The sequence below is a fragment of the Ochotona princeps genome, chromosome 3 (assembly GCF_030435755.1).
Source record: "Ochotona princeps isolate mOchPri1 chromosome 3, mOchPri1.hap1, whole genome shotgun sequence".
NCBI lineage: Eukaryota > Metazoa > Chordata > Mammalia > Lagomorpha > Ochotonidae > Ochotona > Ochotona princeps.
Genome location: NC_080834.1, coordinates 91,954,945 through 92,025,622, shown reverse-complemented (window position 1 = coordinate 92,025,622; position 70,678 = coordinate 91,954,945). Strand labels below are relative to the sequence as shown.

General features: G+C 51.7%; 1 protein-coding gene across 1 annotated transcript; it reads left to right on the top strand.

Moving 5' to 3' along the window:
- The first annotated feature begins 17,743 nt into the window (after positions 1-17,743).
- BDH1 (3-hydroxybutyrate dehydrogenase 1) lies at positions 17,744-48,595 on the top strand. The gene is made up of 7 exons (XM_004577807.3): positions 17,744-17,961; positions 25,913-26,041; positions 32,757-32,829; positions 33,295-33,405; positions 43,741-43,882; positions 47,135-47,287; positions 48,087-48,595. The coding sequence occupies exons 2-7, from the start codon at positions 25,959-25,961 to the stop codon at positions 48,554-48,556; spliced, it is 1,032 nt and encodes a 343-aa protein (XP_004577864.2). The 5' UTR covers positions 17,744-17,961; positions 25,913-25,958; the 3' UTR covers positions 48,557-48,595.
- The last annotated feature ends 22,083 nt before the right edge of the window (positions 48,596-70,678 follow it).

Genomic DNA, 70,678 nt, shown 5'->3' with positions numbered 1-70,678 from the left:
TTCCAGGGTCCACAATGCTGAGCATGCTCTGAGGGTCCTGCTCAAGTGTTTTTTTTTAAATGTTTATTTATTTTTATTGGAAAGGCAGATATACAGAGAGGAGGAGAGACAGAGAGGAAGATCTTCTGTCCGATGATTCACTCCCCAAGCGGCCACAATAGCTGGAGCTGAGCCAATGTGAAGAGAGCCTCTTCCAGGTCTTCCACACGGGTGCAGGGTCCCTAAGCTTTAGGCCATCCTCAATTGCTTTCCCAGGCCACAAGCAGGGAGCTGGATGGGAAGCAGGGCTGCTGGGATTAGAACCATGGTCCATATGGGATCCTGGCTTGTGCAAGCTCAGCTACTGTGCCAGGCCCCAAGTGGTTTTAATAGTTCAACATTTCTGAATTGCTGCCAATCTCACAACTTCAAGCGTGACAAAATCTCTCCAGAATCCACTGGCTGACATATTCCACGTTAGAGTCTCTATTTACCCAGTTATTCACTAACAAAACTTGGCTGTGGTAGTTGTTCAGTTTATTCTGTCCTCCGTCCTCTGTTATGGTACCAGGTGTCCTCTGCAGCCCCGAGTGTACTGCCATATCCTCCATATGCAACTGGATATGCTGACCATTGCTCCATCTAAGCCACTGAGGAGGCCCAGCTCTGACACATGCACTCCACAATCAGACCATGGAACCTGAAATTCTTTCCATGGCTGGAGTTCTGAGTCCAGTGGTTCAGTTGGGGGAATCCCAAAAGAAACATCATCTGAGGGGATCTCAGACCTGATTCTTGTGTGTGCCTGCCAATTCAGGGTCAAGCACAGTCCATCGCCCAACTCAGCTATGCACATGCTGGTGGTTGCAATTGCTGGGTCAGTTCTGGCTCCAGTCCTATCTTCTACACAAACCAATGGGTGTTGGAGCCCAGCCCAAACCTGCCCACCACACAACTGGCCTTAACATAAACCAGTAGGAACTTCAGTCTAGTCAGAGTGGCCCCAAATAACCCTACCAGGCCCATCCCCTAAGCTGGTTCCTGTGCTTGCCAGTATGTACAGCAGACTGATCCAGTCTGTCCCACATCCCATTCAGCTCTCATACATGTCAATAGGCATTGAAACCTAGTCCAACCCAACCAGCCTCCCTATCCAGCCCACACACCTGCCAGTGGGTGCCACTCTCTGTCTAGCCATGCGTGCCCCTAATTCTGATTCTCATGTTCACCAGTCAGAGTGGTAATCCAAGAGAGAGTTACCCAGTTTCCCTAATGGGCCCACTCCCACTCCTGGATCTTGCATTCCCCAGGTGGTTGTGTAGTTTAGCCTGACAAAATTTGCCCCCCTGTGCCAGCATCTGCCAGCAAAGCCCAACCAACCCTCACCCACTCTGGCTTATGCATGTACAGTAGGTACAGTAGGTATAGTCAACCCAGCCTGGCTTTCCCCTGATCCAGCTCACATGCAGACCAGCAGGTGTTGTAGCCCTCCCTAGCCTAATCTGCCCAAATCCCAGTTCTCATGCTCACCAGTGGGAGTAGTGGTCCAGCAGGGGAGTCCCCCAAACCCACCTACCAGGTTCACCCCCTCCCTCCCCAGGTCGCATGTGTGCTGGTTGAACGCTGCAGCCCAGTCTGGCATGGCCCTTCTGACCTCGACATTTGCCAGTGGGTGCTGTAGCCTGGCCCAGCACCGCCTCTAATTCCAGCTCATGCTGGTGGAGGCTACAGCCTAGTCCAGTCCTGCCAACACCCAGTCTCAGCCCTAATGTGAACTGGCTGGCATTGCAGCCTGACCCAGCACCCGCACACCTTTCTGGTGCTCAGATTTGCTAGTGGGTGAAATGGACTGGCCCAGCCTGGCTTACCTCCAACGTGAGCCAAATATATGCCAGTGGGTACTGTTACCTGGCCTGGTCTGGGCTGCTCCTTGTCTTGGTTCTTGTGCTCACCTGCAGGGACTGTGTTCCCAACTGGGGAGTTCCCCAAGCTCCTCCATCAGAACCTCTCCCAATGCCAGAGTTTGTGCACACCAGTAAGTCCATGACCCACCTCTACTTAGTCTACTTTCTGTCCTAACAGATGCAATGGCCATTCCTGACTGGTCTTCACCCAATCAAGCTCTTACTGTCGGGTGTTATAGCCAAACAAGCCTGGTCCACATCCAGACACAGCTCATGCATGGCTCAGCAAGGACAAAGACCTAGCCCAGCCCATCCTACACCCATCCTGGTTCTCACAAGCCCCAGTGGGTGCTGAAGTCTAGCCTAGTCTGGTACACCCCAGAACCAGTCCACACCTGTGTGAGGGACACTACAGCCATGTCCAGACCAGATAACAGCTCCCATTCTGTCCCTTGCACTCACTATTGGGAACCACAACTCAACTTTAACATCTCATTAACTCCCCAGTCAGGCCTGTTGCCAGCCACAGATCTCACGCATGCCAGTGATTGCTCTCACCCAGCTTGGCATAGCCCCTCCCCTATCTTGGTCTTTGCCATCAGATGCTGTAGCCTGGCCTGACCCAGCCAGCCCCCAGTCCCAACTCTCACTTGCGGGTGCTGCAACCTGGCCCTGTTCAGTCTGCTCCATCCCTTGCTCATGCAAACTGGTAGGTGTGTTACCTACCCTGGAATGACCTGTGCTCCAACCGTTCATGTGTCTACCGTGACCCAAGATGGCGCCAGCTGCATTGAAGCAGCTGGTGCAGTGGAATTTCTGGGTTGGGAGACTAGGCTACACTCTCTACCACCCGTCTCTGGATCCTTCAGGAACGGCACAGCTTCCAAGTTACAGCTCCTTGTTTCCCAGTTCTGAGGGTAACAGCCTCTCATCTCTATTCAGTTCCTCAAGGAATGTTGTAGTTTCTCTCCTCTGCCAGGTTCTTTGTCTCAGAATGAGGCACATGGAAAAGGGGGAATGAGCAAAGCAAAGTTTATTGAAAGAAGAAATCTCCCAGCTGCTGGCAGGTGTTTTCCCAAAAGGGTTGCCAGCTAAAACTGCCTGGCTTGGGATTTTTATGTGTTTTTATAACAGGAAGTTAGCCTGATTGATCAAGGTGTACGTTAATAAGGTACTCTATGTGACCCAATCAGGGAGTCAGCCATAACCTGCATGTGATTAACTCGACCTGGAACCAGTCAGTAGTGGCCTACATGGAGCTCTGTTACATAGGGAAGTTAGGAGTGTACTGGAAGAGGTCCATGGTGGGCAGGACATTCAGCAGATGCAGCCATAGCTGAAGATTAACTTGTATGTGTTTCTCCTCCAGTCTCCCAGGGTTCCATGTAAGTTTCTACCTTTACATTTCAAGGATCCTTGGAGTCTCTAGAACTAGTTCCTTTAAAAGGGAAATATATACATACAGAGAGAATCTTCTATCTGCTGGTTTACTCCCCAAATAGTTACAATAGCTACAGCTGGACCAGTCCAAAGCCAGGAGCCACAAATTCCATCTGAGTGTCTTACATGGGTACCAGGGGCTCAAACACTTGGGCCATCCTCTGCTGTTTTCCCAGGTGCATTAGCAAAATTGAAAGTGGAAGATTCAAGATTGAAAGTGGAAAATTCCCATCCCATAGGATGCTGGCGGCACAGATGAAGGCTTAACTTGCTGCGCCACAGTGCCAGCTCCTCTCTTACTGTTCCTTAAAGAGTATCTCAAAGTTGTAAAAACATTTTAACTAGGATTGTAGGATTCAGACAAAAAGCAGAGTAGTGGGACATTGGCAAAAAAAAAAAAAAAAAAAAAATGAGGATTCTGTTGAGTCTATCTTTCAGAGAATATTCCAGGAGAGTTAATCTTCCAAACTTGAACTCAGAGGGGACTCCACTACCATAAACAAGTAACAATCAAAGCTGCAAGAAACCAGTGAGTCAGACCTCCATGGTCTAAACTGAAGTGTTCTCATTTAACTAAACTCTCCGTCTAAGCGAGGAGATTGCCACCATTTTCTGAACACACAATGTATGAAGAGCATGAGTGCATCTACTCTCCTCTTTGCTAATCCTGAACATTTCTCCTGCCCGAGCTATAAAAGCACTGGCAGGGGCTGGCACTGTGGCATATCAGGTTAAGTCTCCATCTGCAAACACTGACTTCCCATATGTACACTGGTTCATGTCCTGGCTGCTTCACTTCCAATCCAGCTCCCTGCTAATGGTTTAGGAAAGCAACAAAGGATGGCTCAAGTCCTCAGGCCTGCACCCACTTGTGGGAGACCTGGCAGAAACTCCTGGCTCCTGGATTTGGACCAGCTCATCTCTGGCCATAGCAGCCATTTGGGGAGTGAACCAGCAAATGGAAGACACCCCACTCCCTTCCCCCCAACCTGCCCAACTACCTTTCAAACAAATAAAATGCATCTTTGCAGGGAAAAAAAGCACTGGTAAACTCCTTGGAGAGGTAGTTTCTTCAGGAGACGATACGTCACATTGTCTCCTTTCCTTGTTACAGGTAAAGAGTTTAATTTGCTTAAGGCAGATTATGTAGTGACACTCCAAGCAGACAGAACACTGTGTCTGCTAACAAAATTGCTGACCCAAATAGAATTGGGAATCCCAGAGCAGGCTAAGTGGCAGCCATAGCTCCTCCCTGGGGAATGGTCATCCTGGGCTGTCGGCACTGGAGGTTTTGCTTTGTGTCTGGGAGTCCAGTTCATGACCTTGAGATCCAAGATTGCAGGGGCCACCTGGGCTCCTTTCTGCTGAACCATTCCCAGAATGGAGGAGGAAGCATTGTGATTTTGCTGCACTAGATCAGTCCTTTACACAGTGCCTTACCGGAGAAAGGCCAGTTTGGAGCCATCATGTCGTCCCCTTCCCAGTGGCATAGCCAGCATTCTCCAGCACAGACTGGTGACAAGCCTGGGGGAGGCATGCCCCCTCCATCCATCAGGCTCAGAGGAGGGGAGAGAGCAGGGTTGATCAGTCAGCACCTCTGACTTGTGTAACTGCCAGGCACACTTCAAGTCTGAGCGCCAATCCTGATAAGAGGTAACTTACAACTGGTAATTCCACCCAGACAGAGATTCAGACATTCCTGATAGTGGAGAAGAAAGTTAGCTGTGCAAGTAAAGCCAGGCAGGAAGCCAACAGGCAGAGGGGGCCAGGCTGATAACCAATGTAAGACTGGCTACGACAGTCTCAGTAATGGCCCCACAGTGGGATCCCAGTATGTCAAAGAGCCAAGGAGATCAGAGCATTATAAACATATGCAGCTGGGGGCTGGTGCTGTGGTGCAGCAAGTCAAGCCTGGGGACTTAACAGGTGTCATGTGGGCACCGATTCAGGTCCAGACTGCTTTGCTTCTGGTCCAGCTCCCTGCTGATGCACCTAGGAAAGCAGCAGAGCACGGCCCAGATGTTTGGGCCCCTGCAGACACACAGGAAACCTAAAGGAAGCTCCTGGCTCCTGGCTTCAATCTGACCCAGACCTGACTGTTGCGGCCATTTGAGGGATTGAATCACCAGATGGAAAACCTCTCTCTGTCTCTGCTTCTCTCTGTCTGTCTGTCTGTCTCTCTCTATGGGGTGCTGCCTTTCAAATGAAGAAATAAACCTTAGAGCAAGAGTATGTTGTGGAAAGGCTTGCAAGAAGTGAACAGGTCTCCATCAGATGGAGTAAGCTAAGATTGCTACAACATGAACCAGAAGAAAGTGCCTCAGCTTGGGCTCGGCGGTGTGGCCTGGTGGCTAAGGTCCTCGCCTTGATCCCATGTGGCCGCTGGTTCTAATCCCGGCAGCTCCACTTCCTCTCTATCTTCCCTCCTCTCAGTATATCTGACTTTGTAATAAAAATAAAATAAACCTTTAAAAAAAAAAAAAAAAAGAAAGTGCCTCTGCTTTCCTGGAGAGGCAAAGCGAGTCTCTGACAGCAAACTTCTAGGACCCTGAAGCCCGGCGAAATCGCACAGCCCTGAACACCTATTCACAGTTCAGAGTACTTCAGACATCCAGAGAAAGCTTCAGAGATGAGTTCTCAGTCTGTAGAGGTCGCCTGCAGAGCTCTGCACAACCACAGAGCTGCGGAAGATGAGCAGGGAGACACTGAGACACAAGGGCAGGCGGCTTCACCAGCTGTTGCTATCCAGCCGGTCTTGGGGATTATCCAGGAAAATGAGTCAAGTCTTCATGGGTGAATAACTCTGGTCCCAACATGGAGAGCTGACCACAGGCTGCCAGATATGATGGGGTTGAAGCGGTGAGCCCCTGTAAGTAGGAGAGGCAGAGAGAGGGGGTGGACTTGGGGTAGACTTCTTCCTCTCAGCAGAAGCCAGGGTGTTCCCTGGTTGGATAAACCCAAATCTTCTCCAGGGAGCCCCTAAGCAGCTCCCACTTCTGCAGAAGTGTCCCAGGGCACTTGCAAATGCCAAGGGTGCCTGAAAGTAGTATGGTAGTCTGGAAGGAAGAAGTTAAGACAGGATCTGGGACAGTCAGAACAAGTCAGATTGGACTTGGAGATGGGTCAGGCTGTGTGGCGCTGGACAGATACCATGAACACTGTGTGAGTCAGTTGGTTAGGGCAGGAGACACACTATGCGGATGCAGCTGTCGGGGATGGACGCTGCTGCATCTGGCCCTGCCACCAAATACCCAGTTATCCAACCCACATCTTTGAGAACAATTGCTGCCTGTCCAGGACAAGCTTTCGGTCTGGGGTCCACATGTCTTTCTTTACAGCTTAGCTGGGGGTCTCCAAGAACTGCAGGGGAAGAGCAACAGTCAAGAAAACAAGGTTCTGAGGCTGGTGCCTTGGTGTAGCTGGTAAAGCAGCTATCTGCAGTGCTGGCATACTGTATGGACACTGGCTCAAGATCTAGCTACTCGACTTCTGATCCAGTTCCCTGCTGATGCACCTGGGAAAGCAGTGGAGGCTGCCTCAAGTGCTCGGCTCCTGCACCCATGTGGGAGATCTAGACAAAGTTCCAGGCTGCTAGCTTTAAACCGGCCGCCAGCTCTTCCTAAAGATTTATTTGAAAGGCAGAATTACAGAGAGAGCGAAAGATAGAGATCTTCCATTCACAGGTTTAGTCCCCAAATGGTTGTGCCAAATGGTGCTGAACAAAGCTGAAGCCAGGAGCCTGGAACTTCTTCTGGGTCTCTGACATGAGTGCAGGAGCCCAAGCAATTGGGCCACCCTCCACTGCTTTCCCAAGTGCATTAGCAGAGAGTTGGGTGGGAAGTGGTGCAGCTGGGACTCGAACTAGTGTCCTTATGGGATGCCGGCACTGCAGTCAAAACTTTGACCCCTCAGAGAACTCTAAGAACAATAAAGACCACAACAGCAAGAGTGGGCTCCACTCTTTTTCAGGGGCCCCTTGGGCAGTCTTCCCTCAGGATCCAGAGGATATGGTAAATTCCTGTTTTTTACCCAATCAAATCATTGGTAACAGAACAGCTGGAACTGTCTCACAGGACCTAGGAGAGGAAGACACGCAGGTGTCTGGCTGGCCCCAACTGCTCCACATGAGGCTGTCACCATGGTGTCCCTTGGAGACTCTTTGGCTGTCATCCCAGGAAACAGAGGCGACCTCTTGCTTCATGCATGAACTTCAGTCCAGTTGGCACTGAGCACCCCCCCCGCCACCCTTTCCACGGCTGGGCAAACATTTCAGCCTGGTTTCAGGGCAGTTGCCATTCTGGCCCCACGCAAATGAGGGGCAAAGTCTGTACCCAGATCCAGGGAAAGATCACCTGTGATGTATTCAGTGTTGGGATACTGTGTAAGTGCCCAGAAGGCCAGAAATTTGCCATATCTCCAGTGTCTACATCAGTAGCTGAAATTCCTCATGGTTTTGTAGAATGAATTAATACATGGATATTGGAGCTGAAAAATTATGTATGATAGTACCCTGCCTTCAAAAGTCTCTACATTTATTTTTAATTAACAAGAAGGGGGAGGGCCCGGCACAGTGGCCTAGCAACTAAAGTCCTCACCTTGAACATGCTGAGATCCCATATGGGCGCCAGTTCTAATCCCAGCAGCTCCACTTCCCATCCAGCTCCCTGCTTGTAGGCTGGGAAAGCACTTGAGGACGACCCAAGCCTTGGGACCCTGCACCCACATGGGAACCTGGAGGAGGTTCCTGGCTCCTGGTTTTGGATCGGCACAGCATCGGCCATTGCAGTCACTTGGGGAGTGAGTCATTGGATGGAAGATCTTCCTCTCTGTCTCTCCTCCTTTCTGTACATCTGACTTTGTAATAAAAATAAATAAACCTTTAAAAAAAAAAGAAGGGGAGCCATCTGATTAAAGCTCCCTGGTTAAGATACTGATTGAGATGCCCACATCTTGTGTAAGAGTTTGTAGGTCCTGGCCTGGCTCCTGATTCCACATCTTGCTGCTGTTGTGCAGCCCAAGAAGCAACAGGTAACAGCTCATTCTCTTAGGTCACTACCTCCCAAATGGGAGGCCTAGATGGTATTTCTGGTTCCTGGCTCCAGCCTGGCCCAGCCCCAGGTGTTATGGACTTTTGGGAAATGAACCAGCAGGTGGAAGACTGCTCTCTGTCCCGTCTTTCCAATAAACATAATATTATTTTTAAAAAATTCATTTGAAAGGCAGTTACAGAGATAGGGGGAGAGAGAGAGAAAGAGAGAGAGAGAGAGAGAGAGAGAGAGAGAGAGAGAGAGAGAGATCCTTCATCTATTGGCCTACTCCCAAATGACTATAACAGCCAGAGCTCAGCCAATTCAAAGCTATGAGCTTCTTCTGGGTCTGCCACGTGGGGCTCAAGGACTTTACCTGCTTCCCCAGGCCATTAGCAGGGAGCTGGATTGGAAGTGTTAACAGCTGGGATATGAACCCGAGGCCATCTGGAATGCTGGTGTTCCAAGCAGAGATTTAGCTTACCACATACTACAATACTGCCCACTTCTAGCATTCTTCTAGTTTTAGTTTTCATAATTAAATTCTTATTTCATGCATGATTTATCTTTGCATGTGGTAATATTTAATCTACAATCAACTATATATGGAATTTTTATTGATCATGGTTCTGTTTCTGAACTGCCTATTTGTTCCATCAAATTGCTTTTTCCACCCAAGTATCAGTGCCATATTTAAAAATTTTTAAACCTGTTATTTAAAAAATGCCTTCACATACTATTCTAACTACCTTAGCTTTGTAGTGTACTTTGCTCTTACAACACATCAAAACATTTTTCTGTGAGTCATTTTGCATATTTGCTCCTTTCAGATCAGTTGATCAAGTTTTCTTCCTCTAACCACCACCCTCAAAATACACTGAATTCTAGATTAACATGAAAGGGGGAAAAAAACCCTCTTTTATAATGTTGCCTTCTTATCTGGAACCATGCAATCCAACTTTCATGTTTTTCATTAAGGCTTGTATTATAAGGGTTTTATGTATTCCTGTCATTGCCAGGTGCTTTACCATGTTTGTTGCTATTGTGATTACAATGAGTTTTTACCATCATATTTCCTAAACAGGAAAACTTTTCATTTCCTTCCCTATATTTGCTTCATTTTTAACCACCTTCCTAAGTGTCTCTATTATTCCAATAGTTATGTTCTTTATACTTAGTAGTCCAGGTTAGTCTCTGGTACCTGCTTTAATGTTTGACTCCTTTCATTTAGATTTCATTTCTGTTTCTTGTCTCCTGCCCTTGCTCTTTGGAAGAGCATGTGGAAGTCTTTCTCAGGCACCCTAGGGGCATGACTGTGGACCCTGCATTCCAACTGTGTGGGGGACAGGGGAATGCTTTTTGTGAGCCCTCCTCTGCCTGTCACCCTTCTCTCTTCTGTGGCCACCATCCGAGCAGAAATCCTGACAATGATTGGTTTGCCCTGAACTGTAGCACCCTGTTGTAGCTCACTTCCCACCCAGCCTGTCCCACCTCTTCCTTCTAGTGCTGTCACCCTGGCAAGCCTGGACTGGACAATCTGGTGGTCTTTTGTGTCCAGGCCCCCTCATCCTTTCTTCCCTCATGCCTTCTGCTGTCTCAGGCTCTTCTGTAACTCATCCAGGCCAAAGCCAGGTGCCAGGAATTTCTTGCAGGTCTCCCACATGGGTGGGAGGACCTCAAGAATTTGAGTCATCCTCTGATGCTGTCCCAGGCACATTAGCAGGGAACTGGATGAGAAGCAGAGCAGCCATCTAAACAAGAGCCCTCATGGGATGCCAGTGTTGCAGATGGTGGCTGCCACAATGCCAACCATGATGATAAATGTTCCAAATATTGTTACTGGTGAGGAACCTTTGTGAATTCTTTCCTTAGGCTAGTATACAAATAAAAAGCCAAAACACAGTTGCTATCAAAGGCGAAGCTTTATTAGCAAAGTAGAAGAAAAAGTACTTCTCAACAAATGGTGAGGTGGAGTATCCCAAGCAAGACATTGATTTTTAGAGTGTCCCTTGTGTTTAAGAATTCCCAAGATGTCTACTGGCTTGCCCAACTGGGCAGGGATCCCTCTATTGAATGCTTACTTAGGTACTTCTTTCATTGGGAGTTTTTGGATAAAGAATTAAACAATTCCTGTGTTGACTGTTAGAGAAACATGTTGCTGACCATCTGGTGAGGAACCAAGAGTGGCTGCCTTCTCACTGGACAGCCTAGGCTTCCCCAGGTAAGCAGTGCACCCTATTTCTCACAGTCTTGTACAGTGAGCATGCTCAGTACATGCCAAAGTGAACTAGTAGCACAGAGGCCCAGAGAACTATAATGGCCTTATACAGGCTTACCCCAGAGCCTGATATGGAGTTCCAGCAGAACCCAGATGATCCCAAACATGAGGATAGCCTCATTCATTCATAGTTCTATAGCAGAACTGTCTGACCTTTTGATATCAACGCTAAACTCTTTGGAAGCAATGGGTCTGCACATCTGCAATTACTTTCAATTGAGTCAGCACCATGCGTGTACATGTACAGGGAGGAAGATCAAGCAAGTGTGGCAAACCACACAACCAGTGAATATTGATGATGAGTGTTTGGGTGCTCACGACATTTGCATCTTTTCTGTTGAGTTTAAACTGTGTCAAGATGAAAAACTGAAGGAAAAAGACACCACCTACCTTGGAATCCTTGATTCAAGGCCATCACCTTCTCTATAAAACCCTTTCCTTGGCCTCACCCTGAAGAACAGGCCTCTCTCCCACCCTCCCAGGCCCCATCGTTATGCTTAAGCTGCCTGACCAGACTATGTGGCCTGGGGATACAGGTGGCTGCAGGAGTGGCCTCCTTGGGCTGTCAGCACCTTGATGGAAGGGGGCAGTGACCAAGAGGCTTCAGGACATAGATAGTGACAAGCAAGGGTTGGGACCAGAACTTCTACTTCTGACTAGACAAGCCCTAGACAGAGGGGAACCAATTCCACAAGAGAGGAATCTGTTTCATCTACTTCCACGTTGCATCAGATCCAGTCAGGGACTCTGGCCATTGGTGTGGACGTGGGTTCAACAAGTTTATGGAATGTGTGTGTGTGTGTGTGTGTGTGTGTGTGTGTGTATTGAGGGGTGGCAGTAAGGAGAGACTGTTTTTGCACAATTGGTTCCCAACAGGCTGGGGACCAGGGAAGAGTTGCAGTTTGCAGCCAGAGGCAATCTGCTGGGAGTCCTCTCTCAGGGGTGGTCTGTCTTCAACCTGAAGCCCCTTCCTGCACTAGGTACACAGAATGCAACCTGTTCTATTTGAGCTCCATCCACTTACATGATAATCCCTTCCAAAAAGCACCATCACAGAAATATCTAGAACATTTGAGCAGATATCCCAGCACTGTGGTGCAGCCCAGCTGACACACTAACCATCACAAGTCCACTCCTTGTCAACTTGGCACCTGTCTCCTTATCTCACATTTAACCTCCAGGTAGTCCTGCTTCTGCCACAGAGGGTGCCAAGTCCTGAGGTGGATGTTTAAATTTTTGTTATCATGTATTCTAAATATCAGGATAGAAAGTTCACACTATTTAAATACTCTGGAATAAAAATACGTCTCATCAAGTGATAAGAGGATAATGAAAGGAAAAAAATCAAAGCAATTAGCTACACACACACACACACACAATTGCAAAATCTGGCAGAAAGACTTGTGACAATTACACTTTTGTTTCCGTAATTGGCCATAGCTGTTATTTATTTGTAGTCACCTTCTTCCACACACTATTCCTTCTTGCCTTTGCTCTCAACAATCACTTCAGCTGGTTCTGATCCTTTGCCAGCACAGTCTGAGCGGCGGTCCTGCCTGCATCAGGCTGTTGTGACTTTTCATTGTCTTTATCTGTAAGACACAGAGCATGTCCCCTCTTTAGCTCAGCTCTGCTTTTCCTTGCCTCCTTCACACCATGGTTATGGGTTTGGCTTATCTTGCAGGCCTCACTGAGCCCTCCGGCAGTCCCTCTCTGTGCCAGTTCTGGGCTATGCTCTGGCATTCTCTGGATCCTTCCTGTTGTGGTGAGATCCACTCCTATGCGGATTTTTGCCCACACACACCTGATGGGAAGGGCTGATGATGGAGTCAACTGGGGCTGCCCTTTGGTACCATGTGTTAAAAATTTCTTTCAACACTTGCATCTGCCCTAGACCCTCCACTTGTCAAAGGGTCAAACTCCCAGACATTTTAAGCTTAAAACAAACAGTTACACAGCTGGACTTTGCCTATTCCATGCCAGACACAGAACCAGCCAGAACCCCTGGTCCTGTCTGTCCTTTTATCATTCATGACTTTACTTGCATAAAGTAGAGGAACTTCCCTCCTATTTCAGGGAAAAGCAAGCCTGGAGGAGGTCTCCAGGGGTTCTTTGGCCTCCTAACTGAGATGTGAGAGGATTCCAGGGCAGCTGGCTGCCCACTAGCCTGGAGATAGCTGGGCTCTGAACATTGAGGGTGCCGAGTGAGTCCAGCTGCACCTGCCTGCCAAGGTGAGAGGGGCTGAATGTGACAGCCCCAGAGAAAGTGCTTCAAGCCTTGGGGAGGGCCCAGGTGTGAGTGGGGCAGGTGGGCAGGCAGGAGCCAACCGGCTTGTGCAAAGAGGTGCTGGCGACCACAGGCAGACAGCAGCTCTGCAATTTGATTCTCTTTTCAAAATAGCATGCTCTGTCCCTGGCAGTAGTCACAGAAATGAAAATAATACAAAGAAAAACGTATCCATGGGAGGAAAGACTGGGAAAAACTGAACAAAAATAGTATATACAATTTTATCTTTTTTTTTTAAAGAAACAGCTTGTAATATATTAAATACTCTTTGGAAGATAGCATTTGGAACTCAGAAAATTGGAGAATACTTAGAAGTTAAGAATCTTGTCTAATATTTTGGTCACTTGAAGTTGACATGCTCAATTAGGACCTAAGATCACTTCTTTCAGTTGAGGGCATCTGAAATGTACTCCTTGGGAAAAATTTCTATGTAACAAAGCAGTTTTCATGGGGTTAACTACAGAAACAGTGTCCATCTGGTTATGCACTGAAATGTATATGCATATGTGTATGTATATGTGGGGCTTATCAAATCCCAAGAGGCTTGTCTCTTCCCCTGTGTGTGAGACTGACCCTCCCTTCCCAGGTAAAGCAGAACTTTCCTTCTCAAAGAAAGACCGTAGGACATGTGGTGTGCTTCGAGCCAAGTTGTTGGAGAAGGACAGGCTGGGTCAGGCTTGGTCTCTTGTCACTTTTTACTTGTACTGCTGTGGGAAAACTGTCCAACCTCTCTCAGCTGCAAAATGGGCATAATGTTAGGTTGCTTTTAGGACCACTGCAAGAGTAAGGGAAAAATGACACAGAGGGCACTTGGCACAGAGCAGGTACGCTTGCCACCAGCTAAGCTGTATTAATCATGCTATGTTGTGTTATTGAAAACGGGGAACCGTCCCTGGAAGATCATTGACCAAAAGCACAGCAAAAGCTTGGGGTGTGATTGGGGCTCAATCACTGTCAACTGAGGGAATAAGGAAAGGTCGGTGATGGTTTCTTGTTTCTTGTAACTCAAAGATACTGAGGTTGAGGCTGTGGGACTTGGTTGTTATTTTTCACATTCTTTCCTTTTCAAATATCCAGTTACCTCAGAAGCACTTGGCTGTCCAGACTGCCCACTTCCATGCTCTCAACATTGCAGCTTACACAGTTGTCTTAAAGAAATCCATCAGAGTCACCAGACAGAAAGGAATGTGTGTGTGTGGTGTGTATGTGGTATGTGTGGTGTGTGTATGTGATGGGTGGTATGTGTGTGTATGTGGTGTGTGTCTATGTGTGTGCCTGGTCTCTCCCTCCTTCTACCCTTGTTTTCCTTGCTCACTCATGCAGAGAAAGCGGCCCCTCTGATTCTCACTCGTTGGCGGAATGCAGCCTTGTGGTCATGGTACGATTGACTGTCACATGCTCTTCCAACATGCCAGGTTCTGGGCAATAGCTGCATTTGAGAAGCAGTTCAGAATATACCTGCACTAGCAGTTACAGAAAATGTTGCTTGATGCTTTTCCAGTTAACCAGATGAAAGGGTTAGCTTCCAGAAATCACAAAACAAAAAAAGAAAAAACCTTAATTGCACCAAAACAAACAGAAAACTTGTGGGGCTAAGGGTGGTGACAGTATCCTGGCTGTGCCCCAGCAGCAGAGAGACACACAGCTTAGGCTTGATGGAGGTGGCTGCCTTTAACCTGCACAGTTGGGCACTGGGCACTCAACCATGAGAACAGAGGAGCCCAAGGGCATTCAGAGGTGGGTTGGGGCCTGGACTAGTAGGGGTGAGGCTAAGGCCTTAGAAGGTGAGGGTGTGAGCAGGGAGGTAATTAGGTGCTGGTCTAAGGAGAAGGACAAATACCTGTGGCCTCTCTGGACAGGGGGACATGTAGGATACTTCAATGTTCCCGAGGGTCCTTCTGGGTATTCTCTTTCCCTCAAAACCTACCATGAACTCCCACTAGCACCCACCACTTGCACAGCATCCAGGATGATTCTCATAGCTTTTGCACCGGTCTCTCTTACCTCCTTGAAGGCAGGGATAGGAGCTGCTTTATACCCAAACCTCGCTTGGCAATTTGCACTAGAACACTCTTGAGACTGAGATGAAATGTGCAAGGCTATGAGACCCTGGCCATGGGCCTTGGCTCTGGGCAGAGGAGTGGCTTTTTCAGAGGACAGCAGGGGAGGAGATTGTATCTTGGCACACACTGTGTTGGAAGTGACCTTGTATGTTCAGCCTCTCCAGTTCCAATGGTAGTAGCCAGAACCTCAAAGGGAGAGGACAGAGCTGAGGTACAACTGGGAATGGCTTTGTCTGTCTGTCACCATGTCCCAGCCCTTCAGCTGGCCCTGACTCCCGGGAGCCTCAATATTTTCTGCCTGTCTCTGAGAGCTTGTTAACGATGCCCTAGAGGACAGGGCAGTTGGGAAATAAGAGAGCAAAAGCTCAACCCAAACAAACAAACGACTGCTAGCAGGGTTTGGAAGGCCAGTGAGAAGAAAACTGAAGGGTAAGGTTGAGATACATCTTCCGGGTTTACCAACTGGCTTAACCTGCTATCCCTGGCCCCGCCCCCTCCCCAAAAGCTGCCCCCCCAGCAAGGTAGTTCATTCTGCAAACAGATCTATTTTGTGCAATTAAAATAAGGAGAGGATCAAAGTATGAATCACACTGTTTGACATATAGAAAGGTTCTTCCACTCTTTTTCACAAAGATTAAAAGTAGGGGAGAATAATTAAGAACAAACCTCACAGGGAATATATTTATAGACAAGGCATGTTAGCCACAAAGTGAGTTCCAGTTTCATTTAGAGTCAATTATTGAAGTCCAGTTGCTCAGTTAGGACACAATCTGGCCTCTCTGGACACAAAGCCTGGACAGAAGTTGGGGTGCCTCCCTTTTATAAATATATACTTTACTTATTTTTAAAAAGATTCATTAATTTTTATTAGAAAGGCAGATCAGATTTTAAAAATTTTATTTTTTTTAATTGGAAAAACAGATTTACTGAAAGACAAAGATCTGTCTGCTGAGTCACCCTCCAAGTAGCCAGAGTTGAGCCCATCCAAAGCCAGGAGCCAGGAGCTTCTTCCTGGTCTCCCACACAGGTGCAGGGTCCCAAAGCTTTGGGCTGGCCTTGACTGCTTTCCCAGGCCACAAGCAGGGAGCTGGATGGGAAGCGGAGCAGCTGAGACAAGAACTGGCACCCACATGGGATCCTGGGGCTTGTAAGGTGAGGATTTAATCATTGAGCCGTCTTGCTGGCTCCCAATTTTACTGATTTGAAATGTAAAGTTACACGGAGGGAGGGAGGGAAAGAGAAAAAAAGAGAGAGAGAGAGAAAGCTTCCTGCTAATGTGCCTGGGAAAGGAGCTGATCACAGTTCAAGTATTTTGGCACCTGTATTCATGTGAGAGACCAGGAAGAAGCCCCTAGATCCTGGCTTTGGCTTGGCCCAGCCCCCACTTTGCAGTCATTTGGGGGAATGAAACAGCAGATGGAAGATCTCTCCTGCCTCTCCCTCTCTCTGTAACAGTCTTTCAAATAAAGCTTTAGAAAATATTTTTTTAAAAAAAGAAAAGAGAGAATTGATCACCAGAAGGAAGCGAGGGGAAGCATTCTTCCATGGGCTCCTGTACGGTGCAGGTGAAAGGTGGGGACACCAAGATGTTGGCTCCTCTGTACTTGTAGGCTTAGCCATGTGCTAGAATGGACAGGGGGCTCTTGCAGGGGTCCCACGTTGCAGCCACAGAGAGGCCCTGAGGCAAGGAGATACCCACATAGCTGAGGCAAGGTGCGCTCAAGTTACTCCTGCACATAGACAAGCTGGGTGGAGAACTAAACGGTGGTCATTGGAGGTGTCTGATGGAACCAAGGACCATCAAATGTCCTCTATTCTCCATAAACAAAACAGTATTTCCACTTACTGCTCAAAGTCGGGGTCTACTCGTGATTTTCCTAGCATCTTTCAGCTGCTTCTCCAGCCATGGACAACCTGCAAGGTGACTTTCCTGGTTGTAGCACAACGTAAGCAAAGACCCCCATCCTGGAAGCAAGGACTCTGCCTTCCGTCTGTGAAAGGGCTATAAGGAGTACAGAGAACCAGGTGCACCCACCACTCATGACTCTCAGTCTTCAAAGTTCTGCTTGGGCTGGTAGGAAGCTCAGGGACTGGGTCAGTGTTTCTCTTGCGTCTGCCTGCTCCTTTGCCTTACACTTTTGTCTCCGTAATTTATCTAAATATAGACCTGCCACTAATGTGCCCTGCTCTCTTTTCTCCTCAGCCTGTCTCTCAAGCGTGGTGGTGTTGAGGGGGGAAGGAGTCGCTAGGAGGAGACCCTGGTATGTGGTCAGTTTCCCTTTGAGGCTGGATTGTTGAAATTCGTGCTAGTTTTAAAGGATCTCTAACTGCTGAGGCCAGGGAAGGCGTTGCCTCCTCCCCTGGGTTTCCCCACTTCCTGGAGGCACACCTTCCCTCCCCAGCCCGTGGCTTCTGGTGGAGGCTGAATTCACGCGCGCGCGCACACACACACCTTCCACCCCCACCCGCGGCTTCTAGTGGGGGCTGGATTCTCCCCTCTGAGTACACACACACATACACACGCACACACCACCGCCACCACTACCCACCCCCGCCAGTAAGCGTCTAGGAAGGAGATGGCGTGAAGGGGTCTGCGCCCGCCTGGAGGCCGAGAATGGAACGGCGGGGGTGGGTTCATCTCGGGCTGGGTGCCTAGCCATTCCGGGCACCTTGAGCCAGAGCGCCGGCCTAGCGCCCGAGGGCGAAAGAGGCGGCTCGGGATCACTCCCCGCCCCCGCGCCGCCCGCCGTCCCGCCCCGCTGGGCGCGGCCCCAACGCGCGCACTCTGGTGTGGAGGGCATCCCGGCGCCAGAAAGCGGAGGCTGCGAGGCCGCGCGAGTGGGAACCGGTGTAGGGGCTTCGGAACGGAAACGCGGCGGCAGCGCCCCTACTAGGTCCTTCAGGCCCGGAGCGCGGCCCCGGGCTAGGGCAAGCGCACCTGCCGAGCATTCCGCAGCGGAGCCCCCCGCCCAGTTGGTTTGGGGTAAGACGAGGGTGTCAGCACGTCTGCACCCGCGCCCTCCGCTCCCTTTGGTCTGGCCTCGGGCGACCCCTAAGCCCCGTCGCCCGGATGCTGGTGGGGAGAGGGGACGCGGCGGCCTGTAGGCCGCGCCCTACCGGCCGCGACGGGGCCGAAGTAGGAACTTGGAGCCGGTCTCGCTAGGCTCGTGTCCTCACTCGTTGCCCTCCAGAGCCTCGGGGCGCACGATGGGGCGTTGATTATTCAGAACTATGTGCTCCCGTGGGAGACCCTGGATGGCTCCCACGGGGACTTGGCCTCCCCTGCTGGCCTCAAGACAAGAAGGAACTGGCCCGGCTCACGCGGCAGTCAGCTGTGTGCTGCAGACGCCGCCTCCGTCCCTACCCATCTCCTCGATTTGGTCCCGTGTCCCTTGAGCTCCGGCGTCCTCCACGCGCGTACTTGGGGGTGCTCCCTCCCCATCCGCCACGCCCTGGGGAACGATGCTGGACCGGCCGCCACTTGAGCGTGAGGTGGAGCGGCTTGAGCCTCGCGGCAGGAGAACTAGGAGGACCGACACGGTGGAGGAGCTGCGCGGGGGGAGGGTGCAGGCCGAGGGTTCCGGGGAGACGGCCTGCCTCGGTCCGGCCGGGGAGGCAGTGGGGACCGCGAGGACACTGGGGCTTTGTCTGGGCGGTCCCGGCCTGGCCAATGGGAAGGCGGCCCTGGCCGAGCCCCCCCCCCATCCCCACCGGCTCCTTGCCCTCCCGCCCCTTGGCGTCCCTGCGCGGCCTGCGCGCTGAAGTGTGCCGGAGACGGCGGGGACCCGGCCCCCGGATGGGGCCGGTCCTCCGGGCGGCGGTGGCGGGGGTTCCGCCCGCTGGTCGCCGCGGGGATGGCTGCGTGGGTTTTCCAGCTTGTCGGCTGATGGAGAAACACGCTTAAGCTTGCGGTTGCTCCCCTGAAGCCTTGTGGGGGAGGCACCTAGTTCGTGACCAGGGCGCGCCGTCTGTGGGCCTGGACCTGCTGGGATCCTTTGTGGAGAAGGCAAGGAACTTAAATACATTTATAAGGTGTCTGCTTCTTGTCAGGCACTGGCGGGATAGTTTGAGGGGCCGGAAGTCAGTAATTGAAAACATGGGTTCCGGTGGTGGGGTGTGCACAGCCCAACGAGGTAAATACTGTTAAGCACAGGAGGAAAGTGTTTGGGAAATGGGCTGATTTTGATAAAGGATTAGGACGGGCATCCTGGAAGCGGCCAGCTCAGACTTTGTGAAAAACACAGGTTTGGAATAGACTTAGGCAGGGAATTGCTAGGAGGTGGTGCAGATGAGAGGGTGTGGTTGGGAGTAAGAAAAAGGGCCCAGGTGAGGACCAGGGCTCCCAGCTATGTGCACTGAAACGTGACACAGCTTCTGGAAGGTTCCTTTCTCTCTTCATTGTATTAGCATCAATCAGTGTCACGTCTTACATCTAGACCATTTTGGAAAATATTTGTAATTGTTCCTTCACACTTTCCTAGCTGGTCTATGGTAAATGGGAATAGACCTGCCTTCAAAATAGAATGGTTCTGGTGAACTCTTAAGGTTCCCATGTGGAAACATGGATAAGACTGCAGCTTTTAAGAAAAAGGAAAAAAAAAAAAGATTGTTGGGACAGCACTCTGGCTCAAGAGGCTAATCCTCTACCTGCAAGCACTGGCATCCGGTTCATGTCCCAACTGCTCCACTTCCCATCCAGCTCACTGCTTGTGGCCCCTGTCTTCCCTCCTGTCTGTAAACCTGTCTTTCAAATAAAAAATAAATGTATATTTTTAAAAGATGCCCTCCCCCGCCCCATTAGGAGGAATGCCTGTGTTTGATTCCAGGCTCTGTGTCTTGAACACAGCTCCCATCTGTTGAGTACCCTGAGAGGCAGCCTTAATGGTTCAGATAATTTGGTTTTTGCCTCCTACCTTGGGAGAATTGGATTGCATTCTAAGGCCTTAGCCCAGCCCTTCGTGTTGGTGTTGTGCCGGATTTTGATATCCCCAGAAAATCTTCAAGTCTGAAGTCGATACTAAGGCATAAAAGTGGTTTATTCAGGGTAAGGTAGGTCTCCCAGCAGGGCTGTGCGGGGGAGGGGCAGCTGCAGAGGCTGCTGCAGGAGCAGCAGGGAGGGCCAAAGAGGAGGCAAAAAAGGGCTGAGCTTGAACAACACAAGGTTCTTATACACTTCAGGACAATTCTATATAATTATACAGTCACCATTGGTCAGTTTTAACTGGTAACTTTCAAAAAGAGCAAGTTGGCAGGCTCCTATTGGTAGATTTGAAGCAAGCAACTTCCAAAAGGTACAAACTGATGGGCTGTAGGACAGTAGGTCTTATCAAACACCAGGTACCTCATTCCTGAGGTGCTAGGTGTCCTGCCTGGTGTCACATAGACTGACAGGCCTGCAGTTCACATAGCCCCCAGCCAGCCATTACAGTGAATCACAAAGGCAGAAAACACCTAGGTTCTTAATTGGGAGTGTTTGAAGGGGGTGATCCAGTGGATGGGTGCCTGCTGTCCCTTTCTGTGTTTGTCTCTCAATAATAAAAACATAATAATAATGAAGATTTGTGGATAGGTGAGACTTGGAATGCCATTAACCACCCAGCAGGCAGTCCTGTAACTAGGAGCAGGTTTCAGGGGAGGTGACAGGGTTGGAGAGATTTACTGGGGAGCAGACAGCTCGTAAGTCATGTTTAAAACTGTGACAGCTCACTATGGTGTGACCACAGGGCAGGAACCGAAGGCTGGGCCTCCATCATTGTGTGATCTGGGTGTTGGGTGGGTCAGGTGCGTCCCAGGCACAGAATACTTGATCTGGCCATTGTGATAATGGTGATGATGATCTCTGTAACATCTTTGTAACTCCGTGTGGCAGAAGTATACCTGCGGTTAGCATGGCGAGCACCCATGGTTTGTTTACTGAAGGAGGGGAAGGAGCCCACCTTCTGCGAGTTTTGGCTGCAGGTAATGGAAACTTCGGGCTCAGACGCATGGGGAAGAGTGACACAGCTTGCCTGGCAGAGCTGCGGGCAGGAGGGCAGCTGCTCTTGTTCTATTTTCTGCTATTTCCAGCTCGTCTCCTGCTGCCAGCACATGTGTCCACACCCTTCCCCCTCCCTCACTCACTCCCCACCGCCCCCAGTGGCTTTCTCCACCTCCCTGTGGCTGCGGGGCCCAGCAGATAGCAGCTGACCTCGCTCAGCAGCCAGGTCACATGGCCCCACTCCCTACAGAGGCCAGTCCACATTCTTTCCAAGGAGAAAGGGGACAAATGAGGGGTTCATGTCAGGCCTGTGACTCTCCCTGGCCTTGTCCGCTGTGACAGAAGGAACAACCTCTCTGTCCAGCTACAGTTGCCAAGGCCAAGTGCTGTGGGCAGCCAGCAGGTCTGACTGGATGGGAGCATCAGATGAGCCGGACAGACCTCCCCTAAAAGGTGACTCTGTAGAGTATTTACATTGTGTTATCAGGGGAGAACTGACTGGGCACCAGTCTGAGCTGGTGACTGGAGTGGCTCCGGACCAATCAAAGTTCAGTAGGCGTGTCTTTGCTGAATTAAGCTGCCAAGTTAAAGACATCCCCAGCTGTTGAAAGTCTGTGTAAGGCGCCACAAAAGTCCCACTTAGTAGGTGTGTTAAAGTGACCATGAGAGCTCTGTTTGATAGGTGTCTTTCTGGATGAGGACTTTATAACTTGATCTTTTTTTTTTTTTCATTACCTCAAGAAACTCCAAGTAACTATGAATTTAGCACACATAGTTGGGCAGGGCTAAAAGATGTTTCTTAACTACTTTTTAAAAAATTTAATGAACTAATTAATTAGCTATTTTTGAGAGATAAGAGATCTCTGATTTGCTGGTTTACCCCCGCCCCCCCCCCCCCCCAGTGCCCACAACAGTCAGAGCTGGACCAGGCCAAAGCAAGGAGCCAGGCATTCAGTCTGGGTCTCCTGTGTGGGTGGCAGGGACCCAATTCCTTGAGCTACCATCTACTGCCTCCTGTTGTGCACTGGGAGTGGAGCCAGAACTGGAACCCAGGCACTCTCCAGTACAGGATGCAAGGATTTTACATACTTCCCCTAACTCCTGCCGCCATGGGCTGGAGCTTTGAAACAAGATTGTGCTAAAATGACCAGGAGGAAAATGGCCAAAGGACAATACATCTCCACATGGTTATGGATCTCTAGACACCAGTGGTATCTGGGGCAAAGGTTTTAACGCAGTAAGTGCAAATTTCTAGTGAGTTGTAGCATAACTTAGCTGGCTCATGTTGCTTTTGAAAACACTAGCCTGGGGCCTGGCGTGGTGGCCTAGTAGGTAAAGTTCTTGCCTTGAACATACCGGGATCCCATATGGGCGCCGGTTCTAATCCCGGCAGCTCCACTTCCCATCCAGCTCCCTGCTTGGGACCTGGGAAAGCAGTCGAGGATGGCCCAAAAGCCTTGGGACACTGCACCCATGTGGGAGATTCGGAAGAGCTCCTGGCTCCTGGCTTCAGATCGACACAGCACTGGCCGTTGTGGCTCACTTGGGGAGTGAGTCGTCGGACGGAAGATCTTCCTCTCTGTATATCTGACTTTGTAATAAAAATACATAAATCTTTAAAAAGAAAACACTAGATTTGCCAGCACGTTCATGCACGCGCGCGCACACACACACACGCTGTCCCAAAGAGCGGCCACGTCAGACACACTGGAGGTTTGCTGCCCAGATTTTGAAATCTTAGCAGAGACCTATGGTCTTCAGCTCCTCAGTGTGGTTACCTGCATTAGGGTTGAACTAAGTAAACAGGGTCTTCCCCTCCCATGTGGTGGTGCCAATCATCTAGGCTTCTTTTTTTTTTTTATTATTTTTTTTAAAGATTTATTTTTATTACAAAGTCAGCTATACAGAGAGAGGAGGAAAGACAGAGAGGAAGATCTTCCATCTGATGATTCACTCCCCAAGTGAGCCGCAACGGGCTGGTGCGCACCGGGAACCAGGAACCTCTTCCAGGTCTCCCACATGGGTGCATTGGGCCGTCCTTGACTGCTTTCCCAGGCCACAAGCAGGGAGCTGGATGGGAAGTGGGACGGCCGGGATTAGAACCAGTGTCCATATGGGATCCTGGCGCGTTCAAGGCGAGGACTTTAGCTGCTAGGCCACGCCGCCGGGCCCCATCTGGGCTTCTTATCCAGAAACCCTTCCAGTCTTCCTGTCTGAGGCCTGCTCCCCTGTCCCTGTTTCCTGTGAATGCCCTGCCTCTTCTGAGATATCAGGTCCTGGCTATGTGTGCCCTGCCCATGGCTCACAGGTGAAAAAAAAATAACTTTGTCTTCTGCAGGTCAGAATACAATGTAGGAAGCCTAACATCAGAACAGGTGCTTTATTGGAGAGAAGGGGTGCTTGCTTCTCAAGGGTGATTACTTACAGTAAAGAGGGGGTGCCCTTTGTGGGGGGACCCCAGACATCCCTAGCATTAGAGAGGTTTCTCTGAAACAAAAGATTGAATGTCAGCGTCTTGACTTGGATGATATCTTAAGGAATTTGGTCCCCAATGATCAAGCCCCCCTGCTCTTCATCCTGGGGCATCTCATTGTTTATTTGCTGTTCCAAGCAATGGAGACCATCCCTGGCTCCCATGGCTGCTCTGCCTTTTTCCTCACTGTACTTGCCTCTGACAACCATTTCCATTCCCAGACTAAAAGGCAAGGGAGTAGCATTTCAAGTTTGAGAAGTGAATATTTATAGAGAAAGCCCAGCGCAGAACTTTAAGGTGACAAGCAGCATTCTTGAAGAGTCTTTGGGAGGCCCAAGGTCTGTTTTATTGTTGGGAGTGAAAATAGCATTGAGTCTCAGAACAAAGAAAGAAGTCTGCGCTGGTATGGTCCCAAGTGCAAGAGACTGCATTGTGGAGCAGGCTTTTCGGTATTAGTTAAGGTGCTGCTAAGGAGGCAGCGGGTGATGGCTCAAGGACTTGGGTCCCTGTCACCCGTGTGGGATACCTGGATGGAGCTCCTGTCTGCCTTCCTCAGCATGGCCCACCTGTGCTTGGTTGCAAGGCATTTGGGGAGCAAACCAGCAGGTGGGAAATCTGTGTCTGTCTCTGCTTTTTTTTTTTAAAGATTTATTTTTATTACAAAGTCAGATATACAGAGAGGAGGAGAGACAGAGAGGAAGATCTTCCGTTCGATGATTCACTCCCCAAGTGAGCCGCAACGGGCCGGTGCGTGCCAATCCGATGCCAGGAACCAGGAACCTCTTCCAGGTCTCCCACGCGGGTGCAGTGTCCCAATGCATTGGGCCGTCCTCGACTGCTTTCCCGGGCCACAAGCAGGGAGCTGGATGGGAAATGGAGCTGCCGGGATTAGAACCGGCGCCCATATGGGATCCCGGGGCATTCAAGGCGAGGACTTTAGCCACTAGGCCACTGTGCTGGGCCCTGTCTCTGCTTTTAAGTGAACAAAAGAGCATGAGAGAGAAGGCTACAGGGTAAATGTGTTATTCAGTGGACTAAGTTTTTAATTAATTTTAAACTGTTTGCACTCCAGGACTTTGAGATACTGTTGTTTCTGCAGAAAATAATAAATTGGAAGCAGCCCTCTAAATGGTCTGCTTTTTGCTGCTGGAGCAGGATACCTGAGCCTGGGTCATTTGTGGGTGATGTGGCTCACGGTTCTGGGGGCTGGGGCATCCAGGAGCATGGCACCAGTACCTACTCAGCTTCTGGGAGGCCTTGTGCTGGTTTCAAGGTGGGTGTGGAAGAGGCAGGGTATGAGAGGACTTGGGTTGTAGCAATGTACACTTTCCATAGCTGATCACATCCCACAGGAGTGCGAAGACTCCACGAAAGCATTGATCTCCCTTAACCCATCCAATCATGTCTTCAAGGCCCCACCTCTCCACATCCCATACAATGGCCATCGAACTTCAGTATGAGGCAGCAGCTTGTGGTGCTGCGTGTTAAGCCACAGCTTGTAATACCAGAATCTCACATCAGAGCACTGGTTCTAGTCCTTGCTCTTCTGACTCCAGTCCAGCTCTCTGAATGAGCACAGGAAGCTACCAAATAATGACTCAGGTTCTTGGGCACCTGCCACTTGCATGGGAGATCTTGCAAGTGGAGTTCTGGGCTTCTAGCTTCAGCCTATCATAGCTCAGCCGTTGTGACCATTTGAGGAGTAAACCAGTTCTCTCTCTCTTTCTTTCTCTCTCTCTCTCTTAAATGGTAAAACTTATAGAGGATAGAGGCTTGATCCCTTTGTGGAGTTTTGAAGTGGGTGTGGTTCAGGCTCCTTGGGGGTGTGCCCTCGGAAGACAGGAGGAAAGGGTGGTTACAAAAGCTAAGCTGGGTACAGCCTTTCTTTCCTTTCCTTTGGTTGGGACAGGAGCAAAACTAAAGCCCACACAGATCAGCAGTCAGACATGACTGAATAACCCTGCCCCACCGCTCTGTAGCCTGAAGATGACACCAGGTTATACATGGCCTCAGTGCGGAAAGGCTGGTTTACCCTTCTATGGGGAGGGAAGGGAAGGGTGTGTGTGTGTGCTAATTTACATTGAGGAGTGTCTTGTCTTGCAGCTCCAGATCCCTTGCCCAGACTCCACTCCTCACCCCCACCCCCAGCCCCCGTGTGTCAGTGGCGGGAGGGAGGAGATCTGGGTCAAACAGGAAGGGCCACCTGGGGCATGCAAGTGCTCAGGCAGTGAGGGTCCCCACAGGCAGGTGCTTTCCTTGGCATGGGGAGTCTGGAAAAGGGAGCAGGGCTCACCAGGCTGAACTGTCCTCTGCCCCACCTTAGCACTTGAGTGCAGCCCCGGGTGAGTTGCCTGGTCCCAGCTCCAGACCTGAGCCCAGCAAATCCCGCCCACTGCAACTTTGCAGCCTAGAAATGACATGGCCGCTCCTGGCCTCAGCACTGAACTTGATAAGGTCACACTGAGGATGCATTTTGTGTTTCAGAAGCCTCAGGAGGAAGAGGAAGTGACCCTCCTTCCTGTTGTCCACCATGCTGGCCGCCCGCCTCTCCAGACCCCTGTCACAGCTCCTGGGAAAACCCTTGAGTGTCCACGACAGGCAAAGTGGAGCAAGGTAAGCCGCCGAGGGCAGGGTTGGCCCTGGCCAGGGGAAGGGGGCACTTTCTGGGCAAGGAGAACCTTTGATATACGGGCACTATGGGTAGAGCTGAAGTCAGACTGGCTTCAACACCCAAGGACACCCACAGGTGTGCTTGGGAGATATCCTGCAGGACTAATAGCGCAAAGGGGCGTGGCCTTCTACCTTCCCTGGAGACCTGTGTGTTTTGGGAACCTTCAGGCTTGCACAGGAGCCCCTCTGGAAGGGGCAAGGCTTCTCAACTCCCCTTTCCCTGGCTCCCTCGAATGTGAGTGTCTTACACACAGTGCAGGCAATGAAGTTGGGCTGTTGCCACTGATGGAACTGCAGAGCTAATGGACAGCCCTTACTCAAAAGCTGCCAAGTGGCCCACCCAGGAATCTCTCTTGCCCAGGCTACCATACAGAATCCCACCTTCCATTAAGTTGTCCTGTCTTCTTGCTCTCTTTCCTGAGGGCCTAGGCCCCAGTCCTTTTCCATTCGTGGCTTTGGCATTCAGAAGGAGCGCTGCGTGGTTGTTCTGGAGATTTTCATGGTTTGGGTCTGTGGGAGATTTGCTCTGGGTTTCATCCAGGTATGTGTGGCTGGTGAGGGGTCTGGTGGCACGTGGTGGTGTCTCCCTCTACATCACATCAGGAAGCACATGGTGCGCACAGAGCTTGAACAGTGAATCTTTTGTCCTTTGCTTGTGAGAGCAGTTCGCTCAAAATGTTTTGACAAGTCACTGAACTTTTGTATGGTTTAGGAGAATTATGAAACAGTACAAATGCATTTTTTAAAATGATTTGCTTATTTTTATTTGAAAGGCAGATTTGCAGAAAAGGAGAGACAGAGAGAAACAGAAAAATCTTCCATCTGCTGGTTCACCCTCCAAATGGGCACAACATCCAGAGCTGATCTGAAGCCAGAAGCTTCTTCCAGGTTCCCCACATGGGCACAGTGGCCTAAACACTTGGGCTACCTTCCTCTGTTTTCCCAGTCCTAAGCAGGGAGCTGAATCAGAAGTAGAGCAGCCATGATATGAGCTGGTGCCCATATGAGATGTCAGTGCTGTGACAGAGGCTTAAGCTACTATGCCACTGGAACTGGCCCAATAATGAAAATTTAAATAACTCTTCTTCATGGGCAGATGAGGTGTTGTATTAGGCTAGTCCTCTGCCCTATGGCACCAACATTTCATATGGGTTCCTGTCCTGGTTGTTCTACTTCCCATCCACCTCCCTGCTTATGAACTGGGAAAGCAGAGAAGGATGGCCCAAAGGCTTGAATCCCTGCACCTGCATAGGAGACCCAGAAGAAGCTCCTGGCTGCTGGCTTCAGATCAGCTCAGCAGATGGAAGATGGTTTTCTTTCTGTTTCTCCTTCTCTCTAGGTAAAATCTGCCTTTCCAGTAACAATTAAGTAAATCTTTAAAACAAAAACAAAACTCTTCTTCTAGAGCTTCTGCGACTCCCTTACCCAAGGGGGTCTCATGAGCTGTGCTACTGCATTTTTCTCTTTTGCAGCCTGTTCCAAAGAAAATTAAGACATGGAGTGGGGGGGGGGAAGGGGTCTTTGGGGGGATAGTTCTTTTCTGTACTATTTCAAGGAAGTGAAGTTGAATATCAGGTTAAATTTAAGGCTCCAGTGGATAGAAAATCAGCCTTTTTTATACTGGTAAAATATGTCCAGAAGAACATGCATCTAAGCTTGGTGCTGCAGTCACCTACTTGCATTTGTTGGAGCTCAGAGGCTTGACTTGGAGATGGGGCTTCAGCTGCTGGATGACCTGGTGTGAGCGGAATTTGAAATGTGCCCCAGCAGTCCCTCCTTGGCAGAGAGGGCTGGAGGCCGCTGGGAGGCATTGAGCCTGCCGTGTGGACGAGATTTTAAAAGGTGATGGGTTTTTGGCAGTTTTTTTTTCTTGGTGAACACTTCCTGAAAATGGCAGCATTTGTCTCAAAAGAGACCCTTTAGAGATTATTTTTTTAATAGAGGAGAAAATCCCAAAGAGAGTTAAAAGACTTTTGTGAAGACTTTTATCTCCAACTTCCAGGAACATGGAGCAACCAAAAGCTTTGTTTGAGGGGGCAGAAGGGCTGCCCAGTGCTGGATGGTTGGGGGATGTGGAAAGCCCACGTGCATGCTTTGTCCTCAGGGAGAGGGTGTCGGCAGAGGCCAGTGGGGGAGGCCAGGGGCAGCAGGAGGGCTGGCGTGACAAGTGATCAGGCAGGGGCCAGATCGGAGCCCTGGGGGAGCGGAGAGAAGTCTGGTCTGATGGTTCAGCTTGAATCTCAGCTGGGCAGAGCCAAACACTTGGATCTCCACCTGTGGGTGGTGCTGAACAAGTGACCTTGCAGCCTCCGATTGTCCACGTCCTGAGGTGGCAAGGTCACCACGTCTCCTCGCAGCAGCCCTGCCTACTTAGCAGAAACCTGTCTACCTGTGACTGCCACCCCTTCTTCCCAGGCCTGTCTCTAAGATCACACTGACTGAATGACCCCTCCTCCTGGATCGCCAGGCCACCCCATGTGCCCCCTCTTTTCGTGTATGTGTGTGTGTGTGTGTGTGTGTGTGTGTCTTCGTGTGTGTCTCCCATACTTCCCCACACAGCTTCTGGGAGTCCTTCTTCCCCAGTTAGGATTCCCTTCTGACCCACACTGAGCAGGATGCTCAGTGCCACTCACATGCCACCAGGGTAGAGGTGCCTGCTCTTCATGTCTGCCCACCCTGCCAGATACCCAATAATCTCAGCTAACCGGTTCTGCACAGTCCTCAGGTTCTGAATTTCTAGCTGTGTTTGAATGTCTTTAAATACCTCTGCCCGGCCCCCATCACCCCCGCACCCTGGGGCACTGCCTCCTGGGTTGCCATGACACTCCATTGCTCAGCTATGGCAGCCCAGACGAGACGCATGCTATGCCAGGGACCCAACCTGGGCAGGGAGGAGGCCTTTGGCAGCTACATCTTATCTGTGACTTGTGGTTGCCTTAGGTTTTATTGTTATGATGAAATGCCTGGGTCACTTGTAGAGTAAGGCCAGTTTATTTTGGCTCCTGGGTTAAGGGCCACATCCAGCAATGGTCTTGCTGAGAGTTCCCAGGCTGTGCAGGGCATCATGTGGCAAGGGACAGGGAGTGTGTATGCATATCCTCCTCTTTTTTTCCTTAAGATTTATTTATTTATTTATCTTAAAAAGTTGCAGAGAGAGAGAGAGAGAAAGGGAGAGGTGGACTAAAGGACTTGGGTCATTTTCCACTGCTTTCCCAGGCACATCAGTAGGGAGCTGAACTGGAATTGGAAGAGCCAGAACTCAAACCAGTGACCCTATGGGATGCAAGCATTGTAGGCAACAGCTCTGCTATACTATAGCAGGGGACTCATGTTCTCCCTTCTCATCAAGTTACAGGGCCCCACTCCAATGCCCTTATCTGACCCTGATCATCTCCCATAGGCTCCACCGTCTCAATATGTGGCTATGGGAGTTGAACTTCAATATGTGAACCCGTGGTGGTTGCACTCAAGCTGTATCCTGGTCATGGCCAAGGCCAGCCGGACCCAATTCTGGTGGCAGGTGCCGGCTGAGCCTGTGATTCCCCTGAGCTGCCCTTTGCCGTGTTCATCTAATCCCACCTCTTTAGGTTCCACCTGCGAAACGCACTCCTGGCTCAACTCAACAGGAAGCTGGGATTCTGATTCGTGACACGATCCACTAGGGGACTAGAAATGCAGGCTGGAAAGGTGGGGAGGAAACCAGGATGGGGAGGCCTCCCAGATGCAGCCCAGCATGCTGCAGGGTGCCAGGGTTCTGAGGAGCAGCAGCTGCTTCCACAGGCCCAGAGTCTGCCTCTGCTGTCCTTTCTGATCCTGCTTGTCCTCCGAATCTGGTGGCCATACCTTGCGAATGGGTGCTGACTCTCCCCAGTACACCTGTGAGCCTGTTGAGCAGTCAGTACTAAGAGGCTTGGTTGACCAATTGCTTGCCACTATAGGCCTCACCCCATCCCCAACTCCACTTTAGCACACTCTAGGAAAATATGTACTGTTTGGTAGTTTGGGGGTTGAACTTAAAACTCAGAGACATTCTTTGCCCTGGCAGGCCAGCAGATTCCTTGGATTTGTGTCACACTGAGGAAAGCAGGGACCCTTATAAATCTGAGCTGCTGTGGTTTCTTCCTGTCATCCTGAGGGTGCCACAACACATTGTATCTTCTATGACTTGTGACAGAGAGTGTCTGTCCAGCAGGAGACAAGACGACAGGAGGAAAAGGGCAACAGTGCCACCTCCAGAAAGCACACTGTCCTCGCAGCCATGGCAGGCCTTTGCCGACTCCTCGTTGGCCATGGCCAAGGGAGTGGCGTGGGAGGAGCTGGGTGCATGGCCATCCCAGGACATGATCCAGACCTGGGCAGTGAGGAGGAAGTAAAGAGTGGATGTGGGCAGGCAAACAGTAGTGTATGCTAGCCAAGAGAGCCTGGGGCTTGGGCAGTCCGGAGATGGAACAGGGAACTCCTGGGGCAAGAATCTCCCATTCCTGGGAGAACTTTCCAAGTCTGCTTGTACAGGCAGAACAGAGCGGGGAGAAAAAGAAATCGTCCCTCCTGGGGATTCTGATTTCATCGGTCGGGGTGAGGCCAGGTGTGAGAAGTGTTGAGAAAGCCTTCCTGTGTGTGTGTGTGTGTGTGTGTTTTAATGATTTCATGAAAAAAAACTCTAGTCTGTACAAAAGTAGAAAGTAATGCAGGTGGAACCTCCCTCATCTGTCAAGCTGAAGGCTGGATGCCCCCAGCTCTGGGACATGGCTGTGCTGCCAAAAGGGGAGCATTTCACGCCTGACCTTAGATGATGAGTTACGGGCAGAGCATGGAAGATCCAGCAGGAACCCACCTGCTGGCTACGTGCATTCGGTGCATATGCAGCTTAGGTGAATTCCTTGTTTAGATTTGGGTTCCACTCCCAGAACATCTCATTATGTATATACAAATATTCTAAAACCTTTTCAGGTTTTCACCTCTGGAATGGAAACCACTTCTGGTCCCAAGCATTTCAGGTGAGGGATGATCCACCCACGTCTCGATGCACGTGTCACCTTTCATGTGTCTTGTGGCATCTATGTGCTCCTTTTCCGCATTTTCTTCCCCTCCCCCGACCTTACTGAGTTATTTGGAAGCAGATTCATGCCTCGGTACCTCACTTGCAAATATGAAGGACATTTTACCAAAGGGGATGTTCAGATGATGCTGTGGGTGAATGTTTGCATTGCTCCCAAGTTCAAGTCTGGCCATCCAGCTGATAGTGAAGGGGATAGTGTTAGAAGGCAGGGCTTTGGGAGGTGATAAGGTCATGAAGACAGAACTCTCATGAATGGGATTCATGCCCTTACACCCCTTGCCCCTCTGCCATGTGATGTCTGTGGACACCTGGCTAGGCAGGAAGTGCGCCCTCCCCTCACTTAGTCCACTGGGCCTTGATTTTGGCTCTCTCCAGCACTGTTGGAAACACACTTCTGTTGTTTATAAGCCACCCATCCTACGGTGTTTTGTTTTCACAGCTCAAAGACAGATGACACAGGAATGTAGGAAAAGATGTTCAGCATCATTAGGCATTAGACAAATGCAAGTTAAAGCCACAGTGCATTGATACTGCATATTTCTCAGCAGGGCTGAAATGAAAACCAGTGGCACCATGAAATGTTGGTGAGGTAGGGGAAAAGCGGGCCACCCATGCATTGCTACTGGGAGTGTAGAGTGCCCTAGCACTCTGGGAAACGATTTGGAACCTTTTTATAAAACTGAGACTGAAACTACCAGCAGCTGGTCTCATGGGCATTTATGCAACAGAAACAAAAACTCATGCTTGTACTAAAACCTATGTAGTGGTGCTCCTTAAAAAAAGAGAGAGATTTGTTTGTTTGAAAGGCAGAGTTACAGGGAGAGAGGGAGAGACAGAGAGAGACTTCTATCTACTGGCTCACCCACCACAATAGTTGGAGCTGGGCTGGTCGAAAGCCAGGAGTCAGGAGCCTCTCCCAGGACTCCCTGGTGTGGGTACAGGAGCCCAAGCACTTGGGCCATCTTTTGCTGCTGAGACATAGTTCTGAAAGGCTAAAATTGTAGTATGGAGACGATCTGTGTCTTGACTGTACCAGTGTCAATATCCTGGTTATCAAACTGACATACTACAGAAATTGGGCCAAAGTTCCTGGCATCTCTCTGTTATTTCTTAATTGTATACAAAGCTATAAGCCTCTCAAGATCAAAAAGAAGGCCTGGCATTATGGCCTAGTAGCTAAATCCTTCTCTTGTATGCGCTGGGATCCCACATGGGTACCAGTTCGTGTCCAGGCCCTTTAGTACTGTATGTGAGTATCCTAACCTATGTCGTAATCACCAGGGCTGAATTCCTACCCTAACTGGTCAGAGCTTCCAGCAAAAGTAGTTCTATGCCTGGGTTGCTTGGCAAGGCTCTTCCTGTTGGGAGGCTAAGATGACCACACAGATGCCAGCTCTTTCCATGGGAGCAACAAGCTGGTGGAGAGAAGGCCACTTCCTCAGCATACTAGGAACTGGGTCCCAGCACCCGGGCTTGGTGACAGATCCATGCCACTTCAGGCTGAGGATCCTTTGTGTTGCTCCCACCCTAGGACCAGGTCCGGGGTAAGACCCCCCACCTCCAGCCCATCCATGCTCACAGGGGTCTTTTCCTTTGCAGGCACCTGCTCTTGTTCTGCTCTGCTTCCTTTCCTACCATTGGCCACCGGACATATGCCAGCAATGTGGACTCGGTGAGTAGAAGCCCAGGGGACAGCCAGATGGCCAGAACCCCTGACCACTGACCCATCCTTGGAGTCAGCCTTGGTGGCGTCTACAGCTCTCAGAGCCTCATTATCTTTCCCCCATCTGTCACAGCCCCCTGCAGGCAGTAAGCCCACATGCCCCATACCTCTGGGGAGCAGGGATGCAGTGCTGGGCCCCCAGCCAGTAGGACAGTCATGGGGAGGCAGAACTACACCCCCAACAGGACAGTTGGCTGATGTTAGGGTCCCCCGATTCTGAGGTCAGCTACTTTTCAGCACCATGTGCTGCCCCACACAGCAGGGGCTGGATGGGGAGGGGCCACTCAGCCCTTCACCCCACCCCCACCCTGCTACTTGTCACTGCCCCGGGCCAGGGATGTGGGGCTGCAGGAAGCCTGGTGGCTTGGCCTCAGGACTGTGGACTCCTAACATGGACTCTCGCCTCATCCATAGGCTGGCAGCAAAGCTGTCCTGGTCACAGGCTGTGACTCTGGATTCGGCTTCTCCTTGGCCAAGCACCTGCACTCAAAAGGTTTCCTGGTGTTCGCAGGCTGCTTGTTAAAGGTAAGTCATGGCTCATTCCCAGCACCATTGGTCTTAGTGGGTAGTTGCTGTTACTGTGGCTCTTTGAAAATGGCTGTCCCAGCAGCTGGTCACCTGTTGCTCAAAACAGCTTCTACCTTTCCCTTATTCTTTGTGTCTTTACCTTCCCTCCCTCCCCCTCTTCTTCCTCCCATACCCCCTTCCTTCCCTTCTGTCACCCACCCACCCACCCATTTGTTTATTCATTTGCCTACATCAGCCACCTTACCGGGTGCTGTCCCAAAGTGGCACTGGCCCTGCCCCCGAGGCCTTCACTGTCCCTCCATGAGGGGACAGCTGTGGACAGACAGCTGAAGAGTTGGAGTGAAGAGGTCTCCTGGGGACATGCAAGGATGTGAGTGTCCAGAAAGAGGGACCTGACCATGGCTCCCAGAGGAACTGACATCTGCTCTGGGCCAAGGAGAGTGAATAATAGTAAATAATACAAAGTGCTTAGGAACAGCCTTGCCCCCTAATTTAGAGTTATCCAGCCATCACCGCAACCCACTTTTAGTACATGCCCATCATTTGGAGTTCCCCTTGTTGACAGTGTACAATTAATCTCCACCCCACCCCTGGGCCTAGGCAGCCTCTGGCTTCTACCTCTCCAGGCTTACCTTTTCTGGACATTTCACTGACCCAGAATCATGCGATGTCTGGTCTTCTGTCCATCTTGTTGAATGTGTCAGTGGGTTCCTTCTTACTGTTGAATACCATTCTGTTGTGTAATGACTGTGCTACATTTTCATCCGTTCACTGGTGTATGGATATTTGGATAGAAACATATGGGTTTGGGATTATTAGGAGTAATGCTTCTTTGAACATTCACATATGTGGGTGTGTGTTTTACCTGGTTCCTAGAGTGGAACCTAGAAGCCGAGATCTGGGCCCTAGGCATGCTCCTTGCCAAAGGGGCAATTGGGGAGCTGTGTGTTGTTCCTTCCGGTGGACAGAACCGAAAGACCATGCATCATCATCACACACACACACACACACACACACACCCTGTCTGCTTGGGTCCCTCTCACATTTGCATGCAGTTAGCATGGCCTCAGGTTTTATTTATTTTATAGATAAAACCAGTAATTCATGAGGTCATGCTGACCTGCTGTTCCAGTTCCACACAACGGCATTCTTCCTTGTTTCCCTTGTTCCAGATTTGTTTCTTCCTTCTGCAGTGGGAACCCTGCTTCTTAGCTATCTCAGCATATCCACTCGCGCACTTCATCCCGTGAACACTCACAGCAGGTTCAGAATGGCTCCATTCAGACCACAACAAACAGCAAGCATTTACTAAGTATGCGAAGCAGCTCTGCTCCTCCCAGAAGACAAGGCCACACAGAAGACTGATGAGGACCAAGAGGACCCAGAGGGAGGGGCGGGGTGAGGCTTCTGGTCTGGGAAGGAGGGCCCAGCAGGCACCCTGAGCCTGGACTGGGTTGAAGGAGGACCCCGAGGATGAGGTCGCCTGATAGACAGGACCTGTGTTCTGCAGGAATAACCCAGTGTTCTGCCACCATCTGCTGCTGCCAGAGAGGAGCCAGGACCAGCATGGCCGTGGCCGTGGCACTCATGCCGAGGTGACCAGGAAGTTGCAGTGGCCAAAAGCCATCTGTTGTCCATTCCTGCAGGAAATGTTGAGTAGGGCGTCCTTGGAGCCACTGCAAGAGAGCTTAGGACTTTTAGAAGGCATTTATATAGCTACCAAGACACACAAAATGTTGATTCAAGTTAAACCTTACTTGGATCAACTCTTGGTTTTTCTCTTTGTATCATATTCTTTATTGTCAACACAATGTGATATACTTCTGTTTTGTTTTCAATACAATCTTGCTGATGGAATCTTTATTTAGTTAAAGGTTTATTTTTATTTATTTCAAAGAGAGAGAGAGACAGAGAGAGAGACAGGCCCAATGTGGTAGCCTAGTGGCTAAAGTACTCTCTTTGCATGTGCTGGAATCACATATGAGTGCCGGTTCGTGACCCAGTGGCCCAGCTTCCCATCCAACTCCCTGCTTGTGGCCTGGGAAAGCAGTCAAGGATGGCCCAAAGCCTTGGGACCCTGCATCTGCGAGGGAAACTGGGAAGAAGCTCCTGGCTCCTGGCTTCAGTTCAGCTCAGCTCTGGATGTTGCAGCCACTTAGGGAGTGAATCAGTGGACAGAAGATCTTTTCTGTCTCTTCTCCTCTGTATATCTGACTTTCCAATAACAATAAATAATCTTTTTAAAAAAAAAATTAAAAAAAAAAAAGAAAGACACAGAGCAAGAACCTTCCATCTCCTGATTCATTCCCCAAATGGCCACACAGCTGGAGCTGGGCCAGGTCAAAGCCAGGAGCCAGGAGCTCCGTCTGGGTCTCCCACGTGGGTGCAGGAGCCAGGAGCTCCGTCCAGGTCTCCCACATGGGTGCAGGAGTCAGGAGCTCCGTCCGGGTCTCCCACGTGGGTGCAGGAGCCAGGAGCTCCGTCCGGGTCTCCCACGTGGGTGCAGGAGCCAGGAGCTCCGTCCGGGTCTCCCACGTGGGTGCAGGAGCCAGGAGCTCCGTCCGGGTCTCCCACGTGGGTGCAGGAGCCAAGAGCTCTGACTGGGTTTCCCACATGAGTGCAGGAACCCAAACACTTGGATGATCTCCCTCTGCTTTTCCCAGGTGGATTAAGCAGGGTGCTGGATTGAAAGTGGAAAAGCCAGGACTCAAGCCAGTGCTCAAATGGGATGCTAGCATTGTGCTAAACACACTGTACCACAACACCAACCGTGCTAATGCAATTTTTGAATACATAAAGCCTGAACAAAGTTGTAAAGTCAGAACTGTACAGAAAGGTACGTTCGGAGTAGTGTTAATCAATGCTGACTTTGTGGTGTAGTAGGTAAGCCACCACTGGAAAGAACAGAGTCCCATATTAGAGTGCTAGTTTGAGTCCCTGCCACTCTGCTTCCTATCCAGCTCCCTGCTAAAATGCCTGGAAAGCTGCAGGAAGTGGTCTGAGTGCTTGTGCTCCTGCCAGTCACATGGGAAACCTGGATGGAGCTCCTGCTTTAGCCTGGCCAAGCCCCAGCCCTGGTGGCCGTTTGGGGATTGAACCAGCAAACTCAAGATCTCTCCGTCACACCTTGTTTTTCAAATAAAACCTCATATAAGATCTTTTATAAAATCTTACAAAAAGTAGCATTATTCTTCTACCTTCTCTCTTTTCTACTTTTTTATTTGCTCCTTCTAACACAGTGTTTGCATGTTGTATATAATCTTCTGTAGTTATTTTTTTTTAAATCTAAGAATATATCTTGAAAATCAGTTCATAGATCACAGAGATCTTCACTTTTTTTAAATATTTATTGATTTGAGAGAGAGGGAGATAGAGACATTTGCTGATTCACTGTGTAAATGTGTGCCACGGCTGGGGTGGCCAGGGCCAAACCAGGAGTTGGGAATGTAATCCAGGTCTCCCATGTGGTGACAGAAACCCAAAGGCTGGAGCCATCGCTGCCACCTCCCAGGGTCTGCCCAGCAGGAAGTTGGAGTCAGGAGTCAGAGCTTGGAAGAAGCTCCGTTACTCTGATGGGGGTGCATGTGTCATAACCTCTAGGCTAACCACCCACTCCCTGCTGTTAACTTTTTAAAAATTATTTTTAGCGTATTTTTATTGGAAAGTCAGATTTATGTAGAAGGAGAGGCAGAGAAAGATTTTCTGTTCGCTGATTCACTCCTTAAGTGTCCGCAACAGCTGGAGCTGGGCTGGGCCAAAGCTAGGAGCCAGGAACTTCTTCCAGATTTCCCAAGCAAGTGCAGGGTCCCAAGGCCTTTCCCAGGCCACAAGCAGGGAGCTGGATGGGAAGCTGGGCCACTGAGACACAAACCAGCACCCATATGGGATGCCGGCACATGCAAGGCAAGGACTGTAGCCACTAGGGCCCTACTGTTAACTTTTTTTTTAAACAGCCTTGCTGTGCTCCAGCATGTGAGTGGACCATAGCCCACTCCACCAGTCTTCTTTGGATAAGCATTTCAATTGTCTGCAAAAATTCACAACTACAAATAAAGCTATAATGAATAACCATAGGCATATATATTCTTGAATTGTTGGAGGCTTATTTTTAGGGTAGGTTCCTAAGAATGAGATTACTTTGGAACAGAAGATAAATTAAATATGGTAATGGTTTTTAAGCTCCAATATTCCCTGTGTGTCTGCAGGTTACACATCCATGGATTCAACCATACCAGCAGATTAAAAAAAATGTTTTTATTTGGGGTAGGCACTGTGGCACAGTGCTTAAGCTGTCACTTGGAATTGCTGCATACCAAACGGAACTGCTTGAGTCCCAGCTCTGTTTCCAGTCTGGCTTCCTGCACATGCACACCCCGGGAGGCAGCAGATAATGGGTTCATCCCACCCAGGTGGAATTTTTGGTTTCTGGCTTCTGTCTCACCCAGCCCTGGCTGTTACAGACATTTGAAAAGTGAACCAGCAGAGTGACCAAGAAAGAGAAAGAGATCACCCATCTATGGTTCACTCCCCAGATGGCTGCAACAGCCAGGGCTAGGCTGGGGGGAGGAGGAGTTCCAGCCTGGCCTCCCACCCAGCTGGCAGGGGCTCGGCTGCCAGGGTCATCTTGCATTGCCTTCTTGGGCACCTCGGGAGAAAGCTGGACTAGAAGCTGAACAGCGGGGACTCAACCTGGCCCTTCAGTATGAGAGGCAGGCATCAGCAGCAGCAGCTTCAGACACGGCACCCCAACTCCAGCCCCTGCCCTTTTAAGCTGGTCTCCTTTTGAATGCTGAAAGTGAGACGTTTTCATCAGGCATTCAAACAGCGTGGAAGTGCATGCTGTAGAGAGCTGAAGGCTTGCCTATCTCTGGCCCAGGGTAACTTGAATGTGGTTGAGCATACTGTTGGTGACGTTTGTCGTCATCATCGAAGCCACGAGAGTCGCTTTACACACACACCTTTGTATGCTTTCCATGATGATGCTTAGGAAAAACTTGTGGCTATGAAAGCCCTGGCTGGGTTCAGGTATATGGATCTGCTAAACTGCTCCCCAAAAAGGGCTATCCCATGACAGTGCGGGGGAGAACCCTTAGGGGGAGGACTAAGGGAATGGTATGGTGGGCTTGGAGTTGGCTTCTCTGCCTTGGAAACCAGTGGGTGAAAGTCCCTGTCCTGTGGGCGGCACCTGTGCCATTGTGCTGCTTTGTCCCCTGACACCACACCTGACTCCACAGTCAGGGGCAGAAACTGTTCAGAGCTGTGAGGCCACAAACCCAGGATTTGGCTAACACTTTCCCCTATGGGGGGCTTAGGTTTTCCCTTATGTTAACAGGGCAAAGCCAGTGATCTCAGAACCCCTACTCCTCTAGAGATGGTTCTGTGATCTGGTGAGTGGTATTTTAAAGAAAGTTCCAGATAGGATTGTTGCCAGATTTAGTGATTGGTGTGTACCTCTTAAGTGCTCCTACCTGTTGTGCAAATCAGTCGTTGGAATCACCAGAGACTACGGGTAAAGGGCTGGGGACATCATTTCCAGCCTGGATCTGAGATGTTAGTGGTGGGCTGGATCCTGAGTGGGGTTTCCTGGCTCATTGCTCTGGCCCACTCAATGACTGTGCTGTAGTGGACATCTCCACTCTTGTATGGTCAGCTGCTCCCCCTACTGGAACATTTTGGCGCACACACACACACACACACACACACACACACACACACAGGCATACCACTGCTCCCTGTGGATGCTACGTCACCGTCACCGTTCTCTGCTCCCCTTTGTAAACAAGCCCGCACCCACCCCTCCAGGTTGCTTATGCTAGCTGTAATCACGGAGTTCCCTCCTGTCTTCAGCCCACAGGCTCAGGCTCTGTCCCTCCCACTCTGTTCATTCGTTTGGGAGCTCTAGCACATGGCCATGGAATGAAAGGTTCTCACCTTCGGGGAGCTTATATCCCAAGGGTGGTAGAGAGTCGGGAGAGGTGGACAAGGAGTAAGAGAAGCATGTTGCTTCTCTGTGTGGTGATACAAGATGTGGAGGGGAAGGATGGAGTAGTTGTTCAATTTTCAAGACAGAAGCAAGATACGTGGGGGTGAGGGAAGGTGAATTGGGGCTCTCGTGTCCATGGTGGTGGCTGTGGGGGCAGGGGTTGCAGATGCCCAAGCAAAAAGGCACCAGATGCAGAGGAGGGGATGGGTCCCACGTGTTTTAGGCTGAGAGGTTGGTGCAGCAGTCAAGATGCCACTTGGATGCCCGCATCCCAGTCAGTGTCCAGGTTCAGGTCCTGGCTCTGCTGCTAGTGCAGCTTCCTGCTGATGTGGACCCTGTGAGGAAAGCCGATGGTGGCTCTAGCCCCATGGTCCCTGCGGACCCACATGGGCAACCTGGACTCAGCCTGACCCGGCCCTGGCTCCTGCTTTATTGTCATCAGTGAAGTCACAGGAAGTCGCTTTACACACACACCTTTATGTGCTTTCCATGATGGTGTTTAGGAAAAACTTGTAGCTATGAAAGTGCTGGCTGGGTTCAGGTTGTATGTGGATCTCCTAAATTGCTCACCCAAGACAGTGCTGGGGAAAACCCTTAGGGGTCCAAACAGCAGATGACAGCTCTAGCACCATGCTCCCTGCTAACCCACATGGGGGACCTGGACGGATTTCCAAGCTCCTGGCCTGAGTCTGACCTGGCCCCAACTCTTGCATTTGGGGAGTGAACCAGCAGGTGCAAACATTGCTGTCTGGCCTCTCTCTATCTGCGTTTTAAATAAAGAAATAAAAATAGTAAATAAGTTACACAGCTTGTTCTGGAACACCAGGACAGATGTGGACGAACTCCGGAGACCCTGCAGAGGTTAGCCCAGAGAGCCTGGAGCCAGTTGAGGTCATGGTGGAGGGCGAAGAGGGCACCTAGACAGTGTGGGTCTTCCATCCACTGGTTCACTACCCAAGTGACCACAACAGCTGGGAACTGAGCTGACCTGAAGTCAAGAGCAAGGAGCTTCTTCCAGGTCTCCCATGTGGGTACAGGGGCCCAAGAACTTGGACCATTATCTGCTGCTTTCCCAGGCCACAAACAGGAAGCTGGTTGGGAAGCAGAGCAACTGGACTTGAAATGGTACCCATATGGGATGCTGGCAACCCAGACAGGAGATTACCCTGATAAGCCACTGTGCTGGCCCCTCCCTTGTAGCTTTCATGCCTTACATATTACATACATGTATTTAAGACTTATTTATTTGAAAGTCAGAGTTTCAGAGAGAGAGAGAGGGAGGTAGAGAGAGAGATTTTCCATCTTCTGGTTCACTCTTTAAATGGCTTCAACAGTCAGGGCTGGGCCAGACCAAAACTAGGAGCCAAGGGCTTCCTGCAGGTTTCCCAAGCAAGTGCAGGGCCCAAGCAGTTGGGCCATCCTCCTCTGCCTTACCAGGCATAATAGCAGGGAGCTGTACTGGAAGTGGAGCAGCCAGCACCCATATGGGATGCCTGGATTGCTAGCAGTATGGCTTATCCCACAGCACCACAGTGCCATAAGCAGTATGGCTTATCCCACAGCACCACAGCAGAGGGGAGCCCCCTCTGCTCCCCTGTAGATGCAGTGCCTAGACTTGGTGGGAAATCCAGGGGATTTTACAGCCAAGCCTGAGACCTACAGAGCCCCAACCTGCCTTCTCTGAGCAGAGGTGATAGAGGGAGGTGAGGAAAAGACGTGGGTTGACATTCCTGGTGCCTGACTGGACAGAAACTTCAGGGTCGTGCCATGTTCCTTCTTAAAAAAGCTGTGGGCGGCGGGGGGGGCGGGGGTGGTTGGCTAGCCGGGTCCTTTTCATGGAAAACCAAAGGGCAGATGATGATAGTATAGGAATGGGAGTGGAGCACGAGGAGGCCTGATGTCTCCTGGATTGTCTATACTGAGCCTTGTCAGCTCCCCCGCAAACACCTCACCCTCAAATGAGCCCCCCAGCTACCTGCCACTCCTGTCTAAACTTCCCCCTGACAGTCCTTGTAATCTGTGGACTGTGACAGTCACTCCTTATTTTGAACTGAACTTGATTTTTTGGCCCTGGTTCTGCCCTCACACAGCAAGTCGGTCCCCACAGTCATGTCCCTGTCCACCCGCCCACCAAGTCTCCTCTCGGAACCGATCATTTGCAGCGCCATTGGCCCCATCTGACATGGCCCCTTGACCATTTTCCCTGTGTCCCTGGAATGCTGCAGGTTGCAGGCGCGCCAGTCCCGGGACCAGAGCCCTTCGGGTCAAACCACTTGGTGGGTTCAGCCCAGCCAGTGGGAAACTCACCATGCCTAACCCATGCCACCCATCCTGGGTTCCCCACTCTTGCCCAGAGCCTGGCATGCTTGCTTCCCTGCCAGGGAGGTGTGTTTATGCCTCCCTTCCCCAGGAGCAAGCCCTGGGCTGCAAAGTAAGCATTCCTCTGCCATTCCATTCCCTGGCAGCCACTCCAGGCTTTCAGGAGGATGCATCGGGATTTCAGGTACCACTTAGAAAAACTGCTCCCATAATTTAATAATTACACACAACAGTCTTCGTTTTCACATCGAATGTAGCTTATTCCTATTGAGATGGTGGGGTGGGAGAAGCAACCCTGTATGTCAGAGTAGGCTGACGTGTGACAGCAAGTCCTGCCTGGGGATGGGAGGGCCAGTGTCATGAAGGCCATCAGGTGCTCAGCTTAGGGAACACTCAGCCACTGATGAAAACCCTGTGGCTGCGGCTCACCAGTGCCCCCTAGTGGATACCTGCCCGCCTCCCCAGCCTCAAACCCATGGCTCTGGGCTTCCACACTGCTTGCCACAGCTGGCCCTCTGTGTGTCCTAAGGCCCCTCCTGTGTGGTCAGCTGTCACCACTGTGGCAGTCTCCCTTGCCCTTGTCCCCACGCCCCTCCTGGTGTGTTCCCTCCCGCCTCTAATGGGGTCCCCTGCACACCACACTGTCTGCTGCTCTATCTCCCCGCTATGATGTCTCTCTGCTTCTAGTCCACAGCACGATGCAGACCTTAAGAGGGGCTAAGGCATGACTGCCAAGCAAGGGACACCTTCCTCGTGTCGAACCAAACCTGAAACTGAGTTGTGCTTTGTGGCTTAGCCAGTTCTTTATTTTAAAAAATAGTTGTGGATTTTTAAAAAATTCTGCTCATTACCCACCAACTAGTCATTAAAAAAAAAAAAAAAGATTTAGTCATTTTTACTCAAAATGCAAATTTACAGAGAAAGGAGACAGAGACAGAGAGAAGGATCTTCAGTCCACTGGGTCCCTCCCCAAAAGGCTCAATGGCCAGAACTGAGCCTATCAGAAACCAATCAAAAGCCAATCGGAGCTTCCTTTGGATCTCCTATGTGGGTGCAGGGTCCCAAGGCTTTGGGCCATCCTCTACTGCTTTCCCAGGCCACAAGCAGGGAGCTGGTTGGGAAGTGGAGCAGCTGGGATACAAACAAGCGCCCTACAGGGGATGCCAGCACTTGTAGTTAGAGCACTAACCAATTGAGCTTGTGCTTTAAACAGTTTCTTCAAAACCTACTTCCTTATTCCATGCATCTGAGCAGGCTGGCACCAGTGGCAAGGTCCTTATTTGACAGCAGAAAAAAAAAAACAGCCCCTGTTAAATGGGACACAGGTGAGTACACAGAGCCTGACTAGTGTCCACACAGGAACCGAGGGCCTGGCACCGGCACTGACCTCTTTACCACCTTGCAGTTGATGGGTGCTTGGCTCGGAACAGAGCCAGCCAGCTGGCATCCTGCTGGCCCTGTGTGGCCTGGGGTGCACTTTGGCCGACACAGTGGATGGCTTTTTCCTCTTGTTTCAGTATTTGATTTTCATATGAAAAGTTGCCAACTCTTAAAAAATACCCACAGATGTCCCAGTCTCTAACTTCACCCTCAAAGCATCTGGCCAGCTGGGGCTTATACCCCAACACTGATGTGGGCTCTGTGCCAGCTGGGGCTTACACCCCCACACTGGCATGGGCTCCGTACCCCAGGTTTCTTTCCCTGTCGTCTGTTTGCAGTCCCCGCGCAGGGGGAGAAAATGGTATCCCAGAGGCCTTGGGAACAAGGTCTCGGCTCTATTCCCAGCTGTGTCTGTGGCACTTAGCTCAGTCCTGGATATCTCGTCGCCATCCGGGGGTGACTACTACCAGCAACGAGTAGGGCAGGCCGGTTGGCTATTCCCTCCCCCAGAGAATGCCACCTGCAGGGACCTGGGTAGTCCCTGAGGCTTAGGCAGGGACCTGGGGCCACTGCCTTGGCAGGGACTCTTTTGCCCCACTGTGCCTCGGCCAGGGGAGGACAGAGGATGACACGGCTCCTCTTCTCCCCAGGACAAGGGGGATGCTGGGGCCAAGGAGCTGGACAGCTTGAACAGCGAGCGGCTCAGAACCATCCAGCTCAATGTCTGCAATGGTGAGGAGGTGGAGAAAGCTGTGGAGGCTGTCCGCTCGAGCCTGAAGGACCCTGAGAAAGGTAGGTGGTGGCAGGGGTCAACAGGGGCTGTGTGTATGGGGGGCCTTCCTAAATGCCACCTGCCACCTGCTGGCTTGTTGCCCCTAGGCTCCTCTTGCTGCACCCAAGGCAGCTTAAGGACAGTGTGTGACAGCCAGAAAATGATGTCCGAATCAGTGATGGACGGATGTGCCCTGCTTCAGGCCAGTTCAGCCAGCACTTTCTATGTGCTGGGGATACAATGGTGGCCAAGTCTGTCCTGAGGACCCCATGGTAGAGTAGCAGGGGTGGACTGATTTCACCTTCAGGAAGCAGGACGCTGAGAGAGGCAGAGAGCCCAGGAGAGAGGAACTGGTCCCGGCTTGGGGACAAGGTGGAAGGGGCAAGGTCATTTGGGGAGGAGGCCAAGCATGGACAGCCACAGGGAGCAGCAGTGCTGAGGGTGATGTGCTTCTGTTGGTCATGGTCAAGTCTACTGGAGGTTGCGGAGGGAAAGTGGTCCAGGCCCCAGGCCACTGCAGGGGCTGCCCTGAGGGAAATGGCCTGCCCCCCCCCCCATGGGGACTGCAGAAGCTAACAGTAATAGGATTAGGTTGCAAGCGACAATAAGGGAAGGATGCTGTAGAAGGTTCCTGTAGTTAAGCACACCAAGTGTCCCCCACCCGCCCCTAGTGCAGCCTGGGGGGCGTCCTGGGGAGAGGGGTCAGTCGTACAGCTACAGGGAGGGGTACTGGGCCAGCTCTCCTAGATGGCTGGGGAGGGGCCTTGGGCCACAGCCGGTGCTGAGCGGAAGACCCTGTTAAAGTGCCTGCCGGCGTCTCCAAGCGCTCGTGCGGAGCCATTGTGTCCCGGGCCCAGCCCTTGCTGGCTGAACATCTGGTTCGCAATCAGCTGGCGGCACCAGCGCGGGTCCCATTAAGGAAAGGCAGGCGGGGTCCAGCTGCGGTGATCGCTGGACCATGGCGGCAGCCATGGCCGACTCCAGAAAGTGCCAGGCGCGGGAGCAGCAGCAGTCGGAACCGTTAAGGTCACTGACTCCCTCACGGCCAGCCAAGTCAGCCCTGCTCCCTGGCCTCGCTCGCTTCTGACCCCCGCCCCGGGCGCGGCCGCCTGCAGCTTGGACCTGCAGCGCCACACCGAGAGCTCCTGTCCTAATGCAGATCTTTCCCGTGACAGCGTCCACGGGGCGTGGGCCAGGGGGAGCAGCTAGCTGCTAAACCCTCACTCAAGAGGTCCTGGTCTCCCCGCCCGCTTTGTTCTCGCCGATCCCTGTCTCGGGCGATGCTGGCTCTGAGCGCCAGGGGGCGCCCTCGCCGAGCCCTCGGCCGGCCTATGTGCCTAGCGGGCCGGTCCACATTGGTCCATTGGTCCACCGGAGGAGGGTGGCAGGGAAGGCTGCGTGGCTGCTGCATCGGTCGCTTTCCAGCAGCCGGGCTCCGAGGGCCTGGACATCTAGATCCCACTATTGCCCTCTCCCAGAGAGAGCAGAGGGGGGCGAGGCCTGAACTTGGCACGGACCCACAGAGCTCGGGAGTCAGGGCTCCCTGAGGGGCAGAAAAGGCAGAGTGTTGGAGAGAAGAGACAGAGAGACCTTTGATCTGCTGGCTCACTTCCCAAATGGCCACAATAGCCAGAGTTAAGCTGATCCAAAGCCAGGAGCCAGGAGCTTCCTCCAGGTCTCCCATGTGGTTGCAGGGTCCCAAGGTTTTGAGCTGTCCTCTGCTACTTTCCCAAGCCACAAGCAGGGAGCTGGATGGGAATAGGAGCAGCTGGGACACGAACCAGTGCCCATAGGAGATGCCTGTGCTTGCAGGGAGAGGATTAGCCAGGTGAGCTGCGGCACAGGGAGACCGGGATTTAGAGACCACCTCTCAGATGATGTGCACTGACTGAGCGCCTGAGGTGTACCGCAGTGAAGAGACGGCGGGGGGGTGAGGGGAACTGCATAAAGGCGAGGGGAGGGGGTTTGCTGGAAGATGGGGAGTGGAGCACAGAGCGAGGCGTCCCACTGTTCCCAGCAAGAGGCAGGAGACATAGGCAGTCTGGAGGTTGAGAGCGGGGACTGTCCCAGATGACTAATGACTGCGTCATTAGTGTCCACGGAGAGGGCCCTGGTGCGCTGAGAGCAAGGTGGCCTCTGCCCAGCAGGCAGGGCACAGCAGGGAACTCTTCCCCCACACTATGTTAACTAGTGATTTCCTGTCCCTAATGAGTGTCCTTAATTCTCCACAATTGAAGGAGAGTGCAGCAGAGGTCGGTCAGGGAAGAAAGCAGTTAGAGACCAATTGCACAGAACTTTCAGTGATTAACTGGGCAAGTGAGCAGGGCTGTGTGCCCTCCGGCAGGCATGTCCCAGAAGGGGTGCTCCAGGAGGGGTACTGGCTCAGTCCTGAGGGTCCCGCCCCTGCCTCTCCACTCCCTGTACCCCGGAAAGCTGACCTCAGCAAGGGCTCTGCCATTCAAGGCTGCCTCCTCCTGTCTCCCTTGCCTCATTGGCCCCGGAAGACCCTTCTTACTGGGGAAACAAACCTGGCCCTTCTCAAGGCCCAGCTGTGTCCCACAGTAAGCTGAATGGATACAGTAAGCTCCAAGGCACCTCAAGGCACCAGCTTCTCCAAAAGCCACATGCCCCTCATTAGTCTTACAGAAACAGCCGCGCCAGAGCGCCGCTCCAGCCCTGTGCGCAGACCTCTGGAACCACCTACATCTTGGGGGTGGGGGTCTCCCTCGCAGAGAGCAGGCGTATGTACATGGGATGCTGGGGAAACAGGTCACCATGTCATCAGGCCTCGAGCAGAAGGTGCCATGGCTTTAAGGAGGGAGAGGAGAGAGGAATCCCTGTCAGGAGAGTCTGGGGGTGGAACTTGATGTGTGAGCTCAAGTGACTGTGACACACGGCACCTGCTCTGGGCCTCCAGGGGGCGCTTGGCCTGGAAGCCGCCTGAGGGTCCGCTGATATCTGTCGTAAAAGAAGGCATGAAGCAGTAAGTGCAGGGTGAGGGGTGGGGTGGCATGGAAGTGAGTGAGCTGAGGAGGAACGGCAAGCAGGAGTCCCAGTGGACCCAGACAGTCAAGCCAGGTGCACAAGATGTAAGGACTGGATCCTGCTGACTCGAGGGATGGTGACAGCCAGCACTGCACATCCCCTCCAGCCCCTGTCAAGCTCCAGGACCCTAGAAATTCTCTTGAGAGCCCTGGGCAAGACGCTATGAAGTCCCCAGGGGAGGGGCAGCAGCTGGATGCAAACCAACAGCTCTGCCTTTTCCCGTGCAGGCATGTGGGGCCTGGTGAACAACGCTGGCATCTCCACGTTCGGTGAGGTGGAGTTCACCAGCATGGAGACCTACAAAGAGGTGGCAGAAGTGAACCTGTGGGGCACGGTGCGCATGACCAAGTCCTTCCTCCCACTCATCCGGAGGGCCAAAGGTGAGTGGGCAGGGCAGCTCCTCCCCGCCGTCCCCAACCCCACTACGCCCACTGTGCTCAGAACAGAAACACCTAGGCCTGCGGAGTCAGCAGGACTGAGATGCTGAGTTCCAGGGTGGGGGTGGGAGTGGGGCAGAGATCCAGGGGCAGGCAGGGGGTAGGGGTGGGTAGCTCTCAGAAGGAGGGACAGCCTGAGCACCAAAGGTTCTAAACATGATGGTGGCTGTCCCACTCCTAGCACCCCAGCTAAAGAAAGGCTCACCCCGTGCACCCGGCACTGTGTGTGCACATGCCACCAACGAGGTGTGGCCACCTGCGTGCTGGCACTTCCATGCTACAGGCTACTGTGCTGCAGTCACCCGTCAGGCAACCGTGGTGGCAGGAAACGTTAGTTCCCTAAGCAAAATGACGAGTTTGGGAAAGCAGACAAAATACCCAAGCCACCAGGTCAGCCAAGTATAGACAGGTCACCATTGAACACGGCCTCTATTTGTCTCCTTAGAACAGCAGACAGCCATGGGAGAGGAGCAGGACCACCAGCAGCTGGGCACATTGGGGAGGGAAACTCCAACCCTTCAGGGGACTTGGAAACTGGAGGTTTATGGAAGGTTCTTCCCAGTGTCCAGGATACTTCCTGGGTGTGCACAGGACAAACTGGGCCCTGACCTTCCTCACCTTATCCAGCTAGACTGAGTAGGATGTGACTCCACGGGCCTGGGGAGTCACATCAGACTTGTGGCCCACTACATGGGTTTGGAGTGCCCGCCCTGAACCAACCCTCACCGTCTCCCCCTCTTAGGCCGCGTGGTCAACATCAGCAGCATGCTGGGCCGCATGGCCAACCCGGCCCGCTCCCCGTACTGCATCACCAAATTCGGAGTGGAGGCATTCTCCGATTGCCTGCGCTACGAGATGCACCCACTGGGTGTGAAGGTCAGCGTGGTGGAGCCCGGCAACTTCATCGCGGCCACCAGCCTGTACAGCTCCGAGCGCATCCAGGCCATCGCCAGGAAGATGTGGGACGAGCTGCCTGAGGTGGTGCGCCAGGACTACGGCAAGAAGTACTTTGAGGAGAAGATCGCCAAGATGGAGACCTACTGCAACAGCGGCTCCACGGACACGACCCCGGTGATCGACGCCGTCACGCATGCGCTGACCGCCGCCACTCCGTACACCCGCTACCACCCCATGGACTACTACTGGTGGCTGCGGATGCAGATCGTGACCCACCTGCCCGGAGCCATCTCCGACATGATCTACATACACTGAAGACTGCACCGAGGCCTTGGCTGGGGAGCCTGGCTGGGAGGGAGGAGGTAGGGGTGTGGAACACCAGTTAGTGATGTTAGTATTAATCAGTGGGGGTCACCCTGTCTGCTTTATTCACACAGAAAATAGCTCAGGCCTTGGCAAACGGGGTGCCCATTGGCAGGCAGGGTTCCTGTAGGCCGGTGCATTGCTCTCTCGGGTGGATTTCATATGGATTTTTGGAGAAACATCTTTGTATTAAAGCCAGATTTACTCTAGACTGTCATCCACATCCTTTGACGTCTTTGCTTTTTTGCAGATCTGGTTTGCTTTTTTCTTTAAGATTTATTTATTTAACCTGAAGGAGTTTCAGACAGACAAGAGACAGAGAGATCTTCCATCTGCTGGCTCACTCCCCAAATGGCCGCAACAGCCAGAGCTGAGTCCATCGGAAGCCAGGAGCCAGGAACTTCTTCCAGGTGTGGTATGTGCATGCAGGATTCCAAGGCCGTGGGCCATCCTCTGCTGCTTTCCCAGGCTACCAGCAGGGAGCTGGATTGGGAGAAGAGCATCTGGGGCTCCAACCTGTGCGCACGTGGGCTGCCAGCGCTGCAGGTAGAGGAGTAGGCTGATACACCCCTGCACCAGCCCCTCACTTGCTTTTGTGCTTGAAGAATTTGAAGGTTAGAGAGGATCCACAAAATGACAGCTGTGTCGGTTCAGGTCTTGTGCCACTCACTGCCACAGCTGCAGGAATGGCCAGTGCTGTGCCCCAGGGCTGCTGTAGGGCTTGTTTCTCTGCAAACCCTCAGGCCAACTCTGTCCTCACTGTGACACTCCCACCAAATGCCTGTTGTGTATGCCCATGCCAGCCCACACACCTGTGTGTTTCGGGAGCAGGTCACCTTGGAACTTACCATTTGAGAAGCGTCCATGTTGTCTGAGGGCCTGGACTACCCACGTGCGGGTGCTGTCTGGCTGGACAGCAGGCTGTTTCTGCCTGGGATCTGCTGGGCTTTGCCTGGAAGCACTGTGGCTGGTGTTGAAGGTGCTTCCTTGGCAGGAGCAGGTCCTGTGACATCTTGTCCATGAGGGGCAGGTGGTGCTCCCTGTCTGTGCTCACTGGGTGCTCGCATTCACACACACACACACCTGCCTTGCTGGGCTTCAGAGTGGCTGTCACCAAGGCTCACCTTCCTCTGTGGCCTTTGAAATGAGAGAGAGAGCGAGCTTCCATCCACTGGTTCATTCCCCAAATGCCCACAGCAGCCAGGAGCCCGGGGTGCAGTCTGCATCCCGCATGCAGGTGGTAAGGACTCGTGTACTTGAACCATCACCTGCTGCCTCCCAGGATGTGCATCAGCAGGGAGATGGACCAGTCAGTGGAATCAGAACTGAACATCTAGACACTCTGATTTGGGGGTGCAGACATCCCCAAACTGAGCCTTCATCGCTTCACCCAACACCCGTCCTCATGGCTGTATCGAGATAGGATATGTAGAGGGTTATTAAGACTTCAGGAGAGTCTATGTTGTCACTTTCTGAGCTTGGGTTTGAAAGCTGCCTCCCTTGCAGTTGCCCAACATCACCAACGCCAGCCCTGCAAACCTACCTCGGTGGAAGGACCACGTCTGCCGCTAGGGGGCGTGCCGCTGCCTCTGCAGCCGGCTCCAGGCGCTGCCACTCCAAAACCAGCAGTCTCTCGAAGGGGACTGGGAGCCAAAGCGAGTCCCGTTTAGAAACAGCGTCCCTGCTATTCCAGCAGCTGCCTGCCTGGAGCCTAGAGCCGGGTGCCAGGAGATAGCTGAAGAGCTCAGGCAGCTGGCACGGGCGCTGAGTCTCAGGCGGTGCCAAGGGAAGGGGGTAGGGTACAATGAGTAAATTCAGCTTTGCCTTTGCGCCTTTGTCCCATCCGCCTTCCCACTTCCTGTCTGCGGGGTGAGCCGGGGAGGGCCTGGGGGAAGGGAGACTGGTGTTTACATAGCGAGAAGATGCTTGTGTAGCGCCAAAGTTGCTTCCAGCAGGAACCTTTCTGAATCCTCTCGTCTTGAGAAAGCTTATTTTCATGCTCTATTTTATTGAAGGGGGCTGATGCCTCCCTTGGGCCTATCCACAGTGGGTAGCTGGAGGCAGGGGAGTGGTCTGCAGGCTCTGGGTGCCATCAGCAGCCACGCCTGACTCTGAGGGCATCTCAGGCAGTCAGCCGGGCCAGCAGGCTAACCCACGGTGCATCCCTGGAGATAACCTCCATGCTCGTTAACACTGGGGCGTTTTGTGCCCACTTTCTGCCACCTGGGAGCCTGCTTATATGCAGGATCTAGCTCTGAGTTTTACAAGACAAGTGGACAGATCAGAGGTGGTTGTGCCCATTCTAGAGATGAAGCGACTGAGGCCTCTAGAGGGGAAGTGACTGCCAGCCTCACAGTGGATCTAGGACATAATTGAGTCAGAACATGGCCCCTGAATGCTACAGTTTGTCCTCCCTATGCGCCCCAGAAGCTCCCAGCAGTCCCAAGAAAAGTTGAGTGGGTCACCAGGCACCTAGACCCGCATGCCTGTTAGCTGGTGGGGGTCTGGCCTGTCTTATTGGTGGGGAGAGGGAGGAGCCTTCTAGAAGCTTCCACCAGCTCCCCCTACCCCCATCCTGCTGGGAACAAATGGTGTCCACAGGCCGTATTGGGTGGGAAGGCAGGGGACTGCAGCGCGCATGCCTGGGCAAGGTTCCTGAGGATGTCAGCTGTACCCAGAACCACAGCTTCCAGCCTGGCCCACTGAAGGACCTCCCGTCTCCCAGGTAACAGGGCTATCACTGGCCAGCGGCAGGTGCTACACAGTCAACCGCATCTTCCAAGCCTCATCAAGCCCTACCCCCACAGTGAGACTGTATTTTGAGACGGGATTTGTAGGTTATTAAGGCCAAATAAGGCCACAAAGGTAAAATCTTGATCCAGTAGGGTTGCTGGCCTTCTAAAGAGAGCTACGATGAGTTATACCGCCACCTGTGGAGACAGCATCCCACTTCAGAGCACTGGTTTGAGCCTGCCTGCTTTGCTTCCCATGCAGCTCCCCGCTAACACACCTGGGAAACAAGCAGGAGATGGCCCAGTGTTTGGGCCCTGCGCCCATGTGGGAGACTGGATGGAACTCTAAGCTTGTTTAGAGTTTCTAGTCCCAGCTATTGCAGACTTTGGGGAGTCTGCAACCAGTAAATGAAAGCGCTCTCTCTTTCTCCTCCCCCAGCTTTTTGTCTTTGTGTCACTCTACATTTCAAATAAAATAAAAATAAAAATTTTTTTTTAACAAAGTGAGAGAGAAAATGAGAGCCACACTTGTCAGTCTGGCAGCCTCTAGAACTGTGTGTGAACTGTTGTTGAAACCACCCAGGCTGTGGCATTTTGCCGCCTCCACCCACCCAAGCTGACCCTGCAGCCCGGGGCCAGGCATCAGGAGGCTCTTTGATCCTCAAGTGCGGGTGAGGCAGGGAGAGGGGCTAGTAGCCCCAGCGGATCCCAGTCTGCCACCCACAGAGGTGTGACATGAGCCCAAGGCATGGGGCCAGGCACTAGCCTGGGGCTGAAGGAAGGAGGTTCAGGCTGGGTTCAGCTTGCCCCAGAACTTCTCCCAGCAGCCCTCTACCCATGGGACACCTGGTCTGGTGCCTCTCACTGACCCAGAGTGCACACACACACACACACACACACACACACACACACACACACACACGGTGGTTGGAGGCTAGGTGAGTTCTTTGCCAGATGTTCCTGCCAGATGTTTCTGTTAGCAAGCAGTCTGTTCCTATCATTTCACCTTTGACTAAGAAGCTACCTGCGCAGGTGGCAGGCCACCCAGCCCTGCCTGGCACAAGCAGCTGAGGTAGCACCCCTGCTGCCAGTGGCAGGAAGCCTGTTGCCAAAGGCCCACATGTGAGGGCTGCTCGCTTCCTGTATTGTAGATGTGGCCTGGCCTTACAAACCCATGGTAGCCTCTGTTGGGGCCGTGCTCGTATGAATGGGCAGAAGCTCTGTGTTATAGCCCAGGCTCGAGGGCAGCGCTGAGCATTACCCGGCTGGTGTGCACCCCCTATCACCTGGCAGACTGGTCTCTCCAAGTCTCTCACCAAGACAGGGACAGAGGCAGGGGGCTGAGCCAGATCTAACCTCCGGCCCAGAGCCAGCAATGCACGAAAATCAGGGCAGATGGCACCAGGATCTAAAATAAGGAGGGGAAAAAATACCTCCGTTACATAAGAGTGAGAGAAGCCTTCGAGCTGAGGGGTGGAAACGACCACAGAGGACGGCCTGGCACCAGCTCCTCCTTCCTCCTGCTGCGGGCTCCAAATCCCCCTGCCCTTCCATAGACAGAATGTGCTGGCAGAGCAGTCCCCGCCAGGATCCCAAGCTTGGTGAGGCTGGCAGGCCACTTCCATCCAGCTTCCCCCCTTGTGGCCTGGGAAAGCAGCAGAGGATGGCCCAAAGCCTTGGGACCCTGCACCCACATGGGAGACCGGAAGAAGCTCCTGGCTTCTTGCTTTGAATCAGCTCAGCTCTGGTTGTTATGATCATTTGGGGAGGGAACCAGCAGATGGAATATCTTATTTTCTATCTCTCCTTCTCTCTGTAAATTTGCCTTTCTGATAAAAACAAATAAATATTTTTAAAAAAATAGTGAGTCCCTGCCATCCTTATGGGGACTCAGACCAGGTTCTCTGCTTCCTCTCCACTTGGTGCTGCCCAGTCCCAGCCATTGTAGGCACTGGACAAGTGACCCCCTGGAAAGAACCTCTCTCTCTCTCCATTTGTATCTCTGCCTCTCAATTAAGAAAATCAAAAACCCACCAACTTAAACTTAACCCCTTGGCACATCAGGTTACCATGCAGATCTGCACAGACAGCACAGTGGAACTCATCTCAGGCAATGCCCCTAATATCAAGGGACAGCCCAACCCCACAATCGCAGAGCCCAGGCCTCTCCCCTGGCAACGTTGCAGTCCTCCTCGCTGTCCAAGTGAAGAACTTAGGCTGGGTGGTTTCGCCCCTTGACCAGGGCAGTGTATGTGGGCCTACCTGGCCACCACAGCCCGGTGGAACAGCCCAGCACTAGGACAGGTGGACACTGACAGCTCCTCACTCATGTGTGCCCGTCACATCCAACCATGCACACTTACAGCCATCCCTCATCTGAGCCTCCCCAGCAGCTTATGAGTTAAGCAGCACTGTCCTTCCCATTTTACAGATGAGGAAACTGAGTCAGGCAGTGGCAATCAAGACACAAACCAAGTCTTGAGGCTGCCTCAGTTTCCCCGTCTGAGCCACAGGGCTGGACTGAACTCACTGCTCAACTCGAGGTTGGCCATGGTAGCCTAGTGGAGGAGCACAGCGCAGGGAGCACTAAAGCCACTCACCCTCTGGTCCACAATTACACAGAAAGCAGCGTGCAATGGAGGCCCCACCCTCCTGTCTCACAGCAGGTAACTGCCATGTTGAAGGTATCTGCCTCTCTGCCCCTTATTGTCCTGAACACCCATGGTAGAGGTGGCACCTGAGGTTGTCCTGCCTGGGTTCCTGGAGGGCTGTATCCTGGTAGAGAGGGAGGGTGGATGAGGGCCAGTAGGTGCCAGAGACACCTTGTGCTGCTGTCACAGTGAGACTTAATTCCTCTATCAAGTGCAAGGCTGCTCCTGTTGATCCAATTAGAGACAGCCCTTGGAGCAACCACACACAGTCCCCTCGTAGACAGCAGCAGGCTGTGACTGCTGGCTGCAGCTTCAGCCACAACCACCCCAGCAGCAGGAGGTCTCTCTGAGTGCTGCTGGGCTCTGTTGTCAGGGGACAAGAGCAGAACACTCAGGGACCCCTACCGGCCAGTGCATGAGTGGTTGGGCTAGTGGCTTCCGTAGCCGGAGCCTCTCCTTCCTCCTCCTGTTGTGCCCTGGACAGCACGGTTCCCAGCTTCTGACCCAAAGTGGGCAGTGTTGTGGCACCTACCAGAAGAAGTGAAGGGACAGGCATTCAGTATTTGCTGCAGTGACCGGTGGTCCTTGGAAGCCTGAGTTTGCACTCTGCTGCTTCGGACTCCAGCATCCTGCTGATACACACCCTGCAGGGAGGCAAGTGATGCTCCAGTGCTTGAGTCTCTGCCAACCATTAGGAAGACCTGGATGGAGTTTTGACTCCTGCCTGGCCCAGCCCTAACTGTTGCAGGCATGTGGGGAGTGAACCAGCAGATGGAAGCTCTCTCTCTTTGGGGTTAACTCTTGGCTTTTCAAGTAACCTAAATAGATAAATGCAAGAATAAGAGAGAGAAAAGGAAAATGAGAAAAGAAAAAGTAAAACGCAAGTGTGCTTGGTGACAATTTTTATGGAGACTTGGGGTCACCTGTAAGACAGCTGGATGAAGAGAACATGCTGAGGGGGGAGGGTGGTAGACGGGACATTCCGTCAAACTCCACACACTTCCTGCACCTGCAGGTTCGGCTGGCTATTGTTCCAGCAGGAGAGCTGGCCCAGTGTGGCTGTAGGGGTTTTGATGTGAAGGAGAAGTTTGATGTTCATGGTCTAAATGCTGTTTGGTCTCTCATGTCCAGAAGTTTGGTCCTGTGTTCACAGTGTCTGCTCCCACTATCTGTTTTGTACCAGGCCCTGTGCTGGGCACGTGGGGATCCAGAGCAGGCGACCGTCTTCACTCCCAGAACGCACTATCTGTCTAAGCTGGTTTAAGTCAAGATGACAGGTACCATGAGCTGGGACAGAGGATGAGGGGAAAGACTTGGCATTGCAAGCTATGACTAAAGACAGAGCCATTTCTGGTTTGCACACAGTCACGCTGCCTTCTTCCATGCACAGCTTGGAGCTGTTTGCCCACTGTGATGAGGGTATGAATGTGTAAGCTCGATCCCAGGACCTTCTCACAGGTGTGATAAAAAGTGGGTTGCCCTAGAAGCCAAGGTGGCAGGGTGGCCAAGCAAACACAGCTGGGCTTGCCTGGAGCAGGACTGGCCCTGGGGCTGGGCCCACTGCACGCAGACTGAGAGCTGAGCCTGACCAGACATGCAGGCTGAGCCCAGATCTTCAGGAGTGCCACCTTGAGGAGTTTCCTGTCCATGCATCTAAGTGAATGATGAAAGAATCCAGTAGAACATTCTTTTTTCTTTTTAATTTTGAAAGAGTTATAAACAAAGAGAGAAAAAGCGAAAGAGGGGGAGAGAGAGAGAGAGATCCACTGGTTCACTCCTCAAATGGACACAACAGGATCCAAAGCTGGGAGCTTCTTCCAGGCCTCCCATGTGGGTGCAGGGTCCCAAGGCTTTGGACTGTCTTCCTCTGCTCTCCCACCCCCATAAGCAGGGACCTGGATGGGAAGTGGAGCAGCTGGGAGTACAATCTACACTCACATGGGATGCTGACACTACAAGCAGAGGTTTAGTTTACTACATCACTGTGCCAGCCCCCAGGACAGTATTCTAACAGAGGCAGGCAGGCTGTGGTTTTCAGCATAGAGACAGGGCGCACCGGGAGAATGCCTGGCAAATGTCCTAGGAAACAACACCTATTAGGAATAAATTTGGCTTCAGAGATCCTGTAGCCACAAAGCTGGGAAAAGAAGCTGGGTTTGCTGGCAATCTCCTTTGGGCTGAGGTTGGTTGGAGAGAATGTTCAGGTTAACCAAAGCCAGATAGAACCAACCTTGATTGTGCTGTGCAACTCCCAGCTACACCATAAGGCAGAGCCCTCTATCTGCTTCCCCAGCAGGTGCACTTGGCTGCCCGGCTTCACTTCCTTGCTCCGTGCCTTTACAGGGGCCATAGAGTGGATTAAGGAGTGATTGGCTTTGAGAGCTTAAGCCAGAGAGCACAGACAGGCCTGACCCAGCCAAAGGTGGGTGGGAGGGTAGGGGGTATCTTCTGTCCAAAGATCAGCCCGTGTCTCCTGGACCAGCTCTGCCTGCTCCCCCCACCGCTGCCTGTGCCGGGACCCTCCCTGTTACTTCACAGCTGTGTCTCACCTGAGCCCTGGCTTCCTTTTTGTCGCTTGTCTGTCAGCCCTCAGAGGTCAATGAGGACTCAAAGCAGTCTGTAATCAGGCTTCAGGCAGCTCTGTTAAGATGGCAATCCTAATCCCCAGGCTGTCCCAGTCACACAGGGCTAGAGGCATGGGGAGGGGCGAGGGCACTGATGGGGTGCACTGATCTGGGGACTCAGCTGTCAGTCAGGACAGCCTGTGCTATAACAAGTACACAGCACCAGGCAGCAGCCTGTAGGAGGGGCAGGGAGGCCTCACAGGATGAGCACAGGTGCTACTTGATGCAGTCCATGCTTCAGCTAATGGGGATGGGAGGAAGCAACAGGTGCAGTCAGAAGGCAGCATGGGAAGGGCCCAGGAGGCTTAAAGATTCCAGCTCCAAAAGGAAGCTGTGAGTCAGACTTGACTTGGTCAAACGGAGGTCACTCCATGACAACCTCAGAAACCAACTATCTGGTGTTGTAGCATGCTAAGCCTCTGCCCATGGTGCTGGCATCCCATATGGCCTCTGCATTTCAAGTCCCAGCATTTCCACTTCCCATCAAGCTTCCTGATAATGCACTCAGAAAAGTAACAATGGATGGTCCAAGTTTTTTTGGTTTCTGTATTCACATGGGAGACCTGGAAGACGCTCCTGGCTCCCAACCTCAGACCAGACTAACTCTGGCAGCAATGGATGGAAGATCTCTCCTGTCTCACCTTTTCTCTCTGTAACTGGTTTTCAAATAAAAAAAAATCCTTAAAAAATAAAACAAAACAAAAAGCACCCATCCCCTTGGCTCCCAAGCCACAGTTGATGAATCTCCTGGGGAACAGCCAGGTCAGGGGAAAGATTCTGGGGCCAGAACCCTGGTGTCCCGTCCCTGCTCTGTGTTCCTCCCTGGGATACACACGCGCACACACGCGCACACACACACACACACACACACACACACATCTGTGGCCATGGCACTGCCCATCTCCAGCAATGAATCACCTGAAATACAAAAAGGCCAAAGCTTATTTCAGGAGCACGGAGCATGGAGGTGCTGGAAAACATTCCTTCCCTGTGCAGAGACCCTGCATGGGTAAGTCAGATGCGCTAGGAGCCTGGTCGCAGCCAGTGGTGGCCAGTGATGACTGGAGGTGACCGGTGATGGCCAGTGTCCTGCCTCAGTGAAACAGTTCTCAGGAGCAGAGAGGCCAAGGCCCCCACTGCTCAGGCACTGGCTGGTGAGCTGGCTTCACCACCGTTGACAGATGTGTGGCCAAGTCTGCCTGCTTGCTGTGCCATGTGCCCCCGCACACCGCAGCTTTGCTCCATGTCCTATCCCTGGCCAGCAGTGAGCAGTCAGCTGTGTCCCCAGTGACCCTTCTGCTTTTAGAGTTGGCTTTGTAATCCCCAAGGAGATGGTGAAGCGGGACAGCACTCCCTTGGATCCTTGGCAGGAGGCGTGAGTTCCAGTCGCAGCTGTACATGCTCAGCTATAGACTGAGTCACTGGGAAGTAGCTTGCTCCCACCCTTATATTTTAGGGAGTCTGTCTCCTGGTACCTAGCTGGTCTGGACTAGCAGAAGGCTTGGGGGTGGGGACTGACATGTCCTAATTATTCCTTCTGTCTCTCATGTTATAATGTATTCACCAAAGTTTAGCTAGGCATATGGCTGCTAAAAACTACATTTCCCAGACTCCCTTGCAACTGGAGTGGTTATGTGATAATATTCTGACCTATGGTAGTATAACAACTTCCAGGAACTTTCATTAAGAGAGTTGTGGGCCCAGTGCAGTAGCCTAACAGTTAAAATCCTTGCCTTGCACACTCTGGCGTCCCATATGGGCACAGGCTCTAATCCCAGCAGCCCTGCTTTCCATCCATCTCCCTGCTTATAGCCTGGGAAAGCAGTGGAGGATGGCCAAAGCCTTGGGACCCTGTACCCACATGTGAGACTTGGAACAGGCTCTGGGCTCTGGGCTTTGGATCGGAGTGGCTCTGGCCATTGTGATCACTTGGGGAGTGAATCAATGGACAGAAGATCTTTCTCTCTGTCTCTCCTCCTCTCTGTATATCTGACTTTCCAATTAAAAAAAGAGAGAGTTGTAAGTACCTCTAGGCCTGTCACACCTTCATCCTGACACACCTTTTGTTATAGTGCCACCTTTTATTATGAAGCCAAGGCTGTTTATGGCCTCGCCAGGCTTGAATCCCACACGTGGGAGAATGCCTTTCTACCCTTGAACACCCATTCAGATTTTAAGTGACAAGTAAACCATCCTGTCTGCGTTGCTACTGGTTTGGATTCTCTGCAGAACAAGCACATCCTAACGAAGGCAGGCCTCTATCCCAGCTGGACAGCGGGGCGGGGACAGCACTGCGAGCACACGGCCACAGGGAGCCACATCTGCTAGATAATGAGCATCCACAGAGTGCTGCGTGTGTGCCGGGCCACAGGCCAAGCACATGACACGCGTTATGCCATTTGATCCTCCCAGGAATACCACAAGGCCAGACTCCTAATCCCAATTTTATAGATGATTAAACTGGAGCTTAGGTTTAAACGCCTTGCCCAGACAGTTAGAAATTGACAGGATTCAAAATGAGACTCTCTTTCTCCCCCCCCTCACTGCTGGGAAGGGATTTAGCATTGCTTAGGCAGGGAGGAGGAGCCCTGCCCAGCTGGCCGCGTGGATTGGGAGCAGGGGTATTTTGGGAAGTTGCGGCTGCCCCTAATGTGAGGATGAGCCAGGCTGAACCTCCAGGTGACCCCTAGTGCAGCCCCTGTTCTGCGATTTGGAATCTCCCATATCCCCCAGAAGGGTTCTGTGCTACAGCGGTGTAGACAAGGTACCTCCTATCTCCTGCCCCATGCTCCCTTGGTGAGCCTCTACCCGCAGGTGCATAAATGGCCCCGAAAGGAGAAGGGACCGTTTCACTTTCTTTTACTGGAAATGCCTGGACTGACCTGAATTTAAAATGATTTTTTTTTTTTTACTTTTCCCTCTTTTTTAAAAAAGATTTTTTTATTTTTATTTTTATTGGAAAGGCGGATATACAGAGAGGAGGAGAGACAGAGAGGAAGGTCTTCCATCTGATGGTTCACTCCCCAAGTGGCCACAATGGCTGGAACCGAGCCAATTCAGAGCTAGGAGCCAGGAACTCTTCTGGGTCTCCCACGCGGGTGCAGGGTCCCAAAGCTTTGGGCCTCCTCGACTGCTTTCCCAGGCCACAAGCGGGGAGCTGGACGGGAAGCAGGGCTGCCGGGATTAGAACCGGTGCTCATATGGGATCCCAGCATGTGCAAGAGGACTTTAACCACTACTCCATTGCGCCAGGCCCTTACTTTTCCTTCTTGAGTGGCTTAGTCACATTCTGTTCCTCTGAGCGGTGGCACTTTCTGGAACCTCCCACATGCTCTCCGAGTGTGGCAGCGAGCTTTGCTCTGAGTGCTTGGTGAGAAACGAATATGCAGCATTCCTGTTTCGTGGGGCCTGAGGCTGAGGGGCACATCCAGGGCAGCCCCTGTTGCACCCCTGTCTAGGCCTCCTCCGTCCTCCCTTCTCTGCTGTAACAAAGCCACCTGCTCCCTGCTCGTGCTGACATGACAAACCTGTAATGCAAGGAGGCCCTGGAACTCTCTCTACAGCCAATCCCCACCACTCCTAAGATAATCAGATGAGAAATCAGGCTCATGGTGGGGCTTGAGCCTGATAAACAAGCCACTTGTTGGTAGAATGGCAGAAGAACCCTGGCATGGGTTTTTACCAGAGTGGATAACATCTGTTAGGTGCAAGATGATAAAGAAGTAATGAGGGTGGACCTGGTGGTGGCCTAACAAGCTTACCCTCTGTCTGTAGCACAGATATCCCATTTGGGTCCCAGTTGCTCCACTTCCCATCCAGCTCCCTGATGACAAACTTGGAAAGCCGTGCAGAATAACCCTAGTCCTTGGGACCCTGAACCCACATGGGAAGCCTGGAAGACGCTCCTGGCTTCAAATCAGTTCATCTCTGGCTGTTGTGGCCATTTGGGGAGTGAACCAGCAGGTGGTAGATCTTCCTCTCTTTAACTCTGGTTTAAAAAAAAAAGAAAGAATGAAAGTGACTGAGCCACTCAACCCTCTTGAACATACTCAAGCAGCCTAAACAGGCCTGAAGGACAGGGTATGGGTGACTCCCTTGATTCCCTGGGCTCCTCTGAACAACCCCAAGGGCTTCTGAGATAGAAAGTTCTGGAACTACCAGGCTGGCTGCAGAAGAGCCCTGCTTCAAGGATGCGTGTGCACACACACACACACACACACACACACCTGTTGGTGAAACCGGTCCTTGACACCCATGCTGACACAGGAGCACAGGTGAGCAGGAGGGCCCCCTTCTGGCCAGCCAACCCCTGACGCTCTGACTCATCCTCTCCCCACCCGCTCCAGCTGGCAGCTTCTCTGCTTCCTGTGCTGGTTCTGAGATGGGCCTGGGTGTCCTCACGGGACCTTGAGTGGAGATCAGTATTCCAGCCGCACCTGTGATGTCTGCAAGCCTTGTGCTCAGGCAGTGCTGGGAGTTTACCCAGCACATTCCTGCCAGAGGCCGGTGAGGCAGGGGCATGGATGGCAGACAGTACATGAGCTCCCTTCTTACAGAACAAGCAGCGCTGAGAGTCAGGAAGGGGAGTGACCCATCCAAGATCACAGCCTGCTACCAGAAGCCCAGAATCAGAACCTAGGCTTGCCTGTGTGCTTTCCCACTCAGCAGCCTCGCTGGCCTACACAAGAGCGGGGCATACATCCCTTTTTATAGCATTTCCCCAAGACAAATGGCTCCCCTCAATCAGAAAAGAAAGGGTCCCAGAAGGGGGTCAAAATCATGCAACTGACATGGACAAGGCTTTCCGGGGATGAAAAGGATGGAAAGAGCTCCGTGTGAACGGCTCTGTTTAAGATCACCTCCAACTTCAGTGCAAACCCCAGAGCCGGAACCTTCCCCCGGGCTGAGTGCACCGGGCTCTGCAGCTGGGAAGAGCCATGGGGACCCACCTTGTGTGGAGGTTCCCCAGGGCCTTGTGTCCTGACACCTGTCATCTGAGGCATCAGGAAGTGTGGCATGTGTCCTCTTCCTTTCCTGTAGACTCGAGGTCAGAGAAGAGGAAAAATCAAACAGATGAACAAGTATGGTCTCCTCAGGCAAATCACAGCAGGTGCAGAGGGCCCACAAAAGGTGGGCTTTGCCTTCCCAGGGTCTGGAGAGCTCAAGCCAACTGGGCTGCCGTGGGGTCCATGTTTCCCAGGTCCCCAGGCTGGGCAGTAGAAGGTGACACTCAGGCACCCATCTCAACAGTCAGACAATTTCTCTGGTGTGGTCTCTCCTGATAGATTTTGGGGTGCTCCAACCCTGTCTGAAGTCTGCCTGGCTTAAGTGCTTCTGAAGTCTTCTCTGGCAACCCCTGAAGACTCCCCCAATCCCTCCACATCTTCCAGCTACAAAGTGGATCTGTTCACTCCAGGGCCATCTGCATGCTGGGAATGACATTGACATTCATGTGCTTGGCTACACAGGAAGGTCAATCCTCCCTGCCTTGCCGCGCCCCGGCCCCCAGCTAAGCCAGCTATGGCTCTGGGCTGCAGAAGCCAAGGCTGGCTCATTCAAGCAGAAACCAATTTCTTCAAAGTGAATGTGTAGTGTTGACTCGCCAGGAGGGACAGAGAAACAGGCTAGGAAAACAGGAATGAAGCTGGCTGCTTCCTGGAAAGACTCCCCAGGACTAAAGAGTGAGGCTGGGTGCTATGTCTGTTCCCACATGGGCACAACAACCTAGAGGAGATGAAAAATGTGGGTGATTTTTTGCCATGGCTGGGACCAAAAACTATGTCTTCCTGCTCTAGCTCTTTGAAATCCTGTTTGAGAAGAGTTCTACTGGGAGTAAGATGGGAGAGGTAAGAGCTGAAGGAGGAGAGGGCTTGGCGCAAGTAGTGGCTAAATTCTTGCCTGGCATTTGCTGGGATCCCATATGGACCCTGGTTTGTGTCCTGGCTATTCCACTTCCCATCCGGCTCCTTGCTTGTGGCCTGGGAAAGCAGTGAAGGATGGCCCAAAGCCACTTTACAGATGGAGAAATTGAGGGCCAAAGAGGTTAACCACCTTGGGCAAGGCCACTTGAGTTATGAAAGGTGAATCTCAGATCGCAAAGCACTTGGTCTTCAGCACTGTGTTGGACAGTGCTAACCACTGTGTGGAAAGCAAGAAGCAGACTAGTTTATGCGCCTGACTGAGGAGCCCTCCTCTTTCCATCCACGGAGGTCCTGAACTCTGTGGTGCAACTTTCCCTTCCTCTCTGTGAGCATTTTTCCAGGCATTCCCACAGCCCTCCTCAGATGAACAGATAACCCCTGTGGCCAAGCCTTTCCCATCTAATCATAATCAGCTGGCGGAGATTGGAAAGATGTGCACCCTCCCAAACACACACACCCTACACTGTGTTGACGGTTCGGCAGGTCCATCACCAGTGAGAACCCCGAGTCCAGCAGCTGCTGTTGACGTCACAGTGCTGTCTGTCCCACCTGCCCACCCACTCCGGGTACCTTAGGAAGCGCTGCTATTGCCAAGCACTGTGGCTTCTGTCACTCCACACAAAAAGCAGAGGGGGCACCCAGACCTGGCTTCACTCAGACCACGTCTTGTCCATCTGCCTTGCCCATGAGCCCCTGAGACAGGGGAGTAAGTGTCTTCATTGAGGGTTGACTCCTGGATGTAGATCTCCATCCTCAGCCGGGCACTTCCAGGCTGCCTGTCCCTGTGCCAGCCTCGTGGTACTGTCATGAGAGTAAATGATTTCATATATGCAGGTGCTTGGCACATCCAGAGTGAGTTATAAAACAGCCTGCTGTCCTCGTCAACAATCAGGCCTTGGTTTCCCACCCTCATACTTTAAAAAAATCAAAACTGTGTGCCATATGCAAAGCATTTCTTTAATACTTTTCTTTAAACCAGTTTTATTCAAGCTCATTGTTAAAAAATGTGACCTTGCAATTACAGGTTTGATAGTCCTAGTTATATTCTTTTAAAAAGGATTTATTTTTATTTATTCTTTGAAAGGCAGGGCTAGAGAGGGAGAGTGTGTGAAAGAGAGACCTTCCATCCGCTGGACCACGCCCCAAATGGCCACAACAGTGCGGACTGGGCCAAGCTGAAGCCAGGAGCCAAGTACCTCATCCTGATATCCCACATGGGGACAAGGGCCCAAGCACTTGGGTCATCTTCTGCTGCTTTTCCAGGCACACTAACAGGGAACTGGCGCAAAAGTGGAATAGCTGGGACTCAAACCATTGCTCATATGTGATGCCAGCATTACAGGCAGTGGCTTAACCCATTATGCCATAATATAGTTATATGTCCCTCTAGTCATCTTCCTTTTTAAACATTTTAAAATTTTTATTTGAAAGTAAGATTTAGAGAGAGAGAAGAGACAGAGAAAGAAATATCATCTGCTGGTTCACTCCCCAAATAACTGCAACTGCTGGAGATGAACTGATCTGAAGCCAGGAGCCAAGAGCTTTTTTCTGGGTCTCCCACGTAGGTGCAGAGGGCGAAGGGCTTGGGCCATCCTCCACTGCCTTCCCAGGCCATAAGCAGGGAGCTGGATCAGAAGTGGAGCAGCTGGGACCGGAACCAGTACGCTTATGAGATACCAGCACTGTAGTCAGAGGCTTAGCCTAGCATGCCATGGCGCCACCTCCTCCCTGAACCCAGTTACATTCTTACATACTTGTTTGAGAAACAGAGACACCCTCTAATCTGCTGACTTACTCTAGGACCGGAGCCAAGAACTGGAGACTCAAAGCCAGGTGTCTCACATAGATGGCAGGAATCCAAGTATTTGAGCCATCACAGTTCCCTTCCAGGGTCTGTGCTCATTGGAACTAGGAACCAAAGGAGGGTATCAAACCCTATGATACAGGATTTGGCTATCTTAACCAGAATCTGAACCCCTAAGCCAAACACCTGTTATGCTTCCAGTCGTATTTACAAAAGCTCATTACAATAAGTATGAGCGGTCTTTAAGAAGCTCTTAGCAAACGTGTATCAGGGAAGAATGCTACAGGTTCCAACTATTTGGCACCAAAATAAATGTGTCTTTCACTCCAATCTCCCAGAAACATCACACACTTTCCCATGCGTGTTAAATGGTCAGTTCGCCCGATAGCACTGGATCGCTTTGTGCTGACAGCGCTCTCACACCTGCCTCTGTCCTGCAGGTGCTGTGTTCCTGCCCCAGATGTCAGGAAGCGGAGACCCCCCGGAGCTCCGTCTCCCCTGGCTGTGTCACTGACCTCTTGCTCCCCCACCTCACCTGACACCAGGAGGCAGGAACGGTTTTTCTCTGCATCTGAACCTGAGGCCACTGCTCAGATTCTGCCTTTCCCATCTGCCTGATGACTCACGAGACGCTCTGTATGCTGCATCTCTTCTCACTCCTCCTCACGTGCCAGCCGCCCCAGGGTCGGAAGCCTGAGGCCTGACGTCTACCTGAGGGGGCGCAGACAAAGGGAAGGGCAGGAGAACCAGTTCCCCAGATGTTTTGCTTGCCCTGCCCAGACAGCAGCCACGGCCTCACAGTCCCTTTCAGAGCCTGGTGAACCTCACCAGACACAGGAAAAGCAAAAAGGAGTTGGGGACAAACTTTAGATGAGCAATGATGATTTCTTTCACTGCTTGGGAGAAAGGGAAATGGCGCAGGTTGGGGAAGTGACTTTCAGTTTCTAATATCACTTTAACCTTAGCTCAGCTGCGCACCTGGAGTCCACAGAATGGGCAAGAGTGCTTGCAGTGTGTCTGGCACAGCAGCCCAGATGCCAGCAGGACCTCCACACACGTGTCCCTGGGTCTGAACAATGGCTCTGTTCCCAAGTCCTACTTCCTGCCAGTCCTCATGCTGGGAGGCAGCAAGTGTCATTTCAAATAGTTGGCTCCCTGCCCCGGAGTTAAATTTCAGGCACTCCTGGCTTAGCCCAGCCCGAACTATTGCAAGCATTTGTGGAGAGAAGCAGCAAATGGGAGATCTCGCTCTCAAATATAGAAAACAAACAAACCAAACAAGTTCTTTCAAGTTTGAGCTGTGCCTTCCAAGAGTCAAAACCCGTAGAAGCACCTCCACCTCTGCCCCCTCCCCACCAAGCTAGGGAGTCCTGGGGTCCCCCACAGCTGTGTGTCTCCCAAAAAAGCCTGAGGACCCACCCACTTGGCTCGCTCTCCTTTCATGCGCTTCCCACACTCCAACTCCTTCAGCCATCCTCATCTCCCTACTTCCACTCTCCAGTTCAGCCTTCAAGACAGGTCTGACACGGCTCCCTGGGTCCTGCCCTCCCAGGGCTGGGACCGGCTGGAGGCTGCAGGGAGCAGTGGGGCCATTGGGTCCCTCAGGTACATGGACCTTGCTCCCTGCCCACTGGGCCTCCTGTCAAATCCCATGTCTGATCCTCCAGTGAAATCTCTCTTTCCTTGTGAACTGGCCTAGCTGTAGCCTCCCCAGCCAGGGCGGAGGATGAGAAGACTCACTCTGTCCTGGTTGGGACACTCAATTTCATCTTTTTGCAGGTTTGCTTTTCATTGTAATTGTCAACTTTGATCAGTGATGACCAGAAAGAGTTGTTCCAGCTTGTGGGCTTCTTGTGGAGAAACACTACCAGAATGGCGAGACAGTGCACGTCCCACAGAATCAGCCAAGTTGAAGCTGGCTACGGGCATTACTTTCCTGACGACAGCCTCATGCCTTGGGATGGGCAAGACATGCACAACAGACAATCTCATACAGCCACAGGATCATCATCATTATAATCCAGTTGCTGGGCCCCGAGTCAGAAGATGAAGGTTCGGAGCTAGGGAGAGGCATTCAGCCGAGCAGGTGAGATGCTGGAGTAGCTGGGTTGGATCCTCAGCTCTCGCTCCTGATGCCAACTTCCCTGCCCTGCACAGCATAGCTGGCTGCCTGCCATGAATGCGGGGGGGGGGGGGGGAAGGAGACTATCTGGAATGAGTATCTGGATTTGATTATTGTAAAAAGATCTCCTTCTCTCCCTCTCTATGTGTGTATGTGTGTGTGTATAATGTATATATCCCCCGCCCCTAATGTTGTAATGCATGCATTTTAAAGAAAACATTTAAATTAAAAAGACATGGTTTTTGTGCTGGGGGTGCCAAGTCTAGGTCAATTCGACTCCAAGAAGCTGAAATGATCCATTCTTCTCTGCCTCACAGCTCTGTCAGACAGGTGCAGGTACAGCTCGGGACCAGCTCCCGGCCCCCACAGTGCTGTGTGCTCGGATGCTGCATGCTCGATGCGTGCCTGCACAGCCCTTGACCTTTCAGTGCACGTCTCTATGGCTTTTATTTCCCAGAGGAATTCCCATTGCTGAGAAGGAAGCATCCTTAGTCATCCCAAAGGCTTTGGGCAAGGCTCTGCCCAGCCGAACACCTGTACTACGTTTTGCTAATGATGATGATGTGCGTGTTGGCAAAAACTTGCTTGTTCAAGCACCATTCCCTAGTGTAATTTTTTTTAAGAATGCTTGAGTAGAACCTCCAAGTGACAAAGAGCAGTCAGGAGAGACTTCTTTTAGAAAATGATAAAAGTATTTGCTAACTCGGCAAGTAGAATGGAGCACCTCCTTGCAGTTTTGTCTCCACAAGGCACTGTCTAGGATATCCCCCAAATGACACCCCATCCCCATGAGGTCTCAGCCTACCTGGTGCTATCTATCAGGGCCAGGGCCCATCAGTGCCCGAGTACTGTCCTTTCCTGCTCCCCTGAACTTCCTCTGTGAGAGACACTGCCAGCAGCCATGGCCCGTGCAGCAGCCGTGGCGTGGTTTGTGGTTTCAGCACAATCTGTGTTTCTGCAGCAGTGTCAGTAAGAAGCTGCAAGGTGGCTACTTTGATTTTTCTTTTAAGGAATTATGTATTTGAAAGGCAGGTTTACAGAGAGCAAGACAGAGACAGGAAGGAGAGAGAGTGATCTTGCATCCACTAATTCACTTACTCCCCAAATGACCACTGTGGCCAGGGACAGTCAGATCAAAACCAAGTAGCCTAGACCTTCATCTGTGTCTCCCACAGTGGTGCTGAGACCCAAGCCCTTGGGTCATCCTCTGCTGTTCTTCCAGGTGCATGAGCAGGGAGCTGAGTTGAAAGTGGAGCAGCGTGATGGCTCAGTAGCTAAATCCTCACCTTGGAAGCATCAGGATCCCATTTGCGTGCCAGTTCATGTCCCGGTTGCTCCATTTCCTATCCAGCTCCCTGCCTGTAGCCTGGGAAAGCAGGAGAGGATTGCTGAAAGCCTCGAGACCCTGCACCCATGTGGGCAACTTGGAAGAAGCTCCTGGCTCTGGCTTCAGATCAGCTCAGCTCTGGCCATTGTGGATATTCTGGAAGTGAACCAGCAGATGAAAGATCTTTATTGCTGTCTCTCCTTTTCTCTGTAAATCTTATCTGCTTTTCCAATAAAAATAAACAAATCTTTAACAACAACAACAAAAGTGGAGCAGCCAAGACTTGAACCAGCACCCACATTGGGAACTCCCCTACCTCCCCATGGTTGCCATGGTTATGGGAGCAGGGCGGAGCTTGATCTGAACTAGACAGGTCATTCTGACTTATGCTTGGGTCTGAAAAGGGCACTTGGAATCCGACATGCTTCTGAAATTGCAGGGCTACTGACGAACAAGGATGGACTCAGGCCAACATTCCTTACCTAATAAGGACCACAGCAGGGCTCGCTACAGCTTCAGTGTCAGGAGGGGTGTAAACAAGTTCCCTTGCTTGCCTCTTTGTTCCTTTGCAGCTCTCTTCGCCACGTCTGTCTCTCTGCTGTGCTGGAGAAAGGGCCGAGAACAGAGTTCCCCGCATAAAGGTCTTTTGCATTCTTTTTTACACTCAGTTGATGTTTTCTTTCATGGGTGGTCATTAAATCTAACACTCGCATGGAGGGTGGTGCCTTCACCTGCTTCTCCATAATGTCAGATCCAGAGTGTTGTTCTATGCCCAGCCCAAAGCCATCCTGAAAAATAATGGTGTGGCTCAAAGTGAGAGTTGCTTCCAAGGCTAAGGGTAATACTAAACAAATGCGGTCTTGAGTCTGTTCTGTTGGTCAAGGTAGAAGCTCTGATCCCAGCCCATCAGAGGACAGTACTGATGCTCTGGAAGTTCCCGGCAGGGAAGTTCCTCTGCCCTCTGCCCTCCAAAGGCCAATACAGAGGGGCTTCAAAAGGTACAGGGGAAAAATGGGATTTAAACAGGTCTACTTTGTTGCAAAATTTAAAAAAAATATATTTATGTACTTTCTCTTTGTTAAAGATTTATTTGAAAGGCAAAGCCCCAAAGATACAGGGAAACAGAGAAAGAAAAAAATTGGCTGATTCATTCCCTAAATAGCATCTATAGCCAGGACCGGGTCAAGCCAAAGCCAGGAGCCAGACACTCCATCCAGGTCTCCCCCATGGGTGACAGAGACCCAAGCACTTCTGCTGCTTTCCCAGGTGCAGAATCACAGAGCTGGATTGGAAGAAGAGCAGCTGAGTCTGGAACAGACGCCCATATAGAATGTTGGCATCCAAGCAGCAACTTGACATGCTGAGCACAACTTTTCAAAGATCCCTCAATTCACCTGGTGTGCAGCAGGGGAATGGCAGCTCATCTCTTGCGTCTGGAAATTCCTCAAGTGGGGGCACTGGTGTGGCTCCCTCTCAGCCAGAATGGGTCACGAACACGAAGGGGAAAGATTCCAGATCCAGTTTGCATCACAGGACTTCCAGAAGCTTTATAAATAACCCCAAAATTGGCCTGCTCTCATCCTCAGCTCTGGCCTGAGACACACTAGACAAAGTGAGAGGTCCTGGCAGCCTCTGTCTTTCCCTGTGTCTGACAGGTGCCTTCTTCCCTGGTTAGGTAGCAACGAGCTCACAGGAGCAGGGGCGGCCAGGACCACTTTCTCTGTGGAGATTGCCACTGCAAAGAAAGAGACCTTGAAAACCAAGACCTCAAGGATGTCAAGAAAAGATGAGTGGCTAGAAGAATCACCTAGACTGCTGCGCACAATAGAATGGATACATTGACTCTGGGGACCCAGGAGAGGATGATTAAATCCCTGGTCTTTGCCAAGGCTGCAGGATTCCTGTCGAGTTGTGAAGAAATCTGGAGCATGTCCAATAACCTGGGTTTCAACTTGAAAAGCAGAGGTGTTGGAGAATGAGCAGTAGGAGGTGTGTATGAGAGGGAGAAAGATGTGGATGTAAAGGAAGGGGATTCTGCACCTAACATTTGAGGTTTGCTATCAGTTAGAAAAACATTAGCTGAGCTCCAACTGGGTCACTTGATCCAGGGTCCTTAGAAACCCTGTGGGACACTTTTAGTTTGGTACTTTTTTGTTCATCCAAGCACGTACTTCACGTTCCTCAATTCCTAGCCAAAGAAGGAAAGGATATAGACCTGGTGGGGCCAGCCAGGAGCCTGGACCTAGTATCAGAGGAACTTGAGAGTTGTGCTAAGACACCAACAAGCACAATCTGTCTTTTTCTGATCCCTTCTGGATCCCCTGGGCATTGTCTTGGACAGGGTCGCAGTGGCTCACTGGGCTGGTGCAGCTGAGGGAATGGAAAATTGGAGAGTAGGAACTGAATCACAGCATTTTTGTGTGTGTTTGCCAAACAAGCCACACTGCAGATTGTCGTCCATGCCAATTTAAGCCATCATTTATTACCAACTCTCTCGTGCCGATCACCTGCTGCCTGTGGACTACCACATTACCAAACTGGAAGCAGCAGATGGGCTGCCGTGGCAACAGCATCACAGAGGACTGGAGAGTATTGGGGCTGGAACACCTTCATCCTACAGATAGAAGTTGAGGCCTTGGGAAGAGAATGTATAGATAATGGTTTATGTTTCTGCTTCTTCCATTAGCTGATGCGGTCCCTTAGGGCAAGGACTGTGTTTTTGAAGCCATAGAACCTAGCAGAGGGCTTGGCCCATGGAAGATGCTCAACGGATATGAAAGGGTAGAAGAGAAGGAGGGAGGGAGAGTTGCCATGGTTGCATGGTAACTGTGCTGAGCCACTGAACCCTGAAAAGCCTCTCTTGAGACTTATACACTGTTGTCCTTCTCTGCAC

Coding starts and splice junctions, on each gene's coding strand:
- BDH1 (XM_004577807.3), top strand. CDS start 25,959: ATGCTGGCCGCCCGCCTCTCCAGACCCCTGTCACAGCTCCTGGGAAAA. Junction 43,883..47,134: donor CCTGAAGGACCCTGAGAAAG/GTAGGTGGTGGC, acceptor TTTCCCGTGCAG/GCATGTGGGGCCTGGTGAAC. Junction 47,288..48,086: donor ACTCATCCGGAGGGCCAAAG/GTGAGTGGGCAG, acceptor TCCCCCTCTTAG/GCCGCGTGGTCAACATCAGC.